This window comes from Panthera pardus, unplaced genomic scaffold (assembly GCF_024362965.1).
Source record: "Panthera pardus isolate Hobbes unplaced genomic scaffold, ASM2436296v1 HiC_scaffold_8, whole genome shotgun sequence".
NCBI classification, from domain to species: domain Eukaryota; kingdom Metazoa; phylum Chordata; class Mammalia; order Carnivora; family Felidae; genus Panthera; species Panthera pardus.
In genome coordinates this window covers 2,054,195-2,115,142 of record NW_026527013.1, presented here as the reverse complement: position 1 = coordinate 2,115,142, position 60,948 = coordinate 2,054,195, and the positions used below count along the sequence as shown (strand labels likewise).

General features: G+C 41.9%; 1 protein-coding gene, 1 long non-coding RNA gene and 1 pseudogene across 2 annotated transcripts; 1 reads left to right on the top strand and 2 right to left on the bottom strand.

Annotated features, from left to right (window-relative positions):
- Positions 1–6,482: 6,482 nt before the first annotated feature.
- LOC109261249 (programmed cell death protein 2-like) lies at positions 6,483–33,565 on the bottom strand. The gene is given in 3 exon segments (XM_053898025.1): positions 6,483–6,874; positions 6,877–7,275; positions 33,562–33,565. Coding segments are annotated over 3 exon segments (795 nt in total).
- A 4,554-nt stretch (positions 33,566–38,119) lies between these two features.
- Positions 38,120–49,152, bottom strand: LOC128775570 (uncharacterized). The gene is made up of 3 exons (XR_008420368.1): positions 49,081–49,152; positions 45,930–46,057; positions 38,120–40,410 (listed from the first exon to the last, which is right to left on the bottom strand). It is a non-coding gene; the product is annotated as an uncharacterized LOC128775570 (long non-coding RNA).
- A 1,564-nt stretch (positions 49,153–50,716) lies between these two features.
- Positions 50,717–52,639, top strand: LOC128775647 (zinc finger protein 709-like; annotated as a pseudogene).
- The last annotated feature ends 8,309 nt before the right edge of the window (positions 52,640–60,948 follow it).

The following is a 60,948-nucleotide window of genomic DNA, read 5'->3' as shown; positions in this document are numbered from 1 at the left end:
GAAGATGTATGGATAGCTATCAGACACCTAAAGAGATGCTCAACATCATTCATCATCAGGGAAATACAAATCAAAACCTCAGTGAAAGTGGCTCTTGGGTGGCTCAGTTGGTTAAGCATCCAAATTCAGCTCAGGTCACGATCTCACAGTTCATGAGTTCAAGTCCTGAGTCGAGCTACAGGCTGGCAGCTTGGAGCTCAGAGCCTGGAACCTGCTTTGGATTGTGTATGTGTCTCTCTCTCTGCCCCTTCCGCTTGCACTCTGTCTCTCTCAGGAATAAATAAACATTTAAAAAAATTAAAAAACCACGATGAGATACCATTTCACACATATCACAGTGGTTAAAATTAACAACACAAGAAACAACAAGTGTTGGGGAGGATGCCGAGAAAGGGGAGCCCTCCTGCACTGTTGGGAATGCAAATTGAAGCAGCCATCCTGGAAAACAGTATGGAGGTTCCTCAAAAAGTTAAAAATAGAACTACCCTTCAATCCATAAAGTGTATTTACCCGATGGATACAAAAGTACAGATTCATAGAAGCACATGCACCTCAATGTTTATAGCAGCATAATCAACAATAGCCGAACTATGGAGAGAGCCCTAGTGTGAACTGACTGATGAATGGATTAAGAAGATGTAGTATAGGGGCTCCTGGGTGGCTCAGTCGGTTGGGCTTCCGACTTCGGCTCGGGTCATGATCTCGCGGTCCGTGAGTTCGAGCCCTGCGTTGGGCTCTGTGCTGACAGCTCAGAGCCTGGAGCCTGTTTCAGATTCTGTGTCTCCCTCTCTCTCTGACCCTCCCCCGTTCATGCTCTGTCTCTCTCTGTCTCAAAAATAAATAAACGTTAAAAAAAATTAAAAAAAAAAAAAAAAGAAGATGTAGTATAGAGGCACCTGGAGGCTTAATTGGTTAAGTGTCTGAGTCTTGGTTTGGGCTCAGGTCATGATCTTACAGTTCATGAGTTCGAGCACTGTATCGGGCTCTGTGCTGACAGTGCAGAGCCTGCTTGGGATTCTCTGTCTCCCTCTCTGCCCCTCCCCTGTTTGCTTTCTCTCTCTCTCTCTCTCTCTCTCTCTCTCTCTCTCTCTCTCAAAAAAAAAAAAAGATGTGGTAGATATATACAATGGAATATTACTCAGTTATCAAACAGAATGAAATCTTGCCATTTGCAGTGACGTGGATGGAGCTAGATGTATTATGCTAAGCAAAATAGTTACAGGAAGACAAATACCATGATTTCACTCATGCGGTTTTTAAGAACCAAAGCAGATGAATATATGGGAAGGTGGGGAAGACAGGGAAACAAACCATAAGAGACACTTAACTCTAGAGAACAAACCGAGGGTTGATGGAGGGAGGTGGGTGGGGAATGGGCTACGTGGGTGATGGTTCTTAAGGAGGACACTTGTGAGGAGCACTGGGTGTTGTATGTAAGTGAGGAATCACTGAATTCTCCTGAAATTAATATTGTAGTGTATGTTAACCAACTAGAATTAAAAAAAAAAATTAACGAAACAGTCTTTTGTAAAGAGGCACACTTAGATTCCTGAAACTATTTGGAAGTATGTAGAGGTACCCATTAAAATGTGTATCAAATACAGTGCTTTAGAATTATGACTTTCTAACGTAATTTTCAATAAAACAGGTTTGGGGAGATTGGATATTCCCCATAAAGGATGTTGTAGTTCTAAATTATCTTTGGCTATGTTGGTTCATTTTGCTAGAAATGCACATTAGGAGAGACCTTGGTTTCCAAACCTAAAACTGTCCAGGGTCGCGGTTGGGGGTCCCTGCACAGTGCTTTGATGACTGAAATCCATTTCTTGGTTGTTTTCTCTAGAAAAATAAAAATTTCTAAACACTGGTTTCTACAGGAGTAGCCTCTTTGCAGAAGAAATCAGACTGAAGTCGAGTGCATTTCCAACAGGCACAGTTCCAAGGGGAACGGTCCGGTTCTGAAAGGTAGTCAGAATAAAAGCCAAATGGGTTCTTTCAGAAAGGACAAACCCATAAAACAGATCTGAAATAACCCTGGACAGCATAGTCACAGAGTGTGGCTGTGATCCCAGGACAAAACTTACATTCCATTTCAGGTTGTGAGAAACCATGAGCTCAGTGGGCTCTGTGAGACCTGCACCTGTTTGCTCACGAGCTCGGAGTGGTTTGGGTCTTCCCTGGGTCCACTCGTGATCACCAAGTAACGTTAGCCTTAAAAAGAAAACTGTCTTTGTGACCATGCTAGTGAGTGTAAATGGGTCTCTGCTTGTAGTTTGATGAGCATTTCCCTGATGACTGTCTAGCATCTTTTAATGAATCTATTGACCATTTGCATATCTTGTTTGTAGAAGTGTCTGCTGAAATGTTAGGTGTGGACTTTTCCTAGCTGCCCCTTACCTGGGTGAGGAAGTTCCCTTCTGTTCTTGATTGGCTAAGTATTTTTGCCACAAAGGGTGGTGGGTTTAGTCAGATGTCTTTTCTGTCTGTTGACGTGATCATGGGGGTTTGTTTCTATTATTTGTGTTCATAAGGTTGATGACTGCTATTTTCTTGCTGAACCAACCATTTTATTCCCAGATAAATCCCACTTGGTCAAGTTGTGGAATCCTTTTTATATACGACTGGTTTTGGTACGGGGACCAACTGGCCTCATAGAGTAGGTCAGAAGTGTCTGAGCACACACACATAAGATTATTTTCTAAAGCTTTGCCGCCAGAAACTTTGTGTTTTTTAAATTTTAAGTCTGTTTATTTATTTTGAGAGAGAGAGAAAAAGCACGGTTGGGGGAGGGGCAGACAGAGAGGGAGAGAGAGAATCCCAAGCAGGCCTCCCACTGTCAGCGCATAGCCTGATGTGGGGCTCGAACTCGTGAAACCTGAAATCATGACTGAGCCAAAGTCAGACGCCTAACCGACTGATGACCCAGGTGCTCCTGTTCCCCAAACTTTCTACAACATTCTTTTACACTCAGATTTTGTCCTCAGATTGTCGTCATTTTAAGACAACCTCATTTTAAGACAAAATTACTTTCTATCTCAACAAAATGTATTCCCATCCCTTACGTCTTTCTTACCATCTCCTTCTTTACTATATGCAGACTTGTTTTCCTCATTTCCATCAGTCATAATTACATTGGTACAATTTTAACACTTAGAAACCTTGTTTTCCAGTAAAACTAATTGTAAACTGTCTATTACACCAGGATTCTTCAGATGACATACTTATGACTATATCTTACAGTTTTTAGCAATGTGCCTTTTTTGTCGAACAGTCTTATAGTGAGGTACAAAACTTGTTTTCCAGTTATCCTGATCATCTTTGGTTTCTCTGCAAGAAGAAGCCAAAAGCTCTTAAAACTTATGCTTGGTAATTAACATGTTAGTGTTTTATCTTCTTTAGAAAAGACTGCAGTGCTTAAGTGACTCAGTTGGTTAAGCATCTGACTTCGGCTCAGGTCATAATCTCACAGTTTGTGGGTCCAAGCCCCATGTCAGTCTCTGTGCTGACAGCTCCAAGCCTAGAGCCTCTTTGGATTCTGTGTCTCCCTCTCTCTCTGCCCCTCCCACTTGCACTCTGTCTCTCTCTCAAAAATACACACTTAAAAAAAAAAGACTTATATGCCCAGTGAATTCTACCCGATTTATCATTGAACTTAGGGAAACTTCAAAGTTTCAGGTTATGAAAGATTTTGAAATCTATCTTAACATTTACCCAGGAGAACTTCATGAGATAGACAAAACGGACTATGATTTTAAGCTATCTTTTCCTGACAAATTACAATAAAGACAATGTGAGCTCATTTGATGTTTAGTAAACCTTGGTAGAATATAAGTGTTACGTGTGATGTGGATAACTCTAACAGAATGTCTGTTTAATTCTATCACAACCTTACATTAGCTTTAATACCAAATAGATTGTAACTGTGTCCACACAAGTCAATCACATTGTTCCCCATTGTCAGTTTTTACCTTGGGTACCCATACATTATTCTAAAGGTGACAGATTAAGTCCATTAGAAGCCCCCTGTTTGGGGCGCCTGGGTGGCTCAGTCGGTTAAGCGGCTGACTTCGGCTCAGGTCATGATCTCGTGGTCCGTGAGTTCGAGCCCCGCGTCGGGCTCTGTGCTGACAGCTCAGAGCCCGGAGCCTGTTTCAGATTCTGTGTCTCCCTCTCTCTCTCTGACCCTCCCCTGCTCATGCTCTGTCTCTCCCTGTCTCAAAAATAAATAAACGTTAAAAAAAAATTAAAAAAAAAAAAAGAAGCCCCCTGCAGGGGCTGAAACTAGAAATACTTATATGAGATAAAGCAGACTTCAAAACAAAGACTGTTGGGGCGCCTGGGTGGCTCAGTCGGTTGGGCGGCCGACTTCGGCTCAGGTCATGATCTTACGGTCCGTGGGTTCTAGCCCCGCGTCGGGCTCTGTGCTGATAGCTCAGAGCCTGGAGCCTGCTTTATATTCTGTGTCTCCCTCTCTCTGACCCTCCCCTGTTCATGCTCTGTCTCTCCCTGTCTCAAAAATAAATAAACGTTAAAAAAAAATTAAAAAAAAAAAACAAAGACTGTGGTAAGAGACACAGAAGGTGAATGCATGACGATAAACAGATCAATCCAACAAGAGCATAACAATGGAATATAACTACACACCCTGCAAGGAACACCTCAATACATAAGCAAATATTAATAGAAATAAAGGCAGAAAATGACAGTAGTACAATAACTGTAGGAGAATTTAACACTCCACTAATGTGAATGTGTAGAACATCCGGACTGATAATCAGTAAGTAAAGGGTAGATTTCAGTGACACATTAAATAAACCTGGTGGACTTAACAGATACATGTGGACAATCCACCCCAAGCAGCAGAATACACATTCTTTTCAGGTGCACATGGAACATTCTCCAGGATAGATCATGTGTTAGGCCACAAAACAAGTCTCTAATTTTAACAAGACTGAAATCATACCAAGCATGTTTTCCACGCACAGCAGTATGAAGTTACAAGCCAAGTACAAGAAAAGAATAGGAAAAAGCTCAATCGGGTGGAGGATAACAGCATGCTACTAAAAACCAACAGGCCAACAGAGAAATTAACGTGGAATCATCAAATACTCGGAGCCAGATAAAAATGAATGAATGCCGTGATGGAAAATTTTTTGCACGTGTAGCACACACAGTCCTAAGAGGGAAGTGCATACTGACACAAGCCTACCTCAGGAAACAAGAAAAATCTCAAACATTCTAACCTCACACCTAGAGTAACTAGAAAAAGAACAAGCAAAGCCCAAGTCACAGAGAACAGAGCAGAAAGAGATGAAATGGAGATTTAAAAATAGAAAACATCAAGACAACTAAGAGCTGGTTCCCCACCCCCTTTTTTGGTCTTAATTAGCCCATGAACCCATTTTATTGTAGAAAGAAACAAACATACAGATAAAACAATTATTTCACTTAGTCCCACTATTCGTAGTTAATTAGTTCACACCGAGTATGTGTCTTTCCAGATTTCTGTGGACAAACACACATATAAATACTTTTACAGAGATACAAACATACTATGAATATCTTGTTGTCAGCTGAAAGCTGTATGTTTTTTCTAATACAAGTTGCTTTAAATTTTTTTTTAAATATTTATTTAGTTTTTGAGAGAGAGAGCATGAGCGCGGGAGGGAAGACAGAGAGAGTGAGACACAGAATCCGAAGCAGGCTTCAGGGTCTGTACTGTCAGCACAGATCCCAACGTGGGGCTAGAACCCACAAACCGTGAGATCATGACCTGAGCTGCAGTTAGACGCTCGATCAGCTGAGTCACCCCGGTGCCATGTAAATCTGTATCTTATTTGATGTGCATATAGGTCTGTATCATTAAGACTCCACTGGGGCTCCTGGGTGACTCCATCTGTTAAACATTTGACTTTGGCCCAGGTTATGAATTCCCAGTTCATTAGATCAAGCCCTGCGTCAGGCTCTGTGGTGACAGCTTGGAGCCTGGAGTCTTCTTTGGATTCTGTGTTTCCCTCTCTCTCTGCCCCCACCCCACATTCTCTCTCTCTCTCTCTCTCTCTCTCTCTCTCTCTCTCTCTCTCTCTCTCTCAAAAATTAAAAAAAAAGGGCGCCTGGGTGGCGCAGTCGGTTAAGCGTCCGACTTCAGCCAGGTCACGATCTCGCGGTCCGTGAGTTCGAGCCCCGCGTCAGGCTCTGGGCTGATGGCTCGGAGCCTGGAGCCTGTTTCCGATTCTGTGTCTCCCTCTCTCTCTGCCCCTCCCCCGTTCATGCTCTGTCTCTCTCTGTCTCAAAAATAAATAAAAAGTTAAAAAAAAAATTAAAAAAAAACCATTAAAAAATAAAAGACTACATTACTTTCTGCTGTAGGGACCCACCAAAATTTATTGAATTACTTGTCACTGGACCTTTTTGTTTCACTAATATTTACATATTGTAAACTCACCTAAAACAACATCTTTGTCTCTGATATAGGTATTTCCTTAGGATACAGTCCTAGCACGGGAATGGTAAGGTCTAAGAGATGATGAGAATTTGTAAGGCTTTATGACCTTGTCTTCAGGTGTATCTGTTATATCTTGCTTCCAAACCAGTTCCTCTGTGTAGCCAATCCCCTGTCTACAGCTTTCAACACAGGTGGAGACAGCCAGAACACCCCAATCAACACTCCTGCCGAGTCTGTTGGCCTTTAGGTGGTTGAGCCGCTGAGGCATGACCTGGAATTCAAATATTCTCTTGGCCCCACAGGGGCAAGCTGGAATATCCTTTTCTTGAGGGACATTTTCACCAGAGATCCAGATGGGTGCAATCCCTCTGGCATATCTAAGAATCTGCTCTGGCTCTAGGGCTATTTTAGTTTTAAACTTCTGGAATTTTTATCTTCCTTGGGTTCATGTTTTGCCATGGAATCCAATTCTTCATCAGGTGCTTCACCCATGCTTCCTGTAATTTCTGCTTCCCTTCCCTTTTCAACATCTTCAAGTGTAACCTCATCTTCTGTTCTTATTACAATTTCAAATTCTGATTGTCTACAAGCCTGCTTATGTCCCCATCTCCAGTCTGGAGTATGATGCTCCTTATTTCGGTAACGTGCCTCGTGACAGCTGGAGCATGTTTGGGGGCTTAAACTGCCACCAACCCTGCAGAGATGAACCCCAGACTTGAGCTGGAGGCACACAGACTCTCCTGTCTCTGGAGGAGGGTCCTCAGAAGGTGGCTGATATGAGTAAAAGTCATTTTTCCTGGGTAGCTGATTTCTAAGAACTTGCTTGGGAACTGCTCACTGCAGCATCCATGCTGGCACTGCTTCCATGAAGCTCTGCTCAGCTGGTCTGGCTGAGGTGACAGCCATGGAGAAAGAGTGGCGGACTGCTCATGTGCTTGCACTCTTAAGAGCTGGTTCTTTGAAAAGATACAATTGATAAAATCTAACAAAACTAATCAACAAAACAAGAGAGAAGACTCAAGATCAGAAATGAAAGAAAATTACAGTCGACACCACAGAAATAAATGGATTAAAAGAGATTACTTTGAGAAATTTTATACCAACAAATTGCACAATGTGGAAGAAATATACACACATTTAGAGGCTATAATCCTCAAGAGTAGATCAGGATGAAACAGAAAATGTAAACAGATCTATTACTAGAAACAAAATTGAACTACTAACCAAACCACTTCCTGGAAAAGTTCAGGACCACCCAGACAACCTCTCAGGGGCATTCTACCAACATATATAGAAGATGTAGGAGCCACATTACCCAAACTATCCCAGACTGTAGAAGAGGGAGGAATACTTCTAAACTCTTTCAAGAGGCCAGAATTCCCCTCATATTAGACACCATACAAAAAAATTATAATATATAATATGTCTACATATTAGACTACTACATATACAGACTACTACATATTAGACATCTGTACAAAAAAATTATGGATGAATTTCCCTGATGAAGATGGATAGAAAAATACCAAGCAAAATATCAGCAAACTGAATTCAAAATACATTCAAAAGAGCATTCTCCACAATATAATGGGGCTTCAGGGATGCAAAGATTTTTTTAATATACGTATATCAATCAACATGAGATACCACATTAATGAAATAATTTACAAAAATCATATGATCATCTACATAGATGTAGAAAATCATTAGACAAAATTCAACCTCCATTCCATTGTTTTTTTTTTTAAGTTTATTAATCTATTTTGACAGACAGAGTGAGTGCGAGGTGGGGGAGGGCAGAGACAGAGGGAGAGAGAGACCCCAGGAAGGCTCCCTGCTGTCAGCGTGTAGAACCCACCAACAGCGACATCATGATCTCGGCTGAGACCAAGAGTCAGAGATTCAACCGACTGAGCCACCAGAGCGTCCCGATCTCCATTCCCAATAAAAACTCTCAAAATGGGGTGTACACAAGGAATGTACCTCAAAGGCCATATATAACAGACTCACAGCTGACATACTCAATGGTGAAGAGCCAGAAGCTTTTCCTCTAAGGTCAGGAACAAAGCAAGGATGTCCACTCTCACCACTTTCACTCAACATAGTCCTGGAAGTCCTAGCCATACTAGTCAGAGAAGATAAAGAAATAAGAAATATGCAGACTGTTAAGAAGGAAGAGAAAATTATCAGTATATGCAGATGATAAGAAACTATATGTAGAAAGCCCTTAAGACTTTACAAAATTATTAGAAATAATAAATGAGTTTAGATTCATTACAGAATACAAAATTAATACACCCAAATCTGTTGCATTTCTATTCCTAATAAAAAAATAGCAGATGAGAAATTAAGAAAACAAACTCATGTTCAATGTCTTCAAAAACAATAAAAGACAGTGAGTAAATGTACCCAATGAAGTTGAAAGACCTGTACTCTGAAAGCTATAAGACATTCAATGTACAAAATTGAAGATGATAAAATAAATTCAAAGATATACTATTGTCATGGATTGCAAGGATTAATATTGTTAAAAATGCCCATAGTATGAAAAGCACTCTACATATTCAATGCAATTCCTATCAACATACTAACAGTATTTTTCAAAGATCTAGAGCAAGAAATTCTAAATTTTGTATGGAAACAGAAAAGATTCCAAATAACCAAAGCAGTTTTGAGAAAGCATACCAAAGCTGAAGATATAACAGTCCCAGATTTCAGACTCTGTTAAACAAAACAGCATAATACTGGCACAAAAACAGATACAGAGCTCAAGGCAACAGAATAGAGAGTCCAGAAGTCAACCCATGTTTATATGGCCAGATTATCTACAAAGAAGGAGCTGAGAATATACAGTGGGGAAAAGACTGTCTCTTCAGTAAGTGGTGTTGGGAAAATGAGACAGCTACCTGCAAGATGAAACGGCCAGCTTCGTACCCCTTACCTGAAAGGAAACTCCATATGGATTAAGTACCTACATGTAAGACTTGAACATGTACACCTTTTAAGACAAAACAGAGGTGCTGAACTCATGGATGTCAGCCTTACCAATATTTTTGTGGAATTATCCCTTCAGTTAAGGGAAACAAAAGGAAAACTAAAAAATTGAAACAGGAGCATAACAGACATTTTCCCACAGAAAATATAACATTGCCACTTAATGCATGAAGAGCTGCTCAATATCACTAATCATCAAGGAAATGCACATCAAAACCACAACGAACTATCTCTTCACAGAAGCCAGAATGGCTACTATCAGAAAGACAAGAAATAACAAGTGATGGTGAAGGTGTGGAGAAAAAAATCTCCTTATTGTTGTTGGGATTTAAATTGGTGCAGCCACCTTGGAAAACAGTATGGAGTTTCCACAAAAAAGTAAACACGATTACCGTATGTCCATAATTCCACTTCTGGGTAGGTAAACTTACCAAATTGGGGTGCCTGGGTGGCTCAATCGGTTGAGCATCTGACTCTTGGTTTGGGCTCAGGTCATGATGTTATAGTTACTGGGTTTGAGTCTTGCATAGGTCTCTGCGCTAACAGTGCAGAGTCTACTTGGGATTCTCTCTCTTGCATTCTCTTTGCCCCTTCCCTAGCTCGTGCTCTGTCTCAAAATAAATACACACGAAAACAATTTTTTAAATACAAATAAATTTTTTAAAAGCTTGCTATGATTGGGGCACCTGGGTGGCTCAGTCGGTTAAGCGTCTGACTTCAGCTCAGGTCATGACCTCACAGTTTGTCAGTGCGAGCCCCACGTCAGGCTCTGTGCGGACAGCTTAGAGCCTGGAGCCTGCTTCATATTCTGTGTCTGTCTCCCTCTCTGCCCCTCCCCCACTCACACTCTGTCTCTGTCTCTTGCTCGAGAATAAATAAACACTAAAAAATTTTTTTTAAAAAGCTTGCTATGAAGGAAGCATATGATGAAGGTATGGACATATAGAAGTATATTCAATAGGAGTCAAAGTCATCACTTAAGACAGAAGTTCTGTTACCATAAATTTCATGTTTTTTCACATTAAACAACTGTCTAGGGACATGTGCGTTATCAGAGCATCTCAGTTCCAGGCCACGGAAACAGTTCTGCTGAAAATCCCCAGCCCTGAAGGGCCTGTCCTGGATAATCCGAGAGTGAAAGAAACTCAGGGAGAAATCTTCATGAACTTGCATTCGGTAAGGTTTCTTAACTTACAGGATAATCACAAGGAACACAAGAAAAGTAGGTAAATGAGGCTTCAGCAGGATGAAAGTCTTGTGCATCAAAGGTCATTATCGACAGATTGAAAGGACACCCATAAAATGGGAGAACAACCTTGTAAATCACATCCATGGTAAGATTTTATCATTCAGAATACACAAAGAAGTCTTAAGTGAGTAACAAAAACGTGGCCCAGTCAGTGAGCAAAACCTTGAAGAGACATTTCTCTTGAGACGACGCACAAATGTCTAATAGACACCTGAACAGATCCTCCCATCAGGACGATGCGAGTCAGAACCACGAGATGCCACTTCCCACTCACGAGGACGGCTAGGAGCCAGAATCCAGAAAAGAAGCGGCGGCCAGGATGTGGAGAAAGCGGAACCCTGTGCTTGGCTGGTGGGAGTGTCAGGGCAGCTGATGTGGAAAAAAGATTGGTGGTTCCTCAAAAAGTGAAACACAGAACCGCAGTGTGACCCAAGTGTTCCAGTCCTACATAAACTTAAACAGACACTCAGATGTGTGCACACGAATGCCAGGTGCAAAACTGTGCAGACCCCGCAAAAGAGGGACACGTCCCAAGTGTCCCCCAGTGCGTGGATGGATGAACAGGGTGCGGCGTATCCACAGGACGGACGGTGATTCAGCCCCAGAGAGGAATGAAGGACAGACACATCATGCACGTGAACGTATGGTGACAATGTTATACCACGTGGAAGACACCAGCCACACCTGGCCACGTGGTGTGAGTCACTTACATTAAATAGGCAGAGTAGGCAAATCTGTAGAGACATGAAATATTTCAACATTGCCCAGGAGGCATGATTTCCTGGCTATTGTGGCCTTTAAATTTGTTTCGGAAAATGGAGATATAATTCCAATCCCATAGGGCTCACACATGTTTTTACATGTTTATTTATTTTGAGAGAGGGAGCAGGGGTAGGGGCAGGGAGAGATGGGGACAGATCTGAAACGGACAATATACTTAAGCCCAATATTGGGCTCCGACTCACTAACCAGAAGCTCATGACCTGAGCTGAAGTGCTTCGCTCAAGCGACTGAGTTGCCCAGGTGCTCCTGTGCTCACACTTTTAAGAGTAAAACTCTTCCCTCCCCTCCCCTGCCCTCCCCTGCCCTGCCCTCCCCTCCCCTTGCGTGTTCCCAGGCTGTCCCACATCAACCCACCACCTGAAGAAGGAAGTGGAGCGTTTACATTCCACATCCACAGGGACTGATTACAAACTGTATCTGCCGTGACTTTCCTTGCAGAATGTAACGCACACCTGAGTGTTGTAACGTGTCACACCTGTGGCTGTGCCCGGGCGACCTTGCCTTCCGCTTGGTGACGTCACCGGTCACTGAGCTGTTCTTAAACACAGTGATCCAGTGTGGACCACGGACACAGGGTCACCGGGCCCTTCTGTTCTGTCGCATCCTAATCCAGCGCCGGACAAGGGAGCCTCCGCAGAGAAACGGAGTCAGATTCCCGGGACAGAAGAAGGATGCGGCGGGGGAGGGCGGGGCGGGGGTTCAGCTCGCCCGGAGCGAATTCCGCTGCGAGTGGACCTGGGCGCGGAACTGGGCGCAGGGGGTGGGACACGTGTGTACCGCCAGCCTGTCACTCAGGGGGCAGGAGGCGGGGCCTGGGGGAGCTGTCCAATCTGGGGCCCCAGGGGCCGTGTCAGGGTTACCCTCCAATCAGACCGTGAAGGGCCGCAAGCTGTCCTATCACGGCGCGGGGGCCGCAATTATATCCCGGGAACCGTCCAATCAGGCCCGGGGGCGGGCGCGATCCCACCTCGTGGACGTGAATCCGCGTTCCTCGCGGGCTCGGGCTCCTCCGCGCGGAGCTGGCACCCGCCTGGGGCCGCAGTGCCGAGTGGAGGACGCCTGGAGAGCCCGGAGCGGAGCCGCCAGAGGGTGAGTCCGGCCCAAGTGAGACCCGGAGGGCTCGTTCCCACCGGCAGGAACCCCTGGAAGGGGCCGCGGGCCCGGGTCTCCCAGACCCCGGGGGTCTGGACCCGATTTTCAGCCCTCGTCGGCGGGGTGGGGTTCCGGCGTTCTGTCCCCTCCCCGCCTGTTGGTTCTGGGGTCCCCTCCCGATTTTCTGCCGTGGGTCTCGGGTTGGGCTCCAGGTGTCCCGTCACCTCCCCGCGTGCGGGTTTTCCTGTGACCACCTGAGTCTCTTGCTGGTGGAAGGAGGAGGGGACCACCACGTGCGGGGGCAGTAAAACCTGGGAATCGGGGTCGGGAAACTCACGATGGACCTGAGAGATAAATTCAAATCTGCGCCTGGCTGAGGACAGTTTATTACAATCAGTTCCAACAGGGACCAGCTCCCATCTCAGGGACCCTCCAGTGAAAGAGAACGAGGCTTGACTGTTCTGCAGGAGGGGGATGGGCAGGAAGGCCCAGTGTCAGGATCCCGCCCCTGCGGTGGAGGAAGGCCTCAGTGGCTCAGGTCCCCAGAGCCTTGTTCCTCAGCTCAGTGGATGCTCGGAGTGTGGGCCTCCCAGAATTCAAGGGAGGACAGTGGCCTGGGTAAAGTTTGGGTGGGAAAGGGGCGGTCGTGGACAGTTGGTCAAACCAATGTCAAATGAAGATTCCCAATTGAGTAAGGATAGTCCTGCATTGAGGAGAATGATTACAAAGAGGGGCGAGGGGACTGTTGCACTAGGGGCAGGGGCTTTGCAGGGGGACGGTGTGTGTGTGGGGGGGGGGGGGGGCTGTTGCATTGGAGACAAGGGCTGTGCAGGGGGGTGGGGGGCTGTTGTATTAGGAGCAAGAGATACATCCACAGAGAGGACACTGTGAGCCTAAGACCTGCGAGTGTCTCAAGAGTCGTGTAGAAGAGAGGAGAGGAGGAGAGGAGGAAGGAAACCAGGCATGAGCAGGTGTGGTGCTGACGTGGAGGTTCCCTGAGGCCAGCCTGTCCCCCTGTCCCCAGGAGGGGCTGTGTGTGGCTCAGCCTGAGAGCAAGCCCACATTCAGGGGCCTGGAGGAAGGAGAGAAGCCAAAGCAAAGCGGGACCAGCCAGCATTTTGTGCCCCTTGGTCCCGGGGACAAGCAGCTGAGCTGATCGTGGATGAGGCACAAAGTGTGGATTTGGGGCTTTGTGCATGGCCCTGTCGTGGGTGAGCCAGGGGGACTTCCTGTGAGTCTTCTCTCTCTTTTTATATTTATTTTATTTATTTTGAGGCAGAGGGTGTGAGCAGGGGGAGGGGCAGAGAGACAGGGACAGAGAATCCCAAGCAGGCTCTGAACCCTCAGCTCAGAGCCTGATGTGGGGCTCGAACCCACGAACCATGACATCACCACCTTAACCAAAATCAAGACTCACTTGATTTAACACTTAACCAACTGAACCACCCAGGAGCACAGGGCTCAGGTAGGCGTCTGCAGGTCACCTGTCACCTGTGAGCAGCGCTGTCCCTGTCCAGCTCAGCACGAATGGCTCTGTCCTCCACCAGCCTCACGTTGAGCAGGTGTAAAGTGCCCGAGTTCTTTCTGCCTCCTTTCTTCCTCGGGTTACTGGGGGGCTTTATCCAGAGAGCGTCCCCTGGGGAAAAGTGTCTCAGGACAGAACTGTCCTTCTCCATCAGGGTTGGGGGCTCCACGCCTTCATGCTGTGGTGACTCCAGTGTTCACAAGCACTTAAGACCTTTGTGCCGTATTTGCAGGTGGATGATTTTTCTGTTGTAGTGTGTGAGTGTGCTGTCCCTGGGGACTGCTGTTGTTTTCCTTTCTTTGCAGCTCTACCTCTGTTCTCATCCCCAAGCAGTGCATGGCTTGATTTTGCCTCTGTTGAACTTGCAATAAGGGAGTAATCCTAGAATAGTCTTTGATGTCACGGGAGCGTGTGGTTTCAGAGCCCTGCTCCGTCTCACCTGGGCAGGTGTCTGAGGCTCAGGTGGTTCGGCCAGCGTACTCCTTTCTAGTGCTTCTGTGCCTTGGGGCACCTCACGGTTGGTCAGTGCTACTGCCTTCGTTCTTATTTTTGTATCCAAGCACACAATGCAACTAACATTTCTATACTTTAGGGAAAAATTGTGGGATGGTACGTTGTGGCTAACTTCAGTTTACCAGGAAATGCTGGTGGGTCGTAGGAGTTGTGCCCTCTGTTCCTCCACTTTGTGCCTTCCACGTGATTGGCAGCACCTAGAAATGCCTAGCGTGTTTCTTTCCATCTAACATGTGAGCCAGGATCTCCCTGTTTTGACATATAGTCCTGACTTATAATTAAGGTAGTGCAGGCATTTTCTCCTGGAGGGTGGTTTATACTTTCACTCTCTTTATTCAGTGCTACTGAATGGGCTCTTTTTTTTTTTTTTTTACATATTTATTTTGAAAGCGAGCACCAGGGAGAGGGGGCAGAGAGAGAGAGAGAGAGAGAGAGAGAGAGAGAATGAATCCCAAGCAGGCTCCCTACCGTCAGCACGAAGCCAGAAGTGGGGCTTGAACTCACGAACACGTGAGATCACAGTCTGAGCTGAAGTATGACAGTCAACTGACTGAGCCACCCAGGCACCCCCTGGGCTCCTCTTAATTTTAAGACAATCATGATTATCAGTGCCTTCCTTTAGAACTTACTCTTCTTCCCTTTATATAAGGTAACCTTGTAATAGGAAGTCCTAGAACACTTGTGTTGACATTCTTCTGGCCTACTGCACTGTCCCAATTCTTTGGTTATTTAAATGCCTTACTGTGTTTTAGGGAAAGTCTCTTCCCCCTTTTTCTGTAGAAAACTCAGCTATTTATGGACATTTGCCTTCAATTTCAGGCTTTCAAAGTAGTTTATCTTTTTTAATGTTTATTTTTGATAGAGACAGAGCATGAGTGGGGGGGGGGGCAGAGAGAGAGGGAGACACAGAATTCAAAGTAGGCTCGAAGCTCTGAACTGTCCACACAGAGCCCTACACAGGGCTTGAATTCAGAACCGTGATATCGTGACCCGAGCCAACGTCAGACGCTTAACCAACTGAATCACCGAGACGCTCCTTAAACTAGTTTTCCATAAACTCAAAACTAAAAAGTCCAACCTGGTTTGGATTTAATGGAATTTCATTAAAAGTCTAGAGTTGCTGTTGTGGTGGTGGGTGGTTCTCTTTCCGAGATCATGTGCCATCCTTCCATTTCTGCCTTTCCACTTTGGTGTCATCCAGTAGCATTTTATGATTTTTCCTTTATGGTCATTTTGTGTTTTTATTAGACCCTGCATCTGCAAAGCCTCTGGTTTTCCTATGTCTTTCAACTTTACTCAGAACACCAGCTCTGACCCTTCTGGTCACTGCACTGGTAGGGATTTGCCCCACCTCAGGCAATGCTGGGCACCAGCTGGGTGTCCTACAATCTAACTCAATTCCAACACTTCCTACCTTGAGACAGTGTCAGACCCCACCAGAGAGGGGCTCAGTCCCATAAGACTCCCCACTCCACATGCCTACTGTGGTTAGTAGAGCTCTAGGTTACCCACAGCTGCCCCTTGGCTATGGACCAGAGGTTCCCATGATCCCCTCCTTGGATTTATTTGCCAGAGCATCTCACAGAACTCAGGGACCAAACACTTAACACTTTCCAGTTTATGAAAGAATATGATAAAGGGTACAGATGAACAGCCAGAGAGAGAGGTGCATAGGGGAGGACTGGGAAGGTCCTGAGCCCATCATCTTCCAGGTGTGGTTCAGATTACCCCGGTGGATGCTTTCTGAACCCCATACTGTTGGGATTCTAAAGGCTTCCTCACCTCAGCATACTCAATGATTAACTATGATTCCAGACCCTCTCCTGAGACTGGAGGATGGGGTGTAGGGGTGAGAATTCCAGGCTTGCAGTCATGGCTTGATCTTTTTTTTTAAATAAATTTTATTTATTTTTTAATTATTATTATTTTTAATTTATATCCAAGTTAGCATATAGTACAACAATGGTTTTCGGAGTAGATTCCTTAATGCCCCTTACCCATTTAGCCCATCCCCCCCTTCCACAACCCATCCAGTAACCATCTGTTTGTTCTCCATACTTAAGAGTCTCTTATGTTTTTGTCCCCCTCCCTGTTTTTATATTATTTTTGCTTCCCTTCCCTTGTGTTCACCTGTTGTCTCTTAAAGTCCTTATATGAGTGAAGTCATATGCTACTTGTCTTTCTCTGACTAATTTCGCTTAGCATAATACCCTCCAGTTCCATCCACATAGTTGCAAATGGCAAGATTTCATTCTTTTTGATTGCCGAGTAATACTCCATTGTATGTATGTGTGTGTATATATATACACATACATACATACCACATCTTCTTTATCCATTCATCTGTCGATGGACATTTGGGCTCTTTCCATACTTTGGCTATTGTCGATAGCACTGCTATAAACATTGGGGTGCATGTGCCCCTTCGAAAAAACACACCTGTATCCCTTGGATAAGTACCTAATAGTGCAATTGCTCGGTCATAGGGTAGTTCTATTTTTAATTTTTTGAGGAACCTCCATACTATTTTCCAGAGTGGCTGCACCAGTTTGCATTCCCACCAGCAATGCAAAAGAGATCCTCTCTCTCCGCATCCTCACCAACATCTGTTGTTGCCTGAGTTGTTAATGTTAGCCATTCTGACAGGTGTGAGGTGGTATCTCTTTGTGGTTTTGATTTGCATTTCCATGATGATGAGTGATTGAGCATTTTTTCATGTGTCGGTTGGCCATGGATGTCTTCTTTGGAGAAGGGCCTATTCATGTCTTTTGCCCATTTCTTCACTGGGTTATTTGTTTTTTGGGTGTTGAGTTTGATAAGTTCTTTGTAGATTTTGGATACTAACCCTTTATCTGATCTGTCATTTACAAATATCTTCTCCAATTCCATTGGTTGCCTTTTAGTTTTGCTGATTGTTTCCTTCGCTGTGCAAAAGCTTTTTATTTTGATGAGGTCCCAGTACTTCATTTTTGCTTTTGTTTCCCTTGCCTCTGGAGACGTGTTGAGTAAGAAGGTGCTGCAGCCGAGGTCAAAGAGGTTTTTGCCTGCTTTCTCCTCGAGGATTTTGATGGCTTCCTGTCTTCCATTTAGGTCTTTCATCCACTTTGAGTTTCTTTTTGTGTAAGGTGTAAGAAAGTGGTCCAGGTTTATTTTTCTGCATATCTCAGAAAATTGCACCACTTGCTGAAAATATTGTCTTTATTCCATTGGATATTCTTTCCTGCTTTGTCAAAGATTAGCTGGCCATATGTTTGTGGGTCCATTTCTGGGTTCTCTATTCTGTTCCATTGATCTGAGTGTCTGTTTTTATGCCAGTACCATACTATCTTGATGATTACAGCTTTGTAATACAGCTTGAAGTCCAGGATTGTGATGTCTCCTGCTTTGGTTTTCTTTTTCAAGATCGCTTTGGCTATTCGGGGTCTTTTCTGGTTCCACACAAATTTTAGGATTATTTGTTCTAGCTCTGTATAGAATGCTGGTGTTATTTTGATAGGGATTGCATTGAATATGTAGATTGCTTTGGGTAGTATTGACAGTTTAATATTGTTTGTTCTTCCTATCCAGGAACATGGAAAATGGAATATTTTTCCTTTTTTTTTTTTTTTTTTTTTTTTTGTGTGTGTGTGTGTGTGTGTCTTCAATTTCTTTCATAAGCTTTCTATAGTTTTCAGTGTATAGATTTTTCACCTCTTTGGTTGGATTTATTCTTGGTATTTAATGGTTTTTGGTGCAATTGTAAATGGGATCGATTCCTTGATTTCTCTTTCTGTGGCTTCATTGTTGGTGTATAGGAATGCAACCTATTTCTGTGCATTGATTTTATATCCTGCAACGTTGCTGAATTCATGGACTAGTTCTATCAGTTTCTGGTGGAATCTTTTGGGTTTTCCATATAGAGTATCATGTCATCTGGGAAGTGTGAACGTTTGACTTCCTCCTGGCTGATTTGTCAAACATTTGTCAAATGTTTTCTCTGCATCTATTGAGAGGATCACATGGTTCTTGTCCTTTCTTTTATTGATGTAATGTGTCACATTGATTGTTTTGTGGATATTGAACCAGCCCTGTGTCCCAGGTATAAATCCCACTTGGTCGTGATGAATAATTGTTTTTAAATGTATTGTTAGATGCAGTTGGCTAATATCTTGTTGAGGATTTTTGCATCCATGTTCATCAGGGAAATTGGTCTGTAGTTCTCCTTTTTAGTGGGGTCTTTGTCTGGTTTTGGAATCAAGGTAATGCTAGCTTCATAGAAAGAGTTTGGAAGTTTTCCTTCCATTTCTATTTTTTGGAACAGTTTCAAGAGAATACGTGTTAACTCTTCCTTAAATGTTTGGTAGAATTCCCCTGGAAAGCCATCTGGCCCTGGACTCTTGTTTTTTTGGCAGATTTTTGATTACTAATTCAATTTCCTTACTGGTTATGGGTCTGTTCAAATTTTCTATTTCTTCCTGTTTCAGTTTTGGTAGTGTATATGTTTCTAGGAATTTGTCCATTTCTTCCAGATTGCCCATTTTATTGGCATATAATTGCTCATCATATTCTCTTATTATTGTTTTTATTTCTGTTGTGTTTGTTGTGATTTCTCCTCTTTCATTCTTGATTTTACTTATTTGGGTCCTTTCCTTTTTCTTCTTGATCAAACTGGCTAGTGGTTTATCAATTTTGTGAATTCTTTCAAAGAACCAGCTTCTGGTTTCATTGATCTATTCTACTGTTTTTTTGGTTTCGATAGCATTAATTTCTGCTCTAATCTTTATTATTTCCTGCCTTCTGCTGGTTTTGGGTTTTATTTGCTGTTCTTTTTACAGCTCCTTAAGGCGTAAGGTTAGGTTGTGTATCTGAGATCTTTCTTCCTTCTTTAGGAAGGCCTGGATTGCTATAAAATTTCCTCTTATGACTGCCTTTGCTGCGTCCCAGAGGTTTTGGGTTGTGGTGCTATCATTTTCATGGACTTCCATATACTTTTTAATTTCCTCTTTAACTGCTCAGTTAGCTCATTCATTCTTTAGTAGGATGTTCTTCAGTCTCCGAATATTTATTACCTTTCGAAATTTTTTCTTGTGGTTGATTTCGAGTTTCATAGCCTTGTGGTCTGAAAATATGCACGGTATGATCTCGATCTTTTTGTACTTACTTAGGGCTGATTTGTGTCCCAGTATATGGTCTATTCTGGAGAACATTCCATGTGCACTGGAGAAGAATGTATATTCTGCTGCTTTAGGATGAAATGTTCTGAATATATCTGTTAAGTCCATCTGGTCCAATATGTCATTCAAAGCCATTGTTTCCTTGTTGATTTTTTGATTAGATGATCTGTCCATTGCTGTGAGTGAGGTGTTGAAGTCTCCTACTATTATGGTATTACTATTGATGAGTTTCTTTATGCTTGTGATTAATTGATTTATATATTTGGGTGCTCTCACATTTGGCGCATAAATGTTTACAACTGTTAGGTCTTCTTGGTGGACAGACCCCTTGATTATGATATAATGCCCTTCTGCATCTCTTGATACAGTCTTTATTTTAAAGTCTAGATTGTCTGTTATAAGTATGGCTACTCCGGCTTTCTTTTGTTGACCATTAGCATGATAGATGGTTCTCCATCCCCTTATTTTCAATCTGTAGGTGTCTTTAGGTCTAAAGTGGGTCTCTTGTAAACAGCATATAGATGAGTCTTGTTTTCTTATCCACTCTGTTACCCTATGTCTTTTGATTGGAGCATTGAGTCCATTGATGTTTAGAGTGAGTACTGAAGGTTATGAATTTATTGCCATTATGATGCTTGTAGAGTTGGAGTTTCTGGTGGTGGTCTCTGATCCTTTCTAATCTTTGTTGCTTTGGTATTTATATACCAAATATACTGGAGAGGTCCTGTTAATTCCCCAGAGTGTTGTGTCTGTTATGCCTGCTTGCCCAGACTTTGTGAGACAACTGTAGTTTTACCCCTAAGAACTGTGCCATAGACCTGGCATGACTTATCCCAGTAGAAACCCTTCTGAATGAAAGTAATCAGAGTGGCCACTGGATTTCAGATGAGGACGAATCCCAGGCCAGGAGTCACAAACACCCAGATGGGAGAGTCCCTTCCAAGGAATCTGCCCCTGGTCCCAGCAGAAATCAGGATACCAGAGGGCAGAATGTCAGAAGGACTATAGATAGTCCCCCATCTGGGTCACCAAATTCGTAACTGAACCAACAGGGTTTTTCTCCTTGGTGACTCATACATAGAAAATACATCAGGTGAGTGGCCACACAAAGGAAACTTTATTGGCAGCCGATGCAGAGATCAGGAGATCATGGAGAATAACTTCCAAAGCCCTGACTCCCTGGAGGAAGGGTGGACGGGCTCCTCTGGTTTAGGGCTGGGATGGATATTTCCATGGGGAAGCCTCGTCATCCTGTGTGGGGCGGGCAGGAGGGGTGCTATGGGTGAGCCTTAGGGCAGCAGGCCTGTCCCCACGTTGTAGGTCATGTAAACGAGGTTGTGCTCCTCCCCCAGGGGAGACTTTAGTGTGATAATGAGGTAAAGGTAATTGCCAGTCACTCCAGAGGTCACTCCAGGTCCATTTGCACAGGCGTGAGTCTGGGACAAGACTGTCCAGGCAGTCAGTGTCACCTGAGGGGTGGTTTTAGGTTTCATTTGCCTGAGATAAACCAGAAAGAAGAACTTAAGGAAAAATGTGGGACAAAGGGCAGTGAGTACAAGCGGGTGGACAGTAGAGGTCAGGGCTTGGGGTGTAGCTGGTGACAGTATTTGTTTGCAAAGGTAAAGTTTAGCTTAACAGAGAGTCTTTTCCTATCTGGAAGCACAAACATTAGGTAAACATGAATGTTCCCTGGCACCTGGGGGGCTCAGTTGGTTAAGTGTCCGACTCTTGATTTCTGCTCAGGTCTTATGGTTCATGAGTTTGAGCCCTGCATTGGTCTCTGTGCTGACAGTGTGGAGCCTGTTTGGGATTCTCGCTCTCCCTCTCTTACTGCCCCTCCCTGCTCTCTCTCCCTCTCAGAATAAAGAAATAAATTTTAAAAAACAGTAATGTTTTAAACAAGAGGCATAAAAACTAGAATCCTCCTCCTTAGTTCATCCCATCCTGTGTTATTCTTGCTGTGTTGGAATCCGGTTTTCCCACTAGTTCCAGTAATGCTTACACAGTTCAGTTCCCTGATTCTATGGTTATCAGAATCCTGTCTTGTCAAAAGTCCTTTCCACAAATCCCCTTGAAAATGAAGCACTTTTGCAGAAGCATCAAAGCAAAACAATAGCTGTAAATGACAAAAGACTACATACAATATGGCCATGGTTGAAGATCTGATGAGAAGCTTTGAATGTGGCAGACATGGACATTTGGTTATTTCTGTGACACTCACAACTTCAGTAATTAGAATTACAGGTGCTTCCATACCAGGGCATATCAGATTTCTGGGAGTTTCATTTAATTTCTAGAACACTTATATACCCACACAAATACAGCCTAAAGAAGGCTTAATATTACTTCTTATTTGACAGAGCTTCCCATGTAGTTTAATGTATCCAGTAAGTCTACTTCAACATAAATCCTCTAGAATGTTCCAGGAACCCTTCTGGGGAAATCCCAACTTTTTTTCCATGTCAAGAAGATTTAGAATTTGATTTGGGGAAGTTTATCAGAAACATCAAAAGGAGTTTTAAAGCACTTGGTCAAGTAGAACCATAGGTCACTGTGAAACAACATGTTGGTTATTAACCAAAATGACAATAAAATAAAGACAAATACAGCAGATTATGTGGTTGTTGGCAAAACTTAACTTTTAATATTCTTAAGTAATCAAAGACCTGATAAACACAGGAAATTATGTTGGTGAAACAGAATCCTTGTTTTCTAGGCATGACCATTAGAAGATTAAAAAAACCTTTCATAATCTTTTATCAAGAACACTACAATAGTTCAAAAAAACTTAATTTTCTTTTATCTGTTAAAAAGATAAAGTTCCAGTTTTACCTAAGTGCACTATTGATATTAAAGCTTATTTTGAAAATCCTTATAAGAAATCCATTCGATCTTAATCTGTTTTGATCACACATAAAATTCGTTTCCCAAGATTCCTTTTTCATAAGCCTACAACTTCCTGTGTCTATTTTAGCCGGTCCCTTGTTCTCTCCCATTCAGAAATAATCAGCTTTACTTTAGAACAAAATTACTTTTGTTTCCCTCAAAAAAAAAAAAAAAAAAAAAAAGCATTTCCATTCCTCATACCTTTTCTCACCAAAAACATTCTAGTTTCTTACATAGAGAGTTGATGCTGTTATTATTTCTAGAATTAAATATATATTAATTATATTTCTTTAAAAAAATTTTTTTTAACGTTTATTTATTTTTGAGACAGAGAAAGACAGAGCATGAATGGGGGAGGGTCAGAGAGAGGGAGACACAGAATCCGAAACAGGCTCCAGGCTCTGAGCTGTCAGCACAGAGCCCGACACGGGGCTTGAACTCATGGACCACGAGATCATGACCTGAGCCGAAGTCGGCCGCTTAACCGACTGAGCCACCCAGGCGCCCCAATTATACTTCTTAACTTTTAGAACCTCCAATTACTAGTGAAAACTAATCAGTGAGCAATTGTGAGCTGTTTATTACATCAGCATTCTTTAGATTGGCAAACTTATGAATATGTTTCATAATTTCTAGAAACATATGCTTCTTACTAGTATGATCTTTTAGTAAAGCATAAGATGTGTTTATCAACAGACTCAAAATTATCTTTTTGTAATAAGACAAAAGTTAGGTAAACTTGGACTTGTTTAGCAATTAAATGTTTTAGCATACATTTATTATTCAGTGAACTCCCATCACTTAATTTAACATAGCAAAATTCTTAGCTTTATTTTATCTTTCTATCTATCTATCTGTCTATCTATCTATCATAGCAAAATTCTAAGAATGGGAGTTACCAAAGAGATTTGGAAAGCCATTTAAGCAGACATACTGTAAAACATAATTATTACTAAAAAGTTCATCTAAAACTTCTTACATCTATCTAAATAATTTCCTTCTGGCAATTATGTTTAGATTATCCAGGGACTGTTCATGAAATGATGAAAAAAAAAATCAGCCATCATTCTAAGTTTTTTTTGTTGGCAAATTTTGCGACAGAGTAAACATGAACTTATTTGATGAATAAACGTAGGTAGGATAAAAGTTTTCTATTTAATGTTATTAACTAAAGACATGCTTATTTCAGTTAGCAAACTTCAGTTAGCTTTTATTTATTAAAGATTAATCCTAGATCATATGAAACTGAGAAACATTTGGATTAGTTTTTATATTTCTGAAAGTTTTAGAATAGCCACCCCTTATCAGTTCTTGCCTTCAAACCAGACAAACAGAACTGTTCCACAAATTAATTTTGGCAAAACCATCCAGAAGCAGAAAAATACCATACAATGCATACATAAGCATATATGAACAGATGCAGAGACCTTATAGTCCCTAAGATTTGTGGAGGTGTTTCATGTGTTCAATTTCCAATTACTTCCTCTCCCTCTTTGTTTGTGATGAGAAACCTCTCCCTAAAGTTTGCACTTCAAAGAATGGCTCTTAGATATTAGAAAAGATGGGTAGAAAGTCTACATGACAGAGGCACAAAGAAAGTGTCCAGGTTTCTCCAAGGACTTTGGTTTCTCAGGACAATATGAACCTTTGGAGATAAAGAGGGGAGGTTTGGGAATTGGCCAAAATGACAGGCTGAAGGAGTTTGCCTTGTTTTTTGGATAATTCTTGGGCCGTAATTAAAGATAAGGACATCCGCAGGGCACCCGGGTGACTCAGTTAAGCATCAACTTCGGCTCAGATCATGATCTCATAGTTCATGAGTTCCAACCCCGCGTCGGGCTCTGTGCTGTCAGCTCAGAGCCTGGAGCCTGCTTCAGATTCATTCATTCTCTCTCTCTCTCTCTCTCTCTCTCTCTGCCTTTCCCTCCCTTGTACTCTCTCAAAAATAAAACATTTTTAAAAATTTTTTTAAAAGATAAGGACATTTGCTCTCAGTTCCTCAAAGAATTGCATTGCAACTTAAATGACATCTTGGGTTGATCTGCCCATCCAACTACATTATCCTCATTTTACTTCTTTCTCTCTGGGTACCTGGTTTTATTTTACCTTAGGAGAGAAAGCCTAAATTCCTATCAGGCTGAAAATATCAGCTTCCAATGTTGCCAACTTTTGACCACAGAGCTACTTTAAAAAAAACTTTTGAAGATCGTGTCAGTTTTCAGCCCAAACAGTAAATAACTGCTGGCAGTATTGAGTAACTTATCCCCGCCCCCTCCAAAGGAGGATGCAAAGGATACTGCCTTCCCAAGATACAGAGTCACTCCCAAATTTAGCCATAAGGAAGAAGTGACAACCTGCGTGTCCCAGGCAGGGAGACAAAATGAGCCAAGCAAGGAAGCAACAGCTATACCTGGGAGAGAAAGGACCAATAACCAGTGGGTCTGGATTTGGAAAGGAGGAGGCATCATGGAATTTTATCGTCATATCCTACCAGCCCCTGAACATCAGCCTTCAGCTGGTCATTTGTGGGAGAGCCCAGGAGAAATTCTAGTCCTCTGTTCCCTCTGTGATGGTGGGGGGGGGGGGTGAGTAGCCACTGATTTTTCGAACTCCTCTCTGAATTTTGTATAATCTGCTGAAAAGATCCGCTGCTGTTCAGAGGACAAGAATTCTTTGGATAGGGGCCCAGGACAGATCCATAAAGAACATTACAGAGGAAGACCAGAAGCGGGCAAGCCCTGCCTGTCCCGGGTGCTTCTGACTTCCAGCATTTGCCTGAGAAACCTGCATACCCCCAGGCCTAGAGAATGAAGGGAAGCTAAAACAGGCAGATGGGGCCGCATTGTGATAAGGGGAATTGGCACTGAATTTAATTTTTGTTCTAATTTCTGTTCTTCATCTTAAGGGACTCCCTAAGGCTAGTCGTTACATTTTTTGTGTGTGTGTGTGTGTGTGCTAGGTCTCTCCACAGGTGCCAATAAATTGATTGTTTAGGATGACAACTCTTCTAAGTTGTTTTTTTTTTTTTCTCTCAAATATAGCCAATTCAAAGGATCCATCATCTGGTCATTGATGAGTGGTATCTGTCAATAGCGATTCAAACCATGAAGGCTTTTTGTGGCCCAAAGAGGCCTCACACAAGAGACTATGAAATATGCAGTGTTTACAAGATCCAGAAAGCTCATTCCCAGACAGTGTAGGAAAGCAAAGGCCTTCATTCATAGGCAGCAGTGATGGTGTAGTCCAGTTCCCAGGAGAACATGAAATGCCTCCAGCCACAAACCCCCTTCACTGGGCAGGTGCTCACTAACAAAGTAATGACGATTGAAATGACAAAGGCCCCTCATGGACTGGGACCCTTGATGACAATTCCCCTGAGACTTGGCATGGCTAAATTGTGCTGCTTGGAACCCCAGCCTATTCAACGAGATGCGATGTTGCCATCCAGGTGGTGGAGCCCAGAAAGAATATTCTCAGTGGTCACAAAACCATATTCTCAGGATATAGAACAAGGCAAAAGGTTTTTTTTACATGCACATTAACAGTTTTAGCTGAATCTTGGGTCTCTCAGAGCCAAACTACTACCTCTCTCCCTGTGCCTATCAATTGTGTGGCTTTGGCTTTCAGATGTCCCTTAGCAGCAGACTTTCCCTCATGTGCACGTTAACCCATGGCAGAGTTTGTCCAGAAAGACGTGGTCTGGTGAGAGCAGAGCAGTCACCAGTCTGGGACACAGGCTTGGACAGCAGCCTCATGTGCAGAGTTCTGCCCTGTGGTTTCCCTTATAACAAACAACACAACAGAGAAAAACTAGGACCATCTCTGAGAAAAAAAGGACCACTAGAGTTGCTAATCCCAGGGAACCAGTTTCACAGATAAGCTCTCCTGCTAATCTAAGTTTAGAAAAGGAAAAAAAAAAAAAAAAAGGAAGGAGACTCACCACTGCTTCCACTGGACTGTGTAGGTAGACACCCAAGACTCCGATGTAAGAATTCTTAGTTTTTGCCAGCTCTTCTCAGAGGTCCCAGGATCTTTCTACTGCAACAGGTGTGGGGTGAGCAGCACCCAGATAGTGAGGTCTCCTGGCTGGCTTGCCAAAAGTGTTGGGGAGGAAAAATTTTCCTGTACCCTTCAAAGGTTCTTCTGGCTGGTGTAAGAATTACATTGACATGGGACACATTAATAGGAAGAAATCAAACTTAATTTTGTAACATATGGGAACCTAACATACAAGAGAAATTCAAAGACAGGTAAAATGAGGTATGTATGCCATCCTGAGCATAGGAATGGGATAGGGGCCTGGGGCTTCAAAGGGGAGGAGGGCAAATTCACAGGTCAATAAGAAGAGATGTTTGGGGGCACCTGGGTGGCTCTGTCAGTTAAGTGTCCAACTCTTGATCTCGGCTTGGGTCATGATCTCATGGTTTGTGAGTTTCAGCCCCATGTTGGGCTTTGCACTGACAGCACAGAGTCTCCTTGGGATTCTGTCTCTCCCTCTCTCTGCCCCTCTCCTGCTGTCTGTCTCTCTCAAAATAAGTAAACAAACTTAAAAAAGCAGATGTTTGGTAATCAGATGTTTGCCTTGTCATACAGATAGGTCACTCAGATAAGATTTATCTTTTTAATTGACTCTTATCTGGGAAAGGCCCCCAACTTGGATTTTTCTAGGTAGTTAAGGGAGGGACCAAAGTTTCTCTTCGGGCATTAGACTCACAGGGTCTCTATTGCCTGCAGCTCAGAATAGTCCTTGTGCAAAAGTGGCATGTTTTAGATTTGATCTGAATCCCTTCAGGAGTGAAATGTATTGAGTAAATCTAGGCCGGCCAAATAGAGGCCCTGAGCTTCTAGGATGTCATTTATCATCATCTCTATTACATTGGGGATGGGAGAATTAGTGGCAGGAACATATGCATCTAAACTTCCATTGTTAGAGTCCATTCATTGCCAGCCAGTTTTAACCTGGCACATTAGGCTGCTGCGGGGGTGGGGGTGGGGGGTGGGGGGGGTAATGACCTCAGGATTAAGTGTGTTTCTTTTTCTTAGGTTTGTTTATTTTTGAGAGAGAAGGTGGGGGGCAGGGAGGATCAGATAGAGAGAGGGAGAGAGAGAGGGAGACACAGAATCTGAAGCAGGCTCCAGGCTCTGAGCTGTCAGCACATGTCTTACACTGTGCTGCATTTACTGTTTGCAATGGCAGAGCCAGTTGCTAATGCCAGTTGGCATTCCCTATGGATGATTAGAAGCATGACCCAATCCATCCTGTCTGTGGTGCCAGCTCTGATTTTTTAAGTTAGCATTTGTTAGGTGGAGCCCAGAGCCCTAGGGTTTCTAACGAACAGTCCCGGTTCAGCAAAAATCCAAGGGGAACTGAAGTAGAATTGATCACACACAGCTCTAGAAGAGGTGCATGGCACACTTGAGGGGCCAGCTGGGAGGTCACTGCAAGTGCCAGCAGAGTGTCTCCTGTAGACAGAATACAGTCAGGTCATGTTTCATGATGCATTCTGACCACCTCTGCCTTTTGTTGTGTTGTATGGTCCTTTCACACTTAATGTCATCATCGATGTGGTTGTCCTGTGTCCCCATTCACTCCTGGTGTGTCTCGTGCCTTTGTTCCTACACTCCTCTACTACTTTGTTTTGCATTAATATTTTCCAGTAAAGCATTTCAATTGGTTTAATTACATTTTTCAGTATTTTTTTCTTTTTTAAAACTTGGTTGCTTTATGATTGCCATATACACCTAATCAGATCAGCTTCAGATTTAGGATTGCTCAACTCCAGTGAGGAACAGAAATGTTACTCCTAGGTAGTTCTCTTCCCCCCTTTATGAGACATTACTTCTCTATATGTTACAAAGCCAACAATGCATGTTTTAATGTATACTTTATCATCTTGAATCATTTTCACCTCTTTTCCATTACAGTTTTGCTCCTACCACCTCCTTTGTGCTGTTATTAGGAAGTAGATTACAAATATGTAATACATCATATGTGTTATACACCCAACGATACATTATAAACATTCTACACCATTGCCTTTGAAGTCAGGAAAGTTAAGGAGAAAAATATGCATTTATGTCACTACATTTATCATTTTTCTTTATTATTTTAAAAAATTTAATGTTTATTTATTTTTGAGAGAGAGAGAGAGAGAGAGAGACAGCATGAGCAAAGGGGGTGGGGAGGGATGAGGGAGAGGGAGACACAGAATCCAAAGCAGGCTGCAGGTTGTGAGCTGTTAGCGCAGAGCCCGATGCAGGGATTGAACCCATGAACAGCGAGATCATGACATGAGCTGAAATTGGACACTTAACCAACTGAGCCACTCAAGTGCCCCTGTTCTTTATTTTTTCATGTGGATTCAACTTTCCATCTTGGAACAATTGCTATCATTTTTTTGTTTTGTTTTATTTTTTTCTTTTTCAAGTTTTTATTTAAATTCCCATTAGTTAAGATACAGTGCAATATTAGTTTCCGGAGTAGAATTCAGTGACTCATCACTTACATACAACATCAGGTGTTCATCATGACAAGTGGCCTCCTTAAAAAGTGCTCTCCTTAATACCCATCACCCATTTAACCCATTCCCCTGCCCACCTCCCCTCCAGTAACCCTCAGTTTGTCTCTATAATTAAGAGTCTGTTTTCTGGTTTGCATCTCTTTTTTGTTTTTTCTGTTTATCTGTTTTATTTCTTCAGTTCCACATATGAGTGAAATCATATGGCCTTTGTCTTTCTCTGACTTATGTCACTTAGCATAATACTTTCCAGCTCCATCCATGTTGTTGCAAATGGTAAGATTTTATTCTTTTTTATGGCTGAATAATATTCCACACACACACACCCCACATCTTTACCCAGTCATCAGTCGATGGACACTTGGGCTGTTTCTATATCTTGGCTATTACAAATGATGCTGCTATAAACATTGGGGTGCGCAAATCCCTTTGAATCAATATTTTTGTATCTTTTAGGTAAATAGTAGTGCAGTTGCTGGATCATAAGGTAATTCTATTTTTAACTTTTTGAGGAAACTCCATACTGTTTTCCAGAGTGGCTGTGCAGTTTGCAATCCCACCACTAGTGCAGGAGGGCCTCCCTTTCTCCACATCCTTGCCAACACCTGTTGTTTCCTGTGTTGTTAATGAGGTGTGAGGTGATACCTCATTGAATTTTATTTTTATTTCCCTGATGCTGAGTGCCATCAAGCATCTTTTCATGTGTGTTGGCAATTTGTATGTCGTCTTCGGAAAAATATGTATTCATGTCTTCTGCCCATTTTTGAAAGTGGACTATTGGTTTTCTGGGTTCCGAGTTTTATAAATTCTTTATGTGCTTGGATATTAACCCTTTATCAGATATGTCATTTGCAAATATCTTCTTTCATTCCAAAGGTTGCCTTTTAGTTTTGTTGATTGTTTCCTTTGCTGAGCAGAAGCTTTTTATCTTGAGGAAGTCCCAATAGTTTATTTTTGCTTTTGTTTCGTTTGCCTCAGGAGACCTATCTAGTAAGAAGTTGCTACAGCTGATGTCAAAGAGGTTACTGCCTGTGTTCTTCTCTAGGATTTTGATGGTTTCCTGTCTCACATTTAGGTCTTTCATCCATTTTGAATTTAATTCTGTGTGTGGTGTAAGAAAGTGGTCCAGTTCCATTATTCTGCATGTTGCTGTCCAGTTTTCCCAACACCATTTGTTGAAGAGACTTTTTTTTTCCTTTGGATATTCTTTCCTGCTTTGTCAAAGCTTAGTTGAACATACAGTTGTGGGCCTATTTCTGGGTTTTCTATTCTGTTACACTGATCTGTGTGTCTGTTTTTGTGCCAGTACCATTCTGTCTTGATGACTACAGCTTTGTAATATGACTTAAAGTCTGGAATTGTGATGTGTCTAGTTTTACTTTCCTTTTTCACAATTGCTTTGGCTATTTGGGATCTTTTGTGGATCCATACAAATTTTAGGGTTGTTTGTTCTAACTCTGTGAAAAATGCTGGTGGTATTTTGATAGGGATTGCATTAAATGTGTAGATTACTTTGGTTAGTACAGACATTTAAAAAAAATGTTTATTTATGTTTGAGAGACAGAGTGTGAGCAGGTGAGGGGCAGGGAGAGAGGGAGACACAGAATCCAAAGCAGGCTCCAGGCTCTGAGCTGTCAACACAGAGCCTGATGCAGGGCTCTAACTTACAGACTGCAAGATCATGACTTGAGCCGAAGTTGGACGCTCAACCTACTGAGCCACTCAGGCGCCCCATTTTCTTTCGTCAGTGTTTTATAGTTTTCAGAGTACAGGTCTTTACCCTCTTTGTTAGGTTTATTCCTAGGTATCTTAGTGCGTTTGGTCTAATTATGAACGAGAATTATTCCTTAGTTTCTCTTCCTGCTGCTTCGTTATTCGTATAAAAATCCAGTACATTTATGTATGTTGATTTTGTATTCTGAGACTTTATCTAATTAATGTATCAGTTCTAGCAATTTTTTGTGGAGACTTTTGAATTTTCTATATAGAGTGTCATGTCATCTGCAAATAGTGTAAGTTTGACAACTTACTTGCCAATTTGGATACCTTTTATTTTGTTTTGTTGTCTGTTTGCTGTGGCTAGGACTTCTAGCACTATATTAACTAACATTGGTGAGAGTGGACATCCCTATCTTCTTCCTGACCATAGAAGAAAAGCTCTCAGTTTTTCCCCATTGAGGATGATGTTAGCAGTGGGTTTCTCACATGTGACCTTTATGATGTTATGTTCCCTCTATCCCTACTTTGTTGAGGGTTTTTATCATGAATGTATGTTCTACTTTGTCAGATGCTTTTTCTGCATCTATTGAGAGGATCATATCATTCTTATTCTTTCTTTTATTAATGTGGTGTATCATGTTGGTTGATTTGTGAATATTTAACCACCCTTGCAGCCTAGGAATAATTCCCACTTGATCGTGAATGATTCTTTTAATGTACTGTTGGATTCAATTTGGCAGTATTTTGTTGAGAATTTTTGCATCTGTGTGCATCAGGATACTGTCCTGTAGTTCTCCTTTTTAGTGGAATCTTTAGTTTTGGAATCAGGCTAATGCTGGCCTCATAGAATTAGTTTGGAAGCTTTCCTTCCATTTCTATTTTTTTGGAACAGTTTGACAAGAACAGGAGTTCACTCTTTCAATGTTTGGTAGAAATCCCCTGTGAAGCCATTTGGTCTTGGACTTTTGTTTGTTGGGAGATTTTTGATTACTGATTCAGTTTCTTTGCTGGTTATCAGTCTAAGTTTTCTATTTCCCCATTTTGGTTTTGGTAGTTTACATGCTTCTTACATGCTTTTACATGTTTTTATCCATTGCTTCCAGATTGTCTGACTTCGTGGCATATAATTTGTCATGATATTATCTTATAATTGTTTTTATTTCCGTGGTGTTTGTTGTTATTTCTCCTCTCTCATTCGTGATTCTATTCATTTGGATCCTTTCTCTTTTCTTTTTGATAAGTCTGGCTACGGGTTTATCAATTTAATTAGTGTTTTCAAAGCACTAGTGTTCCTTGTTTCATTGATCCGTTCTACAGTTTTTTGTTTGAAGTTTCTGTATCATTTATTTCTACTGTAATTATTTCCCTTCTGCTGGCTTTTGGCTTTGTTGTTCTTTTTCTAGCTCCTTTAGGTGTAAGGTTAGGTTATGTATTTGAGATTTTTATTGCTTCTTGAGGTAGGCCTGTATTGCAATGTACTTTCCTCTTAGGACCACTTTTGCTGCATCCCAAAGGTTTTTGACCATAGTGTTTTCATTCCCATTTGTTTCCATGTACTTTTTAAATTTTCTTCTTTAATTTCCTGGTTAATCCTTTCATTCTTTAGTAGGATGTTCTATACCCTCCATGAATTTGTGGTCTAAATTTTTTCTAATGGTTGATTTCAGGTTTCAAGTGTTGTGGTCTGAAATTATGCAGATATACTCTCAATCTTCTGTACTTGCTGAGGCCTGATTTGTAACCTAGTATATGATCTATTCTGGGGAATGTCCCATGTGCACTGCTTTAGGATAAAATATTCTGAATATATCTGTTAAGTCTTTCCCATCCATTGTGCCTTTCAAAGCCTTTGTTTCCTTGTTGATTTTCTGATTAGGTGGTCTGTCCACTGATGTAAGTGGGGCGTTAAAATCTCCACTATTATTGTATTATTATCAACAAGTTCCTTTATGGTTGTTATTATTGATTTACATATTTGGGTGTTCACAAGTTGGGGGATAAATATTTACAATTGTTAAATCTTTTGAAGGATAGATCCCTTAATTGTGATGTAATGCCTTTCTTCATCTCTTGTTACAGTCTTTGGTTTAAAATCTAATTTGTCTGGGGCACCTGGGTGGCTCAGTTAGTTAGGTGTCTGACTTTGGCTCAGGTCATGATCTCATGGTTTGTGGATTCAAGCCTTGCATTGGGCTCTGTGCTGACAGCTCGGAGCCTGGAGCCTGCTTCAGATTCTGTGTGTGTGTTTCTATCTCTGCCACTCTCTAGCTTGTGTTCTGTCTCAAAAATAAATAAACATAAAAAAAAGAAAATCTAGTTTGTCTGATGTAAGTGTGGCTACTCTGGCTTTCTTTTGATGTCTGCATGATAGATGGTTCTCCATTCCCTTACTTTCAGTCTGCAGGTGTCTTTAGATCTCAAATGAGTATCTTGTGGGCAGCATATAGATGCTTGTTTTGTTTGTTTGTTTGTTTGTTTGTTTGTTTTGACACAGAGAGAGTGCAAGTGGAGGAGGGGCAGAGAGAGAAGGAGGCACAGAATTTGAAGCAGGCTCCAGGCTCTGAGCTGTTGGCATCGAGCCAGATGCAGGGCTCAGACTCATTGATCATGAGATCATGACCTGAAGTCAGACGCTTAACTGACTGAGCCACCCAGGTCCCCCTAGATGGGTCTTGTGTTCTTACCCATTCCGATATCCTATGTCTTTTGATTAGAGCATTTAGTCTATTTACATTCAGAGAAATTTGTCATTGTTTCTGGGGATATTTCTGTTTCTTTCTAGTCTTTGTTACTTTTGGTCTTTCTTTCCCAAAGAATTCACTTTTAATATTTTTTGCAGGGCTGGTTTAGTGGTCAGTAATCCTTTAGTTTTTATCTGGGAAATTCTTTATTTCTCCTTCTATTCTGAATAATAGCCTTACTAGACAGAATATTCTTGGCTGCAGATTTTTCCCAATCAGCACATTGAATATATCATGCTACTCTCTTCTGGTCTGCCAAGTTTTGTGGAGAGACCTGCTGCTAACCTTATTTGTCTTCCCTTGTAAGTTAGTGACTTCCTTTGTCTTGCTGAATTTAGAATTTTTCCTTATCTCTATATTTTGCAAATTTACACCATGTCTTGATTTTGATGTGAGTTCTTTGTGCCTTCTGGATTTGGATGTCCGTTTTCCTCCCCAGCTTAGGGAAGTTTTCAGCTATTATTGCCTCAAATAAACTTTCTGCCCCTTTTCTTCTTCTTCTCCTGGGACTCCTATGATATGAATATTATTACATTGGATCAAGTTACTGAGTTCCCGGAGTCTACTCTCAAGATCTATCATTCTTCTTTCTTTATTTTGTTCAGCTTCATTTTTTCTCCATAATTTTATCTTCCATATCACTTATTCATTCTTGTGCTTCTTCCATCCTTGTGTTCATTACACGTACATGGTTTCAAATTTCAGTTACAGCTGAAATCCTGACTAGGATCTCAAGTTCTTTGTTGCTTTAAATTCAGCATCAGGCATATTATTTATGTCTGCTTCAGTTAGATCCCTGGCCATGACCTCTTTTTATTCTTTCTTTTAGGATGAATTCCTCTATCTTAGAATTTTGTCTAGGTCTCTGTCTTCTTCTCTGTGTTAGGAAAGCCTGTGTCCTCCTCCTGGGCCAGCAGTACCTGCAGAGCACAAGGAGGTGGGACTTGGTGTAAGCAGGTTAGGTAGCCAGTGTTGATGCTGTGCTGTTTACTGAAGTTGGTTTATGCTGAGGGGTGGGGTAGGGAAATGGCACCAACCAGTTCTTTTGCCCCTGAATTTGCTGCTCTCAGGGATGCCCTCCCAGAAGAGTGATCAGAGGCGCCCTAGGTTTTTTTCAGATCGCTATTCTTACACTGTCTGTGTCTGGGTTGCTTGTCTCCCTGGAGTAGTGCAGTGTACTTTGGGCTCTGTCCATAGCTGGCTGATGTTTATTTTCTTTAAAAAAATTTTTAAGTGTTTATTTTTGAGAGAGAGTGGGGGAGGGGCAGAGAGAGAGGAGGAGACAGAGAACCTCAAGTAGACTCTGCACTGTCAGCACAGAGCCCAGTGTGGGGCTTGAACTCATAAACCAGGAGATCATGACCTGAGCCAAAACCAAGAGTTGGATGTTTAACTGACTAAGCCACCCATGTGCCCCACAAGCTTGCTGACTTTTAAAATTACAAATTTCAGGGACCTGGTGTGGCAGGGACCTGCACTGGTCCTATGGGAAGGGTCTCACCATGCTGGGATTGATGCAGGTTTGACTCAGAAAGGCAGCCATACCAGATCACAGGGGCATGGCATTTGGAGCAAGCAGGCTAAACAGCCAGTGTCCATTTAACCACCCCTCAACAGGTGTCTCTGTGCCTATGCTGAGGGGTGAGGGAAATGGCACCTGTGGGCTCTTCTGTCCCTTGAGAGGTGACTCTGCGAATGTCACCTCTCACAGATGCACTCCATAAAGAGGAAAGTCTCTCCCTCTGCCCCTTTGATGATCCTGAGATCATACAGTCAGCCCCAGGATTGTTTGCCTGCCTTCTCTCTAGGAGTAGGGCAGTGGTCTCAGGTCTCTATCCCAGACAAGCATGCCAACCTCTGAAACTCCAGTCTTTGAGCCCTGCTGGTCCGCTCCTCTCATTTTCCCAGACAATGGTTTTGGAGAAGTGTTCTCCTTGTCCATATCCCTGTGTGATCAATCTTCTCTCACCTTTCTCTGCAACCGAGGCTCCCTTTCCTCCATGGCACCCGCCATCTGTTTCTCCCCCAAACCACATCTCCACCCTTCCTAACTTCCTCAGTGTGGCCTCGCCTCTCCCTCTAGTTATGTCCAGTTTGTTCTGTCAGTCCCCAGATTGATTTCTTAGGTGTTCAGAGTGATTTGATGCTATCTACCTGCATTAGAGGGATGAGGCAAGCCTGGAGTCCTCCTCCTATGTTGCTATATTAGCTCCATCCTTCGATTGCTACCAGTTTAAGGAATTTTCTTAGTATTTTCTTATAAGGTGCTTCTCTTAGGAAAAAAAATTCTTAGATTTTTGTTATTTGGAAACATGTTCATTTTGCCTTCACTGTTGGAAGTTAGCTTTCTGGATGCAGATTCTTTATTGGCAGCTGCTCATTCTCTCAGCACTCCACAAATGTTATTCCATTCCCTTTGACCTCTGCTGTCTCTGCTGAGGATCAGCACTTGTCTTTTTGTGGTTCCCTTTTAGGTGACAGGTTTTTCTCTCGCTGCTTTCGTGATTCCTCCTCAGGCCTAACTTCCACAATTTTTACTATGATATATCTGCTCGTGGATCTATTTGCAGTTTTACTCTTTGGAATCAGTCCTTTGAGCGTCTAGATGCGTATTTGATTTTCAATAACTTTGGATCATTTTTAGCCATTATTTCTTAAATTTTTTTTTTAATATTTATTTTAGAGAGAGAGTATGAGCAGGGGAGGGCAGAGAGAGAGGGAGACACAGAATCCAAAGCAGGCTCCAGGCTCCGAGCTGTCAGCACAGAGCCCGACGTGGGGCTCAAACTCATGAATGGCGAGATCATGACCTGAGCCAAAGTCAGATGCTCAACCGACTGAGCCACCCAGGTGCCCCATTTTAGCCATTATTTCTTGAGTATTTGTTCTCTCCTGTCCTTGTATGGCCATCACATGTATGTTGGTACACTAGGCAGTACCCCACATTACTTCCACATTTTTATTCTCTCTGTTCTTTGGATTGTATAACCAATCAGTCTGTCTGCAAGTTCACTAATTAACCTGACCGTTTTAAACTACCATTAGCCCTTGTAGTGAATTACTTTCTAACCCAGGGAGTTGATGGTTCTCTGTGTCAGGTCTCCAACACCAACCTCAGATATGAGGACTCACTCTGAGGACTCAGGGAAATATTTATTCCACAGAAGGACTTATTTCAGAAAAGCTGTTATGCACAGTGCTGCAGTTTATTACTGGGAAAGGGTCTGTATTGAAATTAGTGAATGGAAAAGGAACATGGGGCAGAATCCAGGAGATATCAGGCTCAAGGTCCAACTCATCCCCTCTCAATGAAATTGTACAGATAGAGCTTAATGTGTGACAACATTTGTGAAATATTTGTAGTCGGTGAACCTTGGAGGCCTTGGATTTTATTTGAGGATTGGTCATGGGCATGCCCATGTTGCTGGTCTTAGCTTCTTAGCATCCAGTTCCTCTAGAAGTCTGATACAATGTGCCCCAAGGCTCCGGGTGTACAAAAGGAGGCATGCATCAGAAATCACACTGTTAAATACTTGGAGACTAAAGAACATCCTACTAAAGAATGTATGGGCTGACCAAAAAGTTAAAGAGGAAATTAAAAAGTACAGGAAGCCAATGAAAATGATAACACCATAACCCAAAACCTCTGGGACACGGCAAAGGCAGTCATAAGAGGGAAGTATATAGCAATCCAGGCCTTCCTAAAGAAGGAAGAAAGGTCTCAGATGCACAACCTAACCTTACACCTTAAAGAGCTGGAAAAAGAACAGCAAATAAAACCCCATACCAGCAGAAGGCCGGAAATGATTACAGCAGAAATCAGTGCAATTGAAACCAAAAAAACAAAAACAAAAAAACGGATTAATGAAACCAGAAGCTGGTTCTTTGAAAGAATTAACAAAATTGATAAACCACTAGCCAGTTTGATCAAAAAGAAAAAGGAAAGGACCCAAATAAATAAAATCAAGAATGAAAGAGGAGAGATCACAACCAACACAGCAGAAATAAAAATAATAGAATTTATGAGCAATTATACGCCAATAAAATGGGTAATCTGGAAGAAATGGACAAATTCCTAGAAACATATACACTACTAAAACTGAAACAGGAAGAAATAGAAAATTTGAATAGACCCATAACCAGTAAAGAAATTGAATTAGTAATCAAAAATCTGCCAAAAAACAAGAGTCCAGGGCCAGATGGCTTTCACCAAACATTTAAGGAAGAGTTAACACCTATTCTCTTGAAGCTGTTCCAAAAAGTAGAAATGGAAGGAAAACTTCCAAACTCTTTCTATGAAGCCAGCATTACCTTGATTCCAAAAGCAGACAAAGACCCCACTAAAAAGGAGAACTATAGACCAATTTCCCTGATGAATATGGATGCAAAAATCCTCAAAATTAGCCAACCGGATCCAACAATACATTAAGAAAACTATTCACCATGACTGTTGCAGGGAGTATGGCCAGAGTCGCAAAAGAAGAGTCTGCAAGCAAAATGGTTAAGTGAAGGTCCTCATACTCGAGTCGGAATGAGGCCCGACTCCAGAATGAAGCCCCCTTTTACTAGGGAAACTGCTAAAGGCTACGTGCATAAAGTCAGCTCAGCAAGTGTATTAATCAACTTAATAGTTTTGTTTTTCAAGGTTGAATTTCTAGATAATTGTTCTTTATGAAGCCAGGAAGGGTCGGGAGTGAAGGAGGATCCGGCCCTGGACAATGCTAATGCCTCAAGGCATTCCTTAAGAGCAGCAGGCACGTTCAGCTGTGAAAACATGTCCTAAGGCCTTGCACCTGCTCCAGCCTTTCCCTTTTGAAGTCTTTTCCTTTGATGTTTTTCTCCTACATCTCCCACATCTTCCCCTTTTTCTTTCATTTGGCAAAGCTGAACTACAAAGACAGAGGCTTGTGAGGCATATTCTTGGCTTCGTCATTGGCCTCTTCTCCAGACTAGGTATATCCAAATAAGACAAAGATTAATATAAGAATACCAATCGCAGAAAAGCTTAAAGGTTTTGTATAATTCATTGGATTCAATTCTGAGATTCAATTAGTCATCTCAGCTAGAGAGGGAGCACCAGAAAGCCTCTCAAGTTTATTTTTGAATGTATCATAAATGTCCTTTTGCAATTGGGCTATATCAGTGGAGGTATTACCTTAAGAAGGTGTCGATGCACAAGGTCCCATGATATCTTGGACTGATTATATACATGGAGAGTGACACAAAAGGTGGTTACGTTCCAATCACATTGAAGCTTTACCTGTTGTTGTAAACTAATCAGTTGATCTCCTAGAAAAAGAACGGGTTGTTGCAAGTCAGATAATTGGCTCTCTAGTTGGCTATCAGTCAACCGTTGGCTGTTCCATAGTCTTTCTGAATTTTGATGCCAGTGTTGTACAAAGTGGGTAGTTTGTACAGTCTGGTGCAGCGCAAAACCAGCTGTAGCTGCAATAGCTATCATCCCAAGTACAGCGGTTACCAGTAAAGCTACAAATCGTCAGGTGCGATGTAATACACGTTTCAATATTTCATCTATGAGAAACATTTCAGGGGAGTGTTGCCAAGACCAATCCATAATTACAGGCATCCAAACCCGATCTCATGCCTTAAGGATATATAAGCTTTGTCTCTCCTGTTTAAAGGGATAGAATTAAGACAAGTATAAAAAGAGCAATCATGGCAAGTAAGAAGATTGTTTTCAGGGTCCCAATGGGGCATACCTAACATAAACAGAAAAGGAAGTCTGACACATGCTTGAATTTTATGAGTCTCATTTAATCTAAAAGAGAGGGAGAATTTACTTGAGACATTAAGCAGCCTTTCCAAGAGGACATGCCTAATGATCCAGTACCAATTTTCCAAAGCTCGGAATGAACTGGCCCATCAGGTAAACGTGGGCTGGGGGGGAGTCATCCCTCCTTCATGCCATACAGTGGGTTCAGATGTTATATCTGAAAGGATGTCGTCATGATATCGACACCATCAGAGGTCTTTTTTGGAGTATTTGGTCTGAGCAGAGCCTACAGGGGCCCAATCAATGACGACGTTTCCTTTGGAAGTATTAAGAAGAACTCTACCAACTTCTCCTCTACAGAGCTCCCAATTAATCCGTTCCTCAGGATTTATGGTTTTTCTTGACATTGAGGCAATTTAGGAGGGTAATTGTATGTAGTTTTTTGACTTCTCATGCAGACCCCTTGTAGTAAATACAGTATGGGGACATTAGTCCCATTGGGTATTTCTGCTATCCATGCCTATAAATGAAACACAGTGGTCACCTGTTCCAAAGCATATAGGTGGCCCCTCTGCACCTACAGAATATTCAGGGATTACTTTTCCTTCTTCTTCTGGTTTAAATGGACCTCTATTATCATAAGGTCCAGGCAACCAGACTGAATCATTTACGTAAGCCTGGAAAGAGGGATCATCCTATGCAATTAATCTATTAAGAGGTGGATTTGGAATATAAGCCCAATATGTGTGATTCTCTTTAGCACTCCCAGTTAAAGTAACAACCGACATCATGGCAATAAACAGAGTAGAAGTCTTAAGTGTTCCCATTTTTTGGAGGATCTGTTAGGCTTCTTGAGTCATCTTCACTTGTCCCCATGTTGGAGGTTTGGCTCTCATTGTATTTTTGGTTCTTATTTCTACCTTCCTTATAATCTTGGGTTCCAGGCTTAATTCTTCCATATCTTCCTCCAGTGGTCGAAAACTGTCGAATCTTTTTCTCTTCGTCCAACTGTTCATATCGTGGTTTTGATCGCCAGGCTGGAAGCCAGGTATCTCTATCTGTGGATACAAGAGCAAATCCTTGACCCCACAATTTAACATATCCAGGCACCATTGTTTAGTATCATTTTTCCAAAATATCAGTTATGAAAGAGGTCTGGTATTAAGATTGTGTGAGGTTTTCCGGCTGCGGTGAACTCTTGTTCACCTCTTAAATCCAAAAAATTAAGTGTAAGTAATGTTTTCATTAACTGATTCTTTGGATTCAAGGCCATATCCCCGTTTTTGTTTTTGTAACATGGTTTTTTTTTTTTTTTTTCTCAACATTTTTTATTTATTTTTGGGACAGAGAGAGACAGAGCATGAACGGGGGAGGGGCAGAGAGAGAGGGAGACACAGAATCGGAAACAGGCTCCAGGCTCCGAGCCATCAGCCCAGAGCCTGACGCGGGGCTCGAACTCACGGACCGCGAGATCGTGACCTGGCTGAAGTCGGACGCTTAACCGACTGCGCCACCCAGGCGCCCCTGTAACATGGTTTTTAATGTATGATCAGTGTGTTCAATAATGGCTTGACCCTGTGGATTATAAGGAATGCCCCATTTTTGGCAAAATACAAGGAAAGTGTGAGAAGTATAAGCCGGGCCATTGTCAGTTTTAAGATTCCGGGGGAGCCCCGTCGTGCAAGCGCTTCTGAAAGATGCTGTATAACGTGGGCTGGTTTTTTCCCTGTCAAAGGTGTAGCCCGTATAAAACCGGAATATGTATCTACTGATACATGTACATATGCAAGGCTGCCGAATTGCAGAACATGAGTAACACCCATTTGCCATAAGTCATTAGGTTATTGACCTCCGGGATTAACCCCCTGGGAGTATGGAGGAATGACAATAGGCCCACAAGTAGGGCAGTGTGTGATGATTTCTCTAGCTTGTTTAAGGGGAATAGAAAAGCGTTTACTTAGGCCTTTAGCATTAAAATGAGTAAGATTGTGAAAATCTTGTGCTGTAATAACAGGGGCTGTCAATAAGGAATCCGCTGTAGCATTTCCTTCTGCCAAGGGGCTGGGGAGGCCAGAAGGAGATCATATGTGAGTAATGTATATAGGATGGGATTGGTGCTGAAGATAGTATTGGACCTGAAGGAATAAGTCAGACAATTCTGAGCCATCTGAGTAAATATTAATGATTTCCAAATTTTCAATCACTTGCTTAGAATAGGCTGAATCCATTAAGATATTGATGGAGGAGGGAACGTCTTTAAGCAATAGAATATGGCAAAGTGTTCAGCCTTTTGTACTGAGGCATACAGGGATTTTACACATTTAGAAGTAGGATCATAATATGCAGAATAGCCAGACTTGTTGGCATCCATGAAATAATTAGGTCCATTTACAGATACTGATTGTACAACTCGAGGCATGATGAAGGAGGTGGTTTTGATAAATCCAATTAATTTGGATTTAGATAATGGTTGTCGATGGGACCTATATAATCTGCAACTCCAAGTTGCCATGAAATGCACTGTCGATATGCCATGGATATTTGTGCATGAGATAGAGGTACTATGATTGTCTCAGGGTCTTGGGCTGTTATTTCCCGAAGTCTCTCTCAACCCTTAAAAATTAACATTCCTATTTTGTCTATATATGTAGATAATTTTTTAAGGGCTTTGTTGGCTATAAATATCCATTCCATGATTCCATTAGCCTGCCAAAGCACTCCTGTAGGGGAATGGGGTGACGGTAAAATTAACAAAGAGACGGGTAGTGAGGGGTTAATTCGAGGAAGCTGACTGGAAGCAATTTTCTGCTCAATCCACTGTAATTCTTGGGATGCTTCCGGAATTTTCCAGGGCTATTTAAACTGGAATCCCCTTTAAGTAGATCAAAAAGATGAGTCAGTTGATAAGTAGGTATGCCCAGAGTAGGCCGTAGCCAGTTAATGTCTCCTGATAACTTCGGGAAGTCATTTAAAGTATGCAAAGTATCTCTACGAATTTGAACATTTTGAAGCATTATTGAATTTTGTACTAATTTTTGACCTAAATGGAATAAGGGATCTTCAAGCTGAATTTTATCTTCTTCAATAATAAGGCCATATTCTGAGAGGGTTGTCTGAGCTGCTAAAAAGAGTGCATATAAATCATGTCATTCGGGTAAAGCTAATAGGATGCCATCCATGTAATGGATGGTCTTAGCATGAGGAAACTGAGATTGTAAATATCGGAGAGGTTCTGCCACAAAGAGCTGACAAAGAGTGGGACTATTTAACATTCCTTGGGGTAAAACCTTCCATTGAAATCGGCTTATGGGCTCTTCATGATTAACCACAGGAACGGAGAATGCAAATCGCTCAGATTCTTTAGGGCTTAAGGGAATGGAGAAGAAACAATCCTTAAGATCAATAACTATAATTTTCCAATCTCAAGGGATAACAACAGGCGTCGGAAGGCCAGTCTATAGAGCCCCATTTGCTGTATGATTTTATTTATGGCTCAGAGATCACTCAGCATTCTCCATTTCCCAGATTTTTTTTTTAAATAACAAAACCTGGAGAATTCCAGGGACTAGTTGAGGGTTCAATATGTCCCGCTTCTAATTGTTCGGAAACTAAAGATTTTAAAGCTGCCAGTTTTTTCTTGAGAAAGCGGCCACTGCTCTATCCATATGGGCTCATCAATAAGCCATTTTAAAGGCAGCGCATATTTTTGTTCTCTGGCAGTGGCCATTAGGGTAAATTTGGATATCCTAGCCCTACGGTTTTATGTTTGGGGAAAATATCCAGGGGTGTTTTAATGCCCGTTGATTTTTACCTAATCTCCTCAATGCATCATATCCCATGACGCACATTATATTTTTACTTTGAGTAGATATAGATGGGATATTAATATATGCACCCCATTGTTGAAGTAAGTCTCTGCCCCACAGGTTAATGGCAATGTTAGCCACATAGGGTTTAAGAGTTGATCCTTGGGTCCTTCACATCTCATAATTTGTTGGCTTCTTTTTATTCCCCCTAAAGAGCCAAGTCCTGTAAAACTTACGGGTACGTTGTCGACGGGCCAAGATGAAGGCCATAACTTTTCAGATATGATGGTTAGGTCAGCTCCAGTGTCCACTAATCCTATAAAAGATGTATTATTAATTTTAAGATGTATTTCAGGGTGAGGATCTTTCAAAAAAGTTTGCCAATATAGTTGTTTGCCAGTACTACCAAAATCTCCATTTAGAATAACAGGATTGCTTTGGCCCCCTATATAAGGAAGAATAAGTAAGTGAGCAATTTTATCCCCTGGTTGAATAGTATAAGGGTTATCGGTCGATATCATAACTTGAATTTCATTTTCATAATCACAGTCAATAACACCAGATATACATGAATACCTTTGAGTGTAAGACTACTCCGTGTAAAAATAAGGCCTACTGTGTCTTTTTCCAAAGGCCCATAAACCCCTGTTCTAACTTTAACAACACCTAAAGATGGCTATGAAACAACCGGGTGAATAGCAGTGAGATCGAAGACAGCACTCCCAGTTGTTGCATGACGGAGGTCTGTGACCCGTCGGTGTTGCGGTGTTGAGACCCATTGCTGACTGGATAAAGGCTCATTTTGTTTGTTGGGCCCTGAGCTAGGCCCCGTGAGAAGTTTCCCTGATTTTGATCAATATTAGAAGATTGAAGAGAATGCCCCATCTGTGTGATATTTGGAATGGCGCCGATTGGCCCGATGATGTCCTTTTCACAATAAGGACATAAAGCAGTTGGAGGTATCGATATGGGTAGATTATTAGTACTGGTACTATTATCATAAATTTGTCCTTCATTTTTGACAGTCTTTCTTCCTATGGCTGATTTTCCCATAACCAGAGCATTCGGTATTAGATTTAAAAGGGCCCATCCCGGGGCGCCTGAGTGGCTCAGTCGGTTAAGCATCCGACTTCAGCTCAGGTCACCATCTTGAGGTCCTTGAGTTCGAGCCCCGCGTCGGGCTCTGGGCTGATGGCTCAGAGCCTGGAGCCTGCTTCCAATTCTGTGTCTCCCTCTCTCTCTGCCCCTCCCCCGTTCATGCTCTGTCTTTCTCTGTCTCAAAAATAAATAAACGTTAAAAAAAAAATTTAAAAATAAAAAAAATAAAAGGGCCCATCCCTTTTAAAGTAGGTTCATATTGTAAGGTGGGGTGCCCAAATCAGCACATGCTTTCACATAGTCAGCTGTGGACCCAGCAGCTGCTCTTACCGGATGGACGAAGAACTTGTTGGCATTCCAAATTAGCATTATCGTAGGCACAATGGGAAGCAACAAATCCCTTAGGCCCTCTTGAGGAATTGTTTTCCAAAACATCTCTTAATCTTGCTAAAAAGTCAACTTAAGGTTCAGTAAATGAGGGGGTAACCTCGCCTGGAGTAGCTATATGTGGCCAAGCCATCTTGCAACAATTTTGTACTTGTTGTGTCGCTTGATCACTCATACCACATTGATCTCTTAGTTGAGAATATTCTCCTTGTCCAAAAAGTTGTTTTTTGTCAATAGGAATATCATCATGAAGGTTTCTTTCCCCTTGAATCTTAGCCTGATCTTCCCACCGAGTCATAAATTATAAATATTCAGCACGGGATAAAACAGTTCTAGCCAACATTTTCCAATCTTTAGGGATCAAGCGTTCGGTCTCAGCAAATGCTGAAAGTAAGCCCTGCATAAGGGGAGTTAATGCTGTATTGGGCACAAGCCATTTGAAGATCCTTCAGGATTTTTACAGGGATCTGAGAATATTCAGCATTGTAGACTACATTAACATATTGTGCATTTGGCGGGAAAGCATTCAGAGTAAATGGAAATAGTTCTGATACCGGTTGTATCAATTCTAAATCTCCTTCCTCTTTAGCCTTTATCAACCCTCGCATCAGAGGTGTAATGATAGGGCCCTCATGCTCCCTGGGAGGAACTAATATGCAGGGCTGGTTATTAGAAAAAGGATTGAAAGTAACTGGACAGGCAGTTTTTTGTTTAATATGAGTAGGAATTTTTGTATCCTCAGGTAAAGGAGGGGGGGTATACTTTATTATAAGGGGGGGGGCAGTAGCCTCCAAATTATCATTTGTGGGTGGTGGCGGAGGCCATCCTGGTAAAGTATTTTCCTCAGGTGCTACAGCCTTGATTCCTTCAGAAGGAGACTCATCCTCAAAACTATTGGATGTAAAATCCGACTCGTCTCCTTCTTCCGGATGAGTTTTCATTTAGGTGAACCTATATTTTGTTCTGTGTCAGATGTAAAGGCTGTAAAGCCATCTCAATTAAGGAGCATAAAGACCAGACTTTTAAGGAAATGGCATCTCCGTTTTGATGAGTGCATCTAAGCATTTTCGTAATCAATCTCCATTGTTTAAGGTTTAAAAGATTTTTTCCAGAAGGGGTAAATCAACAGCAGTGTTTTCTAACCAACTACCAGGGCTCATCAAAAGTTCCCCTTGTTACTTTCACTCCTGAACTTTGTAATAAAGTACAGAATGATTTAGAGTAAGCCTCTTAATCATGAGATTGGGAGTTTCCTGTAACTTCACTATCCCAAAGCTGAGATTTACCTGTCCTACCCCTCCACTTTGGTCCTTTGCGACTGTAAACCAAAAGTAGTCTCGAAAACTGCCGCACTGTATCCTGCCGACTACACCAGATGTTGCAGAGAGTATGGCCGGAGTCGCAAAAGAAGAGTCTGCAAGCAAAATGCAGTTAAGTGAAGGTCCTCATACTCGAGTCGGAAAGAGGCCCGACTCCAGAATGAAGCCCCCTTTTACTAGGGAAACTGCTAAAGGCTACGTGCATAAAGTCAGCTCAGCAAGTGTATTAATCAACTTAATGGTTTTGTTTTTCAAGGTTGAATTTCTAGATAATTGTTCTTTATGAAGCCAGGAAGGGTCGGGAGTGAAGGAGGATCGGCCCTGGACAATGCTAATGCCTCAAGGCATTCCTTAAGAGCAGCAGGCACGTTCAGCTGTGAAAACATGTCCTAAGGCCTTGCACCTGCTCCAGCCTTTCCCTTTTGAAGTCTTTTCCTTTGATGTTTTTCTCCTACATCTCCCACACGTGACCAGCTGGGATTTAGACCTGGGATGCAGGGCTGGTTCAATATCCACAAAACAATCAATGATTAATCAATCACATCAATAAAAGAAAGGACAAGAACCACACAATCCTCTCAGTTGATGCAGAGAAAGCATTTAACAAAATACAGCATGTTTTCTTGATAAAAACCCTCAAAAAGTAGGGATAGAAGGATCATACCTCGATATCATAAAAGCCATAGATGAAAAACCCAACGCTAATACCATCCTCAATGGGGAAAAACTGAGAGCTTTCCCCCTAAGGTCAGGAACACGACAGGAATGTCCACTATTGCCACTGTTATTCAACATAGTATTGGAAGTCTTAGCCTCTGCAATCAGACAACACAAAGAAATAAAAGGCATCCAAATCGGCCAGGAGGAGGTCAGACTTTTACTCTTTGCAGATGACATGATACTCTATATGGAAAACCGAAAAGATTCCACCAAAAAAACTGCTAGAACTGATCCATGAATTCAGCAACGTTGCAGGATATAAAATCAATGCACAGAAATCTGTTGCATTCCTATACACCAAGAGAAATCAAGGAATCGATCCCATTTACAATTGCACCAAAACCCATAAAATACCTAGGAATAAATCCAACCAAAGAGGTAAAAAATCTATACACTGAAAAGTATAGAAAGCTTATGAAAGAAATTGAAGACACCAAAAAATGGAAAAATATTCAATGCAATCCCTATCAAAATAACACCAGCATTCTTCACAGAGCTAGAACAAACAATCCTAAAATTTGTATGGAACCAGAAAAGTTCTCAAATAGCCAAAGCAATCTTGAAAAAAAAAAAAAAATCAAAGCAGGAGGCATCACAATCCCGGACTTCAAGCTGTATTACAAAGCTGTAATCATCAAGACAGTATGGTATGGGCACAAGAACAGACACGTAGATCAAGAATAGAGAAGACAAAGCAGGAAAGAATATCCAATGAAAGGTCTCTTCAGCAAGTGGTGCTGGGAAAACTGGGCAGCGACAGGCAGAAAAATGAATCTGGACCACTTTCTTACACCCTACACAAAAAGAAACTCAAAATGGATGAAAGACCTAAATGGAAGACAGGAAGCCATCAAAATCCTCGAGGAGAAAGTAGGGAAAAACCTCTTTGACCTTGGCTGCAGCACCTTCTTATTCAACATGTCTCTGGAGGCAAGGGAAACAAAAGCAAAAATGAACTACTGGGACCTCATCAAAATAAAAAGCTTCTGCACAGCGAAGGAAAACAGCAAAACTAAAAGGCAACTGACAGAATGGGAGAAGATATTTGCAAATGACATATCAGATAAAGGGTATCAAAAATCTATAAAGAACTTATCAAACTCAACACCCCAAAAAAAATCCAGGGAAGAAATGGGCAAAAGATATGAGTAGACACTTTTCCAAAGAAGACATCCAGATGGCCAACCAACACATGAAAAAATGCTCAACATCACTCATCAACAGGGAAATATAAACCACAATGAGAACCTAACTCACAACTGTCAGAATGGCTAACATTAACAACTCAGGCAACACAGATGTTGGCAAGGATGCAGAGAAAGAGGATCTCTTTTGCACTGCTGGTGGGAAACAGCCACTCTGGAAAACAGTATGGGGGTTCCTCAAAAAATTAAAAATAGAACTACCCTATGAGCTAGCAGTTGCACTACTAGGTATTTATCCAAGGGATACAGGTGTGCTGTTTTGAAGGGGCACATGCACCCCAATGTTTATAGCAGCATTATCAACAACAGCCAAAGTATGGAAAGAGCCCAAATGTCCATCGACAGATGAATGGATAAAGAAGATGTGGTATATATATATATATATATATACAATGGAGTATTACTCGACAATCAAAAAAAAAAAAAAAAGAAATCTTGCCATTTGCAACTATGTGAATGGAACTAGTGGGTATTATGCTAACTGTAATTAGTCAGAGAAAGACAAATGTCATAGGACTTCACTCATGTGGAATTTAAGATACAAAGCAGGTGAACATAAGGGAAGGGAAGCAAAAATAATATAAAAACAGGGAGGGGGACAAAACATAAGAGACTCTTAAATATGGAGAACAGAGCATTAATGGAGGGGTTGAGGGTGGGGGGATGGGCTAAATGGGTAAAGGGCAGTAAGGACTCTACTCCTGAAATCACTGTTGCACTATATGCTAACTAACTTGGATGTAAATTAAAAAAAATAAAAAATCATATTGTCAGCATGAGCTCTGCCATGGCCCAAGGCCCCACCTATATGCACAGAGTTACCATTGTATTTCAAGGGCTTGCATGTTTCCTCCCAGGAGCTGGTCAAGGGCTAGTCCTAAAGAATGTGCTTTAGGACTCAGTTTAATGAGTTCTAAAGGATTATTGAAATAGGTTTGGATAATTGAACTCTGTTACCCTTTTACTGCATACTTTCCAACAGAAGTATTTATTTCATATGCATGGCATATCTGTCTGGGGCCTAATGATAGAAAGGAGTAAGACAAGAGTGGTCATAATAAATGTAGAGTTAAGGTTGATTCCTTAGTGGCTCAAGAAAGCCTATTAGCAGTCAGGTCACGTATTGTGAGACCAGAAGTTCCGTTTTGAACCTTCTATGAATCAATTTAGTTCCCCAGTGCTTTCAGACTTACCCTTCTTCCTCCACACACTTGAATATGTCAGGACTCAGTGGTCTTTGAGGATGTGGCTGTGGACTTCACCTTTGCTGGATTCTGTGCAGAAGAACCTCTACAGAGATGTGATGCTGGTCTCAGTGGGTAAGGATGTCTTCAGGCCAACAAATATCTCTCATCTGTGCTTTTCTTAGGTTTGAAATGTGGAAAAGGAATACACTGGTAAATAAGACAGATGTGGTCACAGCCATCACAGACCTAGAATCTAATAATGTCTCCACGGTAGTGGAAATGTATTCATTAAACTGAGGGTTTATCAGTGTGGAGGTTCCTCAAAAAATTAAAAATAGACCTACCCTATGACCCAGCAATAGCACTGCTGGGAATTTACCCAAGGGATACAGGAGTACTGATGCATAGGGGCACTTGTACCCCAATGTTTATAGCAGCACTCTCAACAATAGCCAAATTATGGAAAGAGCCTAAATGTCCATCAACTGATGATAAAGAAATTGTGGTTTATATATACAATTGAGTACCACGTGGCAATGAGAAAGAATGAAATAGGGCCCTTTGTAGCAACATGGATGGAACTGGAGAGTGTGATGCTAAGTGAAATAAGCCATACAGAGAAAGACAGATACCATATGGTTTCACTCTTATGTGGATCCTGAGAAACTTAACAGAACCCATGGGGGAGGGGAAGGACAAAAAAAAAAAAAAAGAGGTTAGATTGGAAGAGAGCCAAAGCATAAGAGACTCTTAAAAACTGAGAACAAACTGAGGGTTGATGGGGGGTGGGAGGGAGGGGAGGGTGGGTGATGGGTATTGAGGAGGGTACCTTTTGGGGTGAGCACTGGGTGTTGTATGGAAACCAATTTGACAATAAACTTCATATATTGAAAAATAAATAAATACACATATTTAGAAAAAAAAGAGCAATGAGTTTGGAATAAAAACTTGAGTCTTTTCCAAAAAAAAAAAAAAAAAAAACTGAGGTTTTATTTTTGTCTTGGTTTAGAAGCCCTGAAGCTCTTTTGGTTTCAATAGTCTGGGTATTGGCTTCATGTGTTGTTTTGGTTCACAGAGAGGTTTCTTCTTGGAAACCTTGTGACGGTCATTACTAGTGTACTATGTTGACCCCTTTTGCCTACCATTGATGAAGTTTTGAAAGCACTAAAGTCATCAAAGTCTTTCTTTGCTCAGAAGTGCCTTCTTCCTCTAATATGTTCATTCACCTTTTTGTTTCTGATTACAAGACACTGTTTAAAGCCAGTGGGTTGGTTCCACAGGATGCACTTGAGAAAAAAATATCTAATGAACAGAAAATGGCGAAATTCACAAGAAATAATTCTTGTGCCTACGTTTTAGAAAAAATTGGGAAGACCATAGCATTGAAGATCAGCATGGAAACCATGCAAGACATCTGAGGTGAGTTGCGTTCACAAGATAAAAAAGTCGCAATCCCAGGACAGAATTTTAGTAGGTCATGAACTTTAAAAAAAAAAAAAAAATCCAGCTCCAAATCTATTTATTTAGAATTTTAAGAAAGTTTTCAAAAACTTGACTGAGACATTGAATGTTTGAAGCATAATTCAGTTAGAAATGATTCTAGGAAGACCCCATACATAACAAATAGTAATGAACAGTGAACATGCTGAGGTCACTTCCAGGGCATTTAATGAACTCTAAGACAATCCACAGAGGGTAGAAAAACTTCCTGTATACTAAAATGAAGTTAGTCATCTAGTTATAATACTTACTAGTTGCTAATAACAAATCACTAATAAACATAACATTGATAATGTACTTCTTTTAACAGAAATCCTGTGACAGATTCTATGAAAGCAATGAAGGAAATCAACACAGAGACACGTGCAGCCACTGTCCCCATCTTAATTCCCGCAAGAATATTTCTACTGGAGTAAAACTCTATGAATGCACCAAGTGTGGAAATGGCTTCATACATCTTTCTTCCCTTAAGAGGCATGTCAGATCTCACTGTGGGCAAAAAACATATCCATGTCAGGAATGCAAGCAGGCCTTCATTTGTCCCACATGCCTGAGAACTCACACTGGAGAGAAACCCTATGGGTGTAAATTATATGGTAAAACCTTTCCTTATTTCTGCTCCCTCACTCAACATATCAGGATTCACACCACAGAGGAAAATAATGAATGCAAGCAATGTAGGAAAACCTTCCATGAATTCTCCAGTCTCACTAGACACATGAGAACTCACACTGGGGAGAAGCCATATAAGTGCAAGGAATGTGGGAAAGCCTTCATTTATCCCTCAATCTTTCAAAGACACATGATAACACACACTGAAGCCGTATAAATGCAAATTACTTGGAAGAGACTTTTACCATTCTTACTCCCTCACTCAACATAGGAAGGTACACACTTCAGGGGAAAACCTATGAATGCAAGTGGTGCAGGCAAGCCTTCAGTCAGTTCTCCAGTTTTACTGGGCATGTGCAAATGCACACAGGAGAAAAGCCATATAAACGTAAGGAATGTGGAAAAGTCTTTATTTATCCTTCAGTCTTTCCAAGACACATGATAACACACACTGGAGAGAAGCCCTATGAATGTGAGTCATGTGGGAAAACTTTCTGGCATCCCTACTCCCTCTCTCAACATATAAAGAATCACACAGGGGAGAAAACCTATAAATGCAAGCATTGCGGTACAGCCGTCCCAGAGATCACCAGTCTTACCAGACACACGAGAACTCATACTGGGGAGAAGCCATATAAGTGTAAGGAATGTGGGAAAGCCTTCAGTTATCCTTCAACCTTCCGAAGACACGTGATAACACACACTGGGAAGAAGCCCTGTGAGTGTAAACAATGTGAAAAACCCTTCGGTTATCCCCAGTCTTTTCAAAGACACTAAAAGACTCACACTAGAGAGAAGCCCTATGAGTGTAAGGAGTGTGGGAAAGCTTTCAGCCCTAAACCTTCCATATACATGTGAGAGTGCAAATTGGGGAGAAGCTGTTTAACTGTGGGCACTGTGAGAAATTGTTCAGTTCCCCAAGTCCTTCCAGGGGCATGTGAGAACCCACACTGGAGAGAAACCTTACGAGTGCAAACAGTGCAGGAAAGCCTTCAGTTGTCCCTCAACCTTTTGAGAACATGTGAGAATTCACACTGAAGAGCAACTGTATAAATGTAAAAATTGTGGGCGAGTCTTCACTTCTTCCAGATCCTTCCAAGGCCACGTGCGGACCTACACCAGAGAGAAGCCTTATGAATGTACACAATGTGGGAAAGCCTTCAGCTGGTCCTCGTCCTTACAGAAACACTTGAGGATGCACACGGGAGAGACACCCCACATGTAAACAGTGTGGGAAAGCCTTCAAGTGGCCCTCATCCTTTCGAAACTATGTGAGGATGCACACTGGGTAGTAGCTCCAGAAAGGCATGGAATATTTGAAAAATTTGTTAAGTCATACTTTTTAGAGGGGAGTTCCATAATTGTAAGTAATGTTGGAAAACCTTGCACTGATTTATATATAATACTCCAGGAAATTCATGCCAGGAAAGAAATATAGAAGATATAAATATGGTATTGTGTTTGTCATTACCTCATTTAAAAAATGGACCCCTGGGGCGCCTGGGTGGCTCAGTCGGTTAAGCGTCCGACTTCAACTCAGGTCACGATCTCGCGGTCTGTGAGTTCGAGCCCCGCGTAGGGCTCTGGGCTGATGGCTCGGAGCCTGGAGCCTGCTTCCGATTCTGTGTTTCCCTCTCTCTCTGCCTCTCCCCTATTCATGCTCTGTCTCTCTCTCAAAAATAATAAACATTAAAAAAAAAAATAAAAATGGACCCCTACGAGTGCCTGGGTGGTTCAGCTGATTGAGTGTCTGACTCTTCAGCTCAGGTCATGATCTCACAGTTCGTAGGTTCAAGCTCTGTGTTGGGCTCTGTGCATGGAGCCTGCTTGGGATTCTCTGTTTCCCTCCCCTGCTCTCTGTCTCTCAAAATAAATAAACTTAAAAAAAAATGGACCCCTCAATAGTGAATTTCCAGTTCTTTCACAAAAAAAATGTTCATGTGAGAAATAACTCTCCAAGTCTTTCAGCTAGAGTGCATAAGTTTGAATAGTGTTCCCCCAATTTTCCCATTTATTTTTCTTTCTTTGTAGTTTATTTGAACCATAGTAATTTCAAGTGCACTTTTAATGTTACAGAAAGGTGCTTTTTTTTTTAAATGTTACAGAAAACTTAACTCTTCTGTATTGTAGGTAAGTGCCTGACAGTACATCCACTTCAAAGCTCCATCTGGAATAAACCTTGCTGGTTGTATAATACAATTGCCAATAGAACCAATAGATAGGGAACCACCCTCCACCCTTGACCCCAACGTATATAGAACACCCGGTGTGCATGCTCTCTGTACTCACAACCTTGCTATGTGGCCCAGGTGTGCTATGTACTCTCCAGGACTTGTATTAAACCTAGTTCTTGTAAGTCCCATGATGGCCATTGGTGAGGTGCATCTTACAGTCATATGAAGAACCACAAGGAACAGTCCAGTCACAACACTAGCTCTGGATGGGACATGTCTGTGGGGGCTCACCGCAAGTAGTATGGCTCAGGGGAGTGCCCCCAGGCATTCCTAGCCAATAGCATGGCTACTGACAGGCTGAGATGAACAAAACCATAGTTTTTCTGTATCGTTAGAACAACAGAACTTTAGCAATTTTCTTACTGTTCTAGTATGGCACATAGTGGATATCACTTCTGTATTTTTCTTACTAAAATAGTCTTGTTTGATGCAAAATTTGGTAAGTATGCAAAACTCTACAAAGAGCAATCTTTATCTCCTGCAATTTTCTCTTTTCCTTACTTCTCCGCGTGACCTGGACAGTAAGTTTTGAATTAAGAATAGAGACCTGTGACATAATGAAATGTATAGATGGAGTTGGAGATGGTTATACCGGATTTCATTACAGAAATGTGGGTAAGTCTGGGAATATTTCCCTAAATGTCTTCCCCACAGACTTCTCGGTTCAAATTCATTAACTGTCAAATATGCATGAGACATACAAAAAGCAGACTGGACACTGACTTCTAGACTATTGTAGTGATTCCTGCCCCTTTTAATCAAGAGTACCCTCAAAACAGACAGCGAGCACTTGACTTTCATTCTCAGGCTGTCAGCATTTCCATGTGATCCCCCAACATGGATACTAAGAAATGTTCTTTTTTACTTTTCACTCTGGGGATATATTAAAAAATCCCATTGCAATTATGGACTGTGAAATCAACTAATTACCAACTTAGGCAACACTTATTCTGTCAGGGTTACTAGGTTTGTACAAATTCAAGGACTTTTCTTTCTGGTATGATTTGATTTTATTTTTTTTAAGTTTTAATTTATTTTGAGAGCAAGTGTGTGCATGCAAGTCGGGGAGAGACAGAGAGAGAGAGAGAGAGAGAGAGGGAGGGAGACTCACAAGCAGGCCCTGTGCTGTCAGTGTGGAGCCTGATGCAGGGCTCAAACCCACAAATCTTGAGATCATGACCCAAGTCGAAACCAAGAATCAGATGCTTAACCGACTGAGCCACCCAGTCGCACCTTGATGCTATTTTCTGAGCAGCCCTCATATACCCAGCATTTTAGTCTCAAAATGTATACAGTTAGGTTTAAAGCTAACCAGGACATCCTAGGCCCTGGATATAGAGGCATGACACAAACAAGTGTTAACACTCCTGGTCTTGTATTTTTGTGAGAAAAGAGAGATTGTCAACATGGCAAAGGTGTGGTTTATAAGGAAATAGGGACCTTTCAGGAAAGCAAACTGTGGCAAGTCAGCTAACAGGAAATGCATGGGGTGTGATGTATATTTTCTCTATGGACAGTAACAGTTGCAGTGAGGAGCTCGTCATTAATTCATACAAACACACTGAATAAATTGTGAATGAAGTGTTTCAGGAACTGTTGGAAGTACTTGTAAATATTGGGAAGAAATACAGCTGTGAATTTGTGGAGTCTACATGAATGACGTCGCATGAAAATAAAGGTGGGGGCATGCTTCAAGCTTAAAATCTCGACGGCTAAAAGTTTTAGGCCACCTGATGTGCACTCAGACTTTGGAAATGGGTATTACGGATCAGGGTCTTTCCAGTGTGGGTGCTCTTGCCTTGGCGTACCACTCCCCTAGCCTCTCCTGCATTCTAGCCCATGATCTTGCTTGGCAGCCCTAATGCCAACACTATAAATGCTGAATTTACTGCTCGGGGTCTGAGTAAATTTGTAATGATTAAAAAAAGGAGGGGGAGGCCGCAGGCTTTCTGTTTTGTGCTCTTGCTTCTGGATCGACACGTGGATGGTAAAAACAGACATAAATGTTTGCAGCGATCGTCTGATACACAGACCGACTGTACTGCTAACTTGTGATTCCTACCAAAAGCTGTTCGTTTGGGGAGGGCACAACACAGGGACAGTGGCCTCTCTGTCCACCCCTGACATCAGGCTCTGATGTCACAACTCTCATCACAACTCTCATCTGCTTTCTGGAAGCCTGACCCACCTCCCTTGCCCTTCCTCCTGGTATGCACACTGTACTAAGGTGGTGGTCTCCAGAAACATACTCCTCTCTTCTGGGCCGCTTGCTGGATAAATCATCAGGACAAAATGAGTGGGAGGTTGTGCAAATTCATTTTTGAAAACTTAGCGTCTCGTCCTGAACAACTTTTAAATGGGATGTGTCTGAGTAAGTTGTAGCAAAATGTTTTCCATGGAAATGTTGTTATTCCTCTTCTGCACGCCTCTTCCACAGGAAAGGTCTGGATGAGAGGAGGGGCTGGTTTTAAAATGTCATGTTATAATGGCTAAGTGGGACACAAGTCTGGTGTCTAGTGAGGTGATGGGGAAGGCAGAGGCCAATGTCAACCTTGTTTCTCAGAATCCTTCCTGAAGGAAACCTCACGCCACCTTTCTAAAGTGCTGTGAGTGTCTGAGCGCAGACGGCTGGGCTGACCCATGTGAGTCTGGCTCTGTTATTCCCATATGGAGCACCTGGAGACACTGTCCAGGCGAATGAAGCAGGGGGTCAGGGCAGGCAAGCCATCTGGGAGTGAGGCAGTCCTTCTAAAGTCAAGGACTGAACTAAATTATCTGGACAGGACAGAGAACTCTAGGGCAGAAGGGGCCACATTAGAAGCCACACAGGGACCTCTGAGCCTGAACTGCCTGATGCACCAATGTGTGCTCAGGACACCCTGACAGCTGTGCCCTCTCTGCCTCCTTTAGGACTGTACTTCCTGTGTGTGTGTCACATGTGCTGACACTGCCTGAGCTGTGGGAGACATTCAGGTCAACTTCCAGTTACTGGGCAGAGTTGTGTTGTGTCTGAATTGATAGGCCAGCCAAAAAGGTGGACACAGAGGTTTAAGGAGGAATCCAGCTGGCTTTCTAAGAAAAGCCTTTCTTTTTTCCAAAGTCCACTATCCTTAAACATCATAACAGAGATCAGCACTGGCAGATGGTCTCATCCTGCCATATGGTTCCCACTGATAACTATTTTGCTGTAAACCAAGGGCCAAAGGCCTGGACTGTAGACAAGAGTTAACACAGCAGGCCCGACTTCTGTCCTTTGAAACGTTGGCTACGTCTATACTGTTTGTATAAGCAATGTAGTTCAAGCAGAACTTCTGCCCTCCTTCTGGGAGTCTGGAATGTTGGCATGTGACAGGCAGGCAGTACTTGTGTGAGCAGTTCCCCGATACAAACCTTGGCACTGTTTCTGTACTGAGCCTCCCTGGCTGGCAACAATTTACATGAGTTGTCACAAAAAATTCATGAAGTGCACCCTGTGTGCCTCCAGTCGGAGAACCCAAAAGCTTGGGCCTTGCTTCCCAAACTTGGGCCCATGGACCTATTCCTCTCACTAATCTGCCCCTGTATCCTTTCCCTATGAGAGATCTTGGCAGTGACCATGACTAGATGCTGAGTCCTGTCAATCCTTTGGGAATGCTGTGGCCATGAAACAAAAGCCCAGCCCAGTCTTTCCTATGGGGAATCGTAATCCTTGGGCCTCAGCAGCATGTCTCTCTCTCTCCAGGGCCTGTCCCAAGGTCTCCTCGAGCTCCAGTGTTCCCATAAGGAACCGAAGTGTCTTCCTGCTGAGAAGCATCATTAGTGATGCACAACTGCACCCACTAGGGAGCAGGTCTCTATGGCATGAGGTGCGGAGGCTGGAACAGTGGCAGAATCCACGTCACAAGGACACACACTCCTCAGCCACAGCAATCCCCACGGCCACACAATTCAGCTCAACACATGCACAGTCACATCCAACAGTGTCACGACTGCCAAGGATATCACAAAGGTGCATGCAGCCATGTGTCCTTCAATCACCCGCTATTCTGTTATGTACCCCAGCCTATTTGTAAAACACCAAGAAACAGAGGAGAGCATAAAGACAACGACAGCTATTCTCCACGTAGAACTTGCATACTCTTTGAAGCAGCTGGTTAATTTATCTTTTCTCATTATTTTAGTTAGATTTTACTTCCAGGTATTTCAAATTGCTATCATTTTATTCAAACACAGAGAAGCGGATGGGTGGGTGCAGTAACTGTAACTGCACGAGGACTTCCTTTGCCCTCATCAACCCCAACAGCATATGGTTTCTCTTCAGCAACGGCACCTTTTCTCTGACAGCAATGTTAATTACCATACTTTAAAATAGCTCAAATTGGGGCACCAGGGTGGCTTAGTCGGTTAAGCGTCTGACTTTGGCTCACGTTACAATCTCATGGTTTGTGAGTTCAAGCCCCACGTCAGGCTCTGTGCAGACAGGGGAGCCTGGAGCCCACTTCCTGTTCTGTGTCTCCCTCTCTCTCTCTCTCTCTGTCCCCCCTGTTCACACTCTGTCTTTCAAAAATAAACATTAAAAAATAGCTCAAATGGGTCAAAGAAGGCATCACAAGAGAAATTTACAAGTACTTGAGTGAGGGGCACCTGTGTGGCTCAGTGGGCTGAGCATCGGACTTCAGCTCAGGTCATGATCTCGCAGTTCTTGAGTTCAAGTCCTGCATCAGGCTCTGTGCTGACAGCTTAGAACCTGAAGCCTGCTTTGGATTCTGTCTCCCTCTCTATGCCCCTCCCCTACTCACGCTCTGGCTCTCCCTCTCTCTCAAAAATAAACATTAAAAAAAAGTTCTTGAGAGAAATGAAAAGGATAAACTTACCAAAACATACAGAGAGCAGTAAAAGCGTTGCTAAGGGAGAATGTATGTACATATGCTTACATTAAGACACAAGGACGACCTCAAATCAACAACCTGACTTCACAACCTCAGAAATCGAGAAAGAGGGACGAAATCCAAACCTAGCGGAAGAAAGGAAATAATAAACATTAGAGCAGAGATAAATGAAGAAGAAAATAGAGAAAATCAATGAAACCAAAACTTGGTTGAGAAGATCAACAAAATTGGCAAACCTTCAGCTAGGTAGACTGAGAAAGAGGAGACTCAAATTACTAAGATCAGAAGTGACAGGACATTGCTACTGAATCTACAGAAATAAAAAGGACTGGGGCGCCTGGGTGGCTCAGTCGGTTGAGCGTCCGACTTTGGCTCAGGTCATGATCTCGCGGTTTGTGGGTTCGAGCAGCGTGTCAGGCTCTGTGCTGACAGCTCAAAGCCTGGAGGCTGCTTCGGATTCTGTGTCTCCCTCTTTCTCTGCCCCTCCCCTGCTCATGCTCTCTGTGTCAAAAATAAAAAATAAAACACTTTTAAAAAAGCAATAAAAAGGACTACAAGAGAATACTATGAAGAAACGTACAGCAAAAACTTGGACAACCTAGATGGAATGGGGGAATTCCTAGAAATACAAAATGTACCGAGAATCAATCATGAGGAAACAAATACCAAATAGAAATCTAATGAGGTTGAATCACTAGTCAAAACTCTCCCGAAGAAAAGTCCTGAACCTGAAGGCTTCACTGGTGTATTGTACCAAACATGTGAAGAATACTAATCCTTATCAAAATTTTCCAAAAAATTGAAGAGGAGGGAAGGAACACTTCTCAAGTTATTCTATGAGACCAGCATCACCCCCCAGGAAACAAAACTACAAACCAATATCCTTTATGAATTTGTATGCAAAACTCCCCAACAAAATGCTAGCAGATAGAACTCAGCAGCATACTGAAAGGATTGTACACTGTGATGAAATGAGACTTATCACTGGAATGTAAGAATGGTTGGGCGTACAAAAATTGACCCATGCAATATGCCACATTAATTAGAAAAATGAAGAGAAAAAATCCAAAGGATTATCTTAAACTGATGCAGAAACAGCACACAACAAAATTCAACACCCTTTTATGTTAACATTCCATCGACTAGGAGTAGAAAGGTACCACCTCCATTTAATAAAATCCGCATGAGAAAAACCCCCAGAGAACATCACACTCAGTGGTGAGAGACTGAAAACTTATGCCCTCAGATCAGGAATAAGAATGAATTTCACCACTCCTGTTTAATGGAGTACTGGAAGTCATACCCAGAGCAATTAGGCAAGGAAAAGAAATAAGCATCCAACTTGGAAAGGAATAAAAATGATCTCTGTACAGCTTAGGTGTAGAATACTCTAAAAATCACACACACACACACAAACCATTAGAAATAATAAATGAACTTAGAAAAATATCAGGATAAAAACACAAAATTTTCTTTTCTAAATCAAATAAAAAATCTAAAAAGGAATTACAAAAACAATTGCATTTAAAACATCATCAAAAAGTATTAAGTGTTTAGGAATTAACCAACGAGGCAAAAGACTCATATAAAACTACAAACCATTGCTGAAAGAAATTAAAGATATGAATAATGGAAACATCATATATTCATGATTCAAAGACAATTTTTTAAGTATTTTTGTATTTTTAAACTTGTTTTATTTTATTTTTTTAAATTTACATCCAAATTAGTTAGCATATAGTGCAACAATGATTTCAGGTGTAGATTCCTTAATGCCCCTTACCCATTTAGCCCATGCTCTCTCCCACAACCCCTCCAGTAACCCTCTGTTTGTTCTCCATATTTAAGAGTCTCTTCTGTTTTGTCCCCCTCCCTGTTTTTATATTATTTTTGTTTCCCTTCCCTTATGTTCATCTATTTTGTCTCTTAAAGTCCTCATATGAGTGAAGTCATGTGATTTTTGTCTTTCTCTGACTAATTTCACTTAGCATAATACCCTCCAGTTCCATCCACATAGTTGCAAATGGCAAGATTTCATTCTTTTGATTGCCAAGGAATACTCCATGGTATATATATACCACATCTTCTTTATCCATTCAACCATCAATGGACATTTGGGCTCTTTCCATACTTAGGCTATTGATAGTGCTTCTATAAACATGGGGGATGCATGTGTCCCTTCAAAACAGCACATCTGTGTCCCTTAGATAAATGCTTAGTAGTACAATTGCTGGGTCATAGGGTAGTTCTATTTTTAGTTTTTTGAGGAACCTCCATACTGTTTTCCAGAGTGGCTGCACCAGGTTGCATTCCCAGAAAGACAATATTTTTTAAGGGCACCTAGATGGCTCAATTGGCTAAGCATCCCACTCTTGATTTCGGCTCAGGTCGTGATCTCATGGTTTGTGAGATGGAGTCCTGTGTCAGGCTCTGTGCTTGGAATTTCTCTCTCCCTCTCTCCCTCTCTGTCCCTCCCTATTCACACATCTGTGTGATCTCTCAAAATTAAACTTAAAAAAAAAAGACAGTTTTTTTTTTTTAAGTTTATATATTTTGAGAGAGACAGAGATAGCGTGACTTGGAGGGGCAGAGAGAGGGAGACAGAATCCCAAGCAGGCTCCATGCCACCAGCACAGAGCCCAACATGGGACTCAAACTCA